At 38.9% G+C, this 72,089-nt stretch overlaps 3 protein-coding genes and 1 pseudogene across 5 annotated transcripts; 3 read left to right on the forward strand and 1 right to left on the reverse strand.

Moving 5' to 3' along the window:
* The first annotated feature begins 29,907 nt into the window (after nucleotides 1–29,907).
* LOC122001540 (transcription factor bHLH18-like) lies at nucleotides 29,908–33,681 on the forward strand. 3 transcript variants are annotated; one of them, XM_042556377.1, is made up of 5 exons: nucleotides 29,908–30,122; nucleotides 30,795–30,870; nucleotides 30,960–31,508; nucleotides 32,977–33,375; nucleotides 33,444–33,681. In XM_042556377.1, exons 2-5 carry the CDS (start codon nucleotides 30,829–30,831, stop codon nucleotides 33,516–33,518), a joined length of 1,065 nt encoding a protein of 354 aa, XP_042412311.1. In that variant the 5' UTR covers nucleotides 29,908–30,122; nucleotides 30,795–30,828; the 3' UTR covers nucleotides 33,519–33,681. The 3 variants fall into 3 exon arrangements, with proteins under 3 accessions (XP_042412311.1, XP_042412469.1, XP_042412389.1); XM_042556535.1 differs by having other exon boundaries at nucleotides 30,117–30,220; XM_042556455.1 differs by lacking the exon at nucleotides 29,908–30,122 and adding an exon at nucleotides 30,179–30,224.
* A 6,205-nt stretch (nucleotides 33,682–39,886) lies between these two features.
* On the forward strand, nucleotides 39,887–40,537 carry LOC122001712 (the record flags this gene model as incomplete). The annotated part of the gene is made up of 1 exon (XM_042556633.1): nucleotides 39,887–40,537. A coding segment is annotated over one exon (651 nt), but the record flags the coding sequence as incomplete, so codon positions are not given.
* Nucleotides 40,538–67,053: 26,516 nt separating this feature from the next.
* LOC121981273 (3-ketoacyl-CoA synthase 2-like) lies at nucleotides 67,054–69,052 on the reverse strand. Its single transcript, XM_042533717.1, has 2 exons — nucleotides 68,094–69,052; nucleotides 67,054–68,006 (listed from the first exon to the last, which is right to left on the reverse strand). Exons 1-2 carry the CDS (start codon nucleotides 68,763–68,765, stop codon nucleotides 67,221–67,223), a joined length of 1,458 nt encoding a protein of 485 aa, XP_042389651.1. The 5' UTR covers nucleotides 68,766–69,052; the 3' UTR covers nucleotides 67,054–67,220.
* Nucleotides 69,053–71,805: 2,753 nt separating this feature from the next.
* LOC122042512 overlaps nucleotides 71,806–72,089 on the forward strand; it is a 3,568-nt pseudogene continuing 3,284 nt past the window's right edge.

The following is a 72,089-nucleotide window of genomic DNA, read 5'->3' on the forward strand; positions in this document are numbered from 1 at the left end:
TTTGATAACAAAGTTGTTATCAAGAAAAATAGGGAAGTTATCTATTCTGGTATGATGGTTGACAATTTATAATCCAATAACTCCCATGATGCAACAAATGGAAATTAGTAACACATCTTCTAATTTTAAGAGAAAGCAACCTTCGGAAATGAACCAATTATATCTTTGGCATCTAAAAGCTAGGTTATACTTGAGTAGGATTCATTGGTAGCTGATGAACTTTTGGGTTCATTAGTAGTGGAAATCTTTCCAACCTGAGAGTCTTACTTGGAAGGAAAATAACCAAGGAGCTTTTAAGTCTAAGGGGTATGGAGCCAAAGATATATAGGAATTGGTTCATTCTGATTTGTGTGATCCTATGAGCATCCAGGCAAGAGGTTGTTTCAAATATTTCATCTATTTTATAGACAACTATTTGAGATACGGATATATTTACTTGATGTGCCGCAAGTCTAAGTGCTTTGATTAATTCAAAGAGTACGAGGCTGATGTGGAGAAACGACAAAGTAAAAATATCAAGACACTACGGTAAGATCGTAGTGGCAAGTACCTCTTGGGAGAATTTAGGAGTCATTTATCAGAAGTAGGGATTCAATCCCAACTAACTGCATCTGGTACACTCCAACAGAATGGTGTAGTAGAAAGAAGGTAAAGGATTCTTATGGAATAATTAGATAGATGAGTTATTCATAAAATTACCAAATTTGTTTTAAGGATAAACTCTGATAACGAAAGTGAACATAGTACCTTCCAAGTTAGAACTCTCTACTCATATAGAATTGCTGAATAGGTGAAAACCTATTTTGAAGCATATTCGGATTCGGGTAATCCAGCACATATGTTAAAGAGAGACAATGATAAGTTGGATAGGAGTTCACTTGTTTGTAAGTTATCCTAGATAAACAAAAGTAGGTTTATAGTCTTAAAAATCAGAAGGTCATTGTTAGCATCAATGACTGATGTTTTTTTTAGAAAAAGACTATATAATGAACCACGTGCTCATAAGTAAATTTGTTCTTAAGGAAATAATAAAGGATATGTCTAACCTAGTACCAACTGTACAAGATGAGATACCACAAGAAAACTGCAACACGTATCACAAATTGATACACAATTACAGAAAGTGTCTTGTTGTAGTTGTTATGCAACCTAAATAGGTTCATGTTTTGGGAGAGTTTTTTTTGGACTCGATCCCTGGAGGACATGAACCTGATCTCCGGTCATATGATGAAGCACTCCAAGATAAAGATGCAGCATCTTGGCAAAGAGTAATGAATAAAAGAATTAGAATATATGTATTCTAATAAAATCTGGAAGCTTGTAGAATCACCAAATGGTGTAAAAGCCATTGGGTGTAAAAAGGTCTATAATAGGAAAAGAGGGATAGACAAGAAGGTAGTAACTTTCAAAGCAAGGCTTGATGAAAAAGGAAACTTTTTCACTGGTAGTCATGCTTAAGTTTATCCGGATTCTTTTATCTATTTAGCAAGTGGATGTCAAGACAGCATTCCTTAATGGAAGTCTTGAAGAAAACATCCATATAAAGCAACCAGAAGGGTTCATTGCAAAGGGCAAAGAGCATCTTGTGTATAAGCTCAATCAGTCTATGGACTGAGGCAAAGCTTCAAGGTCTTGGAATATCCAGTTTATCAAAGTAATCCAGATCTATGGATTTAGTAACCGGATAAGTCTTGTGTATACAAAAGATGTGATGGAAACGTGGTGGTATTTTTTGTACTATACTTAGATAACATTTTTGGTAGTTGGAAACAATATCAAAATGTTGTCAGAAGTAAGGGTATGGTTGTCCAAATAATTCGATATAAAGGACTTGGGAGAATGTATATATTCTTGAGATCAAAGTAATAAGGGATCGCAAGAAAAGAATATTTTACTTATCCCAAGCTTCATACATCGGAAAAATCCTTGTTCGTTTTAAGCATACAAAACTCCAAGAAAGGTTTCTTACTTTTTCAGGATGGAGTAACTTTATCTAAAGATATGTCTCTGTAGACATCAAAGGAGATAAAGGAAATATAGGCAGTTCTTTATGCTACGGCTGTTGAAAGCCTAATGTATGCTATGCATGAGATCAGAAATCTGTTTTGCCAAAGGCATAGTTAGCAGATATCAAAGTAACCCTGGACAAGGACAGTGGACTACAGTAAAGCATATATTGTAGTACCTTAGAGGCACTAGAGATTATATGCTAACTTACAAGACAGTTAATTTGGTCCTTGTGGGTTGCATGGATTTTGACTTCCAATCGGATAGGGACAATAATAAGTCAACCTCGGGGTTTTGTGTTTATTTTAGGAGGTAAAGTCATAACTATGGAAGAGTGATAAACATAGGTGTTTTTTTGGACTCCACCATAGAAGCTTAGTATATGGCAAGCCTCTGAGGTAGCCATAAAAGCTGAATGACTCAATAACCTCAAGATAGACTTAGATATGATTTCTGGTTTGTCCAAAGATTAATACAATTTATTGTAATAATGTTGGTGCAGTAGCAAACTCGAAGAAACCATAAGTCTATAAGGTAAGTAAACACAATAGAGCGCAAGTACCACCCGATACGAGAAATCGTATAAACGAGGAGAAGTTGTTGCCGCCTAGATTGCATCAGGTGATGACCTATAGAGCCTTTCACTGAGGTCCTTAAGGCGAGAGCTTTTGATGGACATGTTGAAGGGTTGGGAATCAGATGTATGGCAGCAGATATGGCAGCTTAGTCTTTTAGTATAAGTGGGAGATTGTTAGAGTGTATACTAAAAGTCTAGCTTTTGGTATGAACATTTATCTAGAAATAAGAATCACATTGGTCAAATGTCTACATTTATGATAAATGAAGTTGTTCAATTAATTTATATTGTAGATAACATGGTGTGTGGTGTCACACACAGAGGATCATGTTATCAGTACCTTATAAATTATAAACAGTAGCTCACGACCATAATAGAAAGGAACAAACCATTGGAAGGTCGTAGTGTAATTAGGTATTAGTTTATCTTAACTATATAATTACACTAGTACACTTAGAGTGTATTGAGTAGGACCATTAGAGGTCGTTTTTTTTATACTGACTTTATAAAGAAACAAAGACCTCAGTTATTATGGAAGTGTGTGCTCTTAATCCTAATATAATAACAAGCACATATATTTGATATTTATTTCTTTAATTTATCAATGGGTGAGATTTAGTTCGATGAATCAATAAGCCCGATAAGTTGGGAAATGATATCACTTATAGTGTGTGTTGTTGATTATAGAAGGAAACTGTGTCCTAGTGATCTAGGTTGAGAATGTCCCCAAGAGGAGCTCATAAGGATTGTCATGTTAAACCCTGCAGGTGGACATAGTCCGACATGACGATGAAGTTGAGTGGTACTACTCTTGGAGCTAGATATTAATTAAGAGAGTTGTCAGTAACTTACTTAATTAGTGGACATTTGTTATCTTAAACACAGGGAGACTAACACACTCATAATAAGAAGGAGCCCAAAATATAATTTGGGATTGGTGCGGTAGTTCAATAATAGTTCTTTAGTGGAATGAATTATTATTGATGAAATTAAGTTGTGTGTTCGGGGCGAACACGGGATGCTTAATTTCATCGGGAGACCAAAACCAATTCCTCCTCTCGGTCCCTATCGTAGCCTCTAGTATATAGAGATTTATACCCACCGCATACCCACCTTCTTACCCATCCAATGGGGCCGGCCAAGCTAGCTTGGAACCCAAGCTAGGGCCGGCCAAGTCCAAGTGGATGAGCCATGTAGGTGGCCGGCCAAAGCTTGGGTCCCAAGCTTAGGTGGCCGACCACTAGAATATTAAAAAGGATTTTTATTAAAATTATTTCTTATGTGGATATTATGATTTTAAAAGAGAGTTTTAAAAATTAAAAATTTCCTTTTATAACTTTCTACAAAAGATTAAGAAAAGAGATTAATCTCTTTCCTTATTTGTAGATTAAAAGGATGGTTTTAATTTTTGGTAAAAACTTTCCTTATTTGTAAATCATCTACATGTTTAAAAGAGAGTTTAAAATTTGAAATCTTTCCTTATTTGTTGATTAAAGGAGGATTTTAAATTTTAAGAAAACTTTCAATTTTAATCATGTTCATGATTTAAAAGAGAGTTTAAAATTAAATATTCTCTTTTATAAGTTTCTACAAAGATTAAGAAAAGATTTGATATCTTTCCTTATTTGTAGATTAAAAGAGATTTTAATTTTAGAGATAACTTTCTTTTTATCCACATGTTTAAAAGAAATATTTTAATTTATAAAATTCCTTTTATTAACCACCATGAAGGGAAAAATTATTTGAGAAATTTTATAAATTTCCGAAAGCAAATTAGGAAGTTTTAATTCTTGTGTGAATTAAAATTTCCTTGATTTGTGGAATGGTGTGGCCGGCCATTGTATTTGTAAAAAGGAAATTATTTTTAATTAAATAAAATTTTCTTTTTCATGACAAAATAATTAATGAAGTTTTTAATTAAATTTCCTTATTTGCCAAGACCAAGGATTATAAAAGAGGGGGTAGAGGTGCCTTCATGGGTGATCAACTCTATTATTCTTCTCCTCTCTTTTCCTCCTTGGTGGCCGGCCCTAGCTTCTTCCTCTTCTCTTCTTCTTATGGCCGGCGGCAACCTCTCTTGGAGCTCTTGATGGTGGTCGGTTCTAGCTAGGAGAAGAAGGAGAGAAAGGTGATTTTGTTTCTTGCATCCCTTGGAGCTTGGTGGTGGTGGCCGGACCTCTACTTCTCTTGGAGAATTATGGTGGCCGAAATTTGCAAGGAAGAAGAAGGTGCTTGGTGGTTCTCATCTCGGAAGATCGTTGCCCACACAACGTCCGAGGTTAGAAGAGGAATACGGTAGAAGATCAAGAGGTTTTTCTAAAAGGTATAACTAGTAATTTTTCTTTCCGCATCATACTAGTTATTTTTGGAAATAATACTAAATACAAGAGGCATACGATTCTAGAGTTTCGAATTTGTTTTCGATATAGTGTTCTTTTGTTTTTCTTTTCCTTGTGATTTGATTGTTCTTTTCGGTTAACCTAAAGTTATTTTAGGAAATTAAATATTAGCTTTCTATAAAAGGTTTTGTCTAGTCGGTGGTGGTTGCTCCCATATCCAAGAAGGCCATGTGCCTCGCCACGTCAGTACTGGGAACCGATTATAGAAATTAATATTTAATGGAATTAATAACTTAAGGTGACTTGGGTCGAACGTGTTAAGTTCCGCAGGAGATCCAAGTCAAAACCTAAAAGAACAAATAGATTAAGTTTTGGATCAAACGTGTTAAGTTCCGCAAGCGATCCAAAATTTAATTTAAAAGAACACATGGTAGCTAGGAAAAGGTTCAGATCTTTGTACAAAATTTTTGTACAGTGGAACCTCTAGGTTTTCCGAGTAGCAACCAACAGAGGTATCCCGTATTCTAGGGATACAGATCTATAGAGATAGATCTAAGAGATTGCTTGGCCTAAGTCAGAATACATACATTGACAAGGTACTCCTTCGGTTTGCCATGCAGAACTCCAAGAAGGAATTTCTGTCGATGTCACATGGCGTGAGTCTTTCGAAGACTCAAGGTCCCTCTTCTAGAGAGGAGTGAGACCGTATGGATCAGATCCCTTATGCCTCATCCATAGGATCGATCATGTACGACATGCTTGTAGGATCGAAAAGAATTTAGATATCTCCACAATTGCATGATATTGTCCACTTTGGGCCTAAGCCCTCATGGTTTTGCTCTTGGGCTCTACCCAAAAGGCCTCATCCCAATGGAGATATCTTTTCTCTTATAAACCCATGATCTTTCCCATGTGTTTCCAATATGGGACTATGTTTGCAACCTTGCAACCCCAACAATCCCCCCCTCAAACAAAGGACCATAGGTTTCCCACGTCCGATCCTCGACCCACCAGGTCTTCCTGCCCCTCGGTCTACCCGACCTACTAGGACTTCCTGCCCCTCGGTCCACCCGACCTACTAGGACTTTCCTTGCCCCTCGGTCCACCCGACCTACTAGGACTTTCCTTGCCTAGCCGCAACTAGGACTTCCTGCCTGGTGTCTGGTCCTCTTGATCCGAACATAGGAGCCCCCACTTTCTTTGTTCGAGGTCAATATTGTACTCACATGGTTCAATCAGACCATAGCTCTTGTGCACAGTCGGTGGTTAAACCTTCTGGCAGTCCGGGCTCTGATACCACTTGTAGGATCGAAAAGAATTTAGATATCTCCACAATTGCATGATATTGTCCACTTTGGGCCTAAGCCCTCATGGTTTTGCTCTTGGGCTCTACCCAAAAGGCCTCATCCCAATGGAGATATCTTTTCTCTTATAAACCCATGATCTTTCCCATGTGTTTCCAATATGGGACTATGTTTGCAACCTTGCAACCCCAACAATGCTATGTACTCGACCTGATGTCTCGTATGCTTTGAGCATGACGAGCAGATACCAGTCAGATCCAGGTGAAAGTCACTGGATAGCGGTCAAGAATATTCTTAAGTACTTAAGAATGACTAAAGAATATTTCTTGATATATGGAGGCGATGATGAGCTAGCTGTAAAGGGTTACAGTGATGTTAGCTTCCAGACCGACCAGGATGACTATAGATCGCAGTCGGGGTTCGTATTTTGCATTAATGGTGGTGCTGTTAGCTGGAAGAGTTCGAAGCAGGATACAATAGCTGATTCTACAACAGAAGCCGAGTACATCGTCGGCAAAGGAGGCAGTTTGGATCTGCAAGTTCATCACTGAACTTGGGGTGGTTCCTAGCATTGTTGACCCCATTGAGCTCTATTGTGACAACAATGGAGCTATAGCACAGGCGAAGGAACCTCGCTCACACCAGCAGACCAAACACATACTACGGTGCTTCCATCTCATTCGAGAGATCATCGAGAGAGGAGATGTGAAGATTTGCAGAGTACCTACAAAGGCTAACATCGCAGATCCCTTGACCAAGGCTTTGGCACAGAGGAAGCATGATGGTCACACTAGGTCATTTGGGCTTAGAGCCTACACTGATTGACACTAGTGCTAGTGGGAGATTGTTAGCTAGAGCCCTAGAGCCAATCATTTGATAATTGTATATTGGACTTATTATATCATATTCTTTATAAATAAAAGGCATTTGGATTTTGGTTATTATACTTACTTGTATTGGTGTCAAATAAACTAAGTATAATAATGTCCTTGAGTAGATGGTTCTCACCTATATCAATCGGTTAGTTGAACCGATAGTGAGATGATATAGGGAACACTACTCTTAATCATTCCTAGTCGAGTATTAACATTCAGGGACAATGTTAATGCAATAAGACTAGCATGTAGGTCAACTCGATGACTTGATCTCACAAGTCATGGATATAGAGATATCAAGTTGACACATGGGTATACATTAGAGAATGTATACTGAATGACCCGCCATGAGAAAGTATCATGGATCGTTATATGAGTGTCATATACTTTCTCATGTGGCTATTAGTATGACTACTAGTCCTTAGACCTGAAGTCACCATAGATCCCTACATAAGGAGTTATGTACTTTAATTTCGTCAAACGTCACCCGTAACTGGGTGGACTATAAAGGCGATTACTGGGTATGTAACAAATTATGCGGAGGGATGTGAGTGATGTAGATGAGATCTATCCCTCCTATATGACGGGAGTGACATCGGTATTCTTGATAGAGTGAGACCACGAAGTGCATGGCCATGCCCAAATGAGTCAATATAGGATATTGAGCTCATTTGATTTAGTGTGTCTACTTGGAGTTCAAGATTTAGATTGATTAGAGGATGACATGGTCTATGCCTCATAATAATCAATCTAGATGTCTAGGATAGAAGGACACTTGTCATATATTGTGAGGAGTCACAATTAGTAGTCACAAGGTGATGTCGGATCTCGATATTCTTGTAACTTGGGTAGTAATGATGTGTTGCTAGATACCGCTCATTACTTATGCTCCTAAATGGGTTTAGGGCATTGCCAACGTTACAAGAACCTATAGGGTCACACACTTAGGACAATTAGATGGAGATTAGGTTCATATGATGAACCAAGAGGATTAGATTCATTTGATGAATCAAATTGGATTAAGAGTAATCCTAATTGGGCTAACTTGAGTTCGACTCAAGTTGATTCATGTGTTCAATGAGTCTAATTTAGATTTTGACTCATTGAATCAATTTAATTAAATGAATTAGATTCATTATATTAAGTTGGCTTGAATCAAATGGTTGGATTCGATCAACCATGGAAGAGATTTGGTCAAGTTTGACTTGACTTGAGAGGAAGATTAAAAGTCAAGTTAGACTTGACTTTATGCCACCTCATTGGTGAGTTGGCATTGAAGTGGACCAATGATGTTACTCCACATCATCATGGGTGTCACCTCATGGAAGTTACAAAGCCATTTTCTTAATAACTTCACATTAATTGCATTTAATGGGGAGTTACACTATGGGAAGTGGTCGGCCACTTTTGGTTTTGAATGGGAATTCATTTTTCATTCAAGTGTGTATCTTCTTCCTTCTTCTTCTCAAGCTCTCCCTCTCCTCCTCAACTTGGCCGAACCATACATAGGTGCTAGCACACCTTTTGTGTGGTTTTCTCCACCTACGTGTTCGTGTGGATACTTCTAGAGGGGTATCTATCTTGATACTCTCGAGATCCGGCGTTTTGGACGAGTGGGAATTTTGCGAGGGCACGCTTCAAAGGTAAAAGCTCTCAACACATAGATCTAGGAGTAGATCTAAAGTTTTTGAAACTCATACTTGTATTGTCTTCGAATTTTTCCTTGCACGGATCTACGGCTTTGGGTGATTCGGGGTTTCCACGACGCGAAAAGCGGTTTTCGCGGCCCGAAAAACCCAACATATAAAAGAGAGGGTAGAGGTGCCTCACCTTATAATAAGACATCTATTTCTCTCCTCTCCTTTCCTTGGTGGTGGTCGGCCCTCTCCTTTCTTCTTTCTCTCTTCTCCTTTTGTTGAGACCGGCAGCACTTGGAGCTCTTATTTCATCTTGGTGGCCGGTTGCTTGTGGAGAAGAAGAAGAGAAAGAAAGCATCCCTTGGAGCTTGGTTGGTGGCCGAAGTTCTTCATCTCTAGGAGATTGCTGGTGGCCGAAACTTGCAAGGAGAAGAAGGAGGCTTTGGTGGATTCTCATCTCGGTAGATCATCGCCCACACGACGTCCGAGATAAGAAGAGGAATACGATAGAAGATCGTGAGGTTTATAAGCTACAAAGAGAGGTATAACTAGTTGTCTTGTTCCGCATCATACTAGTTTTCTTTGTATGGATTTTGAAATACCAAACACAAGAGGCTAACGATTCTAGGTTTCGAATTTATGATTCGATTTTGTGTTTCTTTTGTTTTTCGATCTTGTGATTCAATTGTTCTTAATGGTTAAACCTAGGGTTACTATAAGGAGATTAAATATTGAATTTCGTTGAAAGACTTTTTCTAGGAAGTGGTAGATGATCCCATACCCAAGAAGGCCTAGTGTCTCGCCATGTTTAACCTGGAAGTCGATCTCTGAAATAAATATTTAATCGAATTTATAACATGGGTGGATTTGGATTAATAATGTTAAGCATCGTTTGCGATCTAAGTCTAAACCTCTAAGAACAGATAAGTTGAATTTGGAATCAATAATGTTAAGTTCTGTTTGTAATTCCAAATTTAATTTCTAAAGAACACAATAGGTTGTTAGGAATGGTTCGGGACTTGTACAAAATTTTTGTACAGGGGAACCAGTACGATATTCCGAGTAGCAACCAACAATTGGTATCAGAGCTAGGGGTTGCCTCTGTGTGTTTGGTATTCAGTTTAATTATGCACATGTCATACATATTTTAGGCAAGATAATAGTAGGATGTGCAAATAGATTTAACTCTGTGGTTGTAGGCATCCTAGATCCAACTATTATAGCCCTAATGTGATTGTGTGCTATTGGGCCCTCGGGCATGCCGAGAGCATTTTATGTATGTGCATGATTGTATGTATTAAATACTGCAGGAGCTGTATTAGTTTTAGGATTTTACATTTCTGTTTCGATCTAGATTACAGGTACATTCCTTCGTGGAATATAGGATCGATAAATGTAAAATTCTATTTTTGTCGCGGATCATATCCTTGTGAGGCGTGGTGTTGTTTGAGGACCAAAGAAGCAGCGGAAAAGGAAGCAAGATGGATGCGGCGACTAGACCCGATTGCGGTGGCTAAAGATGGCAGCAGCTTGGGTTGGTAGCACACGGAGGACAGTGATGGAAAAGGTCATAATAGTTGAAAAATTATTTTTCCATATTTATTGCTTTATTTGCTGTGATATGTGTGTGCATGATAAAATCCTCATCTTAAAAAACTAAGTGGGAGAGAGATTAGTAAAAAAATTTCACGGTCTCCATTACTAGTTTGTAAGTGATGCAACAAACATGCGTGTTGGCTCTGAGTGCCTCCCTCCACAACGGATGAATTTGTTTGCAGATCACTAGATCAAACTTCTTAAATGGATAATTATAGGAAATTATTTAGGAGCGTGTGATCTTCTCCAACTGAAGAGGCAAAATTTTATTTAATGGATTAAGTATCAAGTAGTGGTACACACTTAGGCACATTTAATAGTATCCTCCCAACGGAGTCACTGTTATTATTTGTGTGACCAAAGGAATACCAACTATTAATTTTATTTGTCATAAAGTTAGGATGACAAGAATAAAATTAATGGGTAAAACCTCCTCTTACAAATGTTTGATTTTGTATACGTCTACACTAACATGGCATGCAAAATTCACGGTGTTTTAAGGTGTTGGTAAATTTAAATAATATTGTTTGAGGAATCAATATTATTCTAAATTTAGAGTCTTGACCAAAAGTTTTTTTGTGATTCTTAGGATGACTTTCAATTCACTGGCTATTATACTGAAAGAAAACAAACTTACTGGTTCCAACTACATAGATTGGAAAAGAAACCTAGACATTGTACTAATTGCTGAAGGCTATAAGTTTGTACTATTAGAGGTCTGCCCTAATTTGCCTAACGACGATTCTAGTGAAGAGGAGATTGAGCATCATAGGAAATGGGCCAAGGCAAATGAGATGGCGCAGTGTTACATTTTGGCTTCAATGTCAAATGTACTACAACATCAGCATCAGGACTTGCCAACTGCCTATGACATGATGAACAATCTCAAGGAACTCTTTGGACACCAGAATCGGGCTGCTAGGTAAGAGGTAATGAGAAAATTAATGACAGCCGCCATGTCAGAGGGGACACCCATAAGGGATCATATCTTAAAGATGATGGCTTATTTGAATAAAATACAAATCCTTGGAGCTGAAATCGATGGGGAAGCCTAGATCGATATTATTCTCCAAACGTTGCCCAGAAGTTTTGAGCAGTTCCGCCTGAACTATAACATGAACAAAAGGGCTTATACATTGGCGGAACTTTTGACAGAACTTCAGGCAGCAGAAGGTATATTTCTTCATAGTTCTCAGATTCACTTTGCTGAAAATGTTTCTACTTCTAAGTCGAAAGGCAAGAAGAAGAAGAAATATGCTGGCTCAGCAAAGAAGGTGAATAGATCTCTAGGTACTGGACCAAAAGCTGGAGTGAAGAAGCCAAAGGGCAAGTGCTTCATCTGCAAGCAGTCGGGACATTGGAAGGCGAACTGTCCTCGTAGGAGAAAGAACAATAAAGGTATATCTTATTCTCTAGTAGTTGAAACATGTTTAGCAGTGTTATCTACCAGTACCTGATGTGTAGATACAGGAGCCACTGATCATGTCTGCAATACATTACAGGGGTTCCAAGAAACCCGACGACTATATGAGGGAGAGATAACCGTCTACATGGGCAATGCTACGAAAGTGGCGGCTGTTGCAGTGGGAGATGTCTACTTATCATTCGATAGGAATAGAACTTTGGTTTTGAGAAATTGTCTTTATGTACCAACTTTTAGAAAGAATTTAATTTCAGTTTCTAAACTGTTTATGGATGGATATACTATTTCTTTTGATGATAAAGTGGTTGTCAAAAAAATAGGTTAATTATCTGTTCAGGTACATTAGTTAGCAATTTGTATACTCTAAATCCAATAACTCCCATAAAGCAACAAATGGAAATTAATAGCATATCTTCTAATTCTAATAAAAGAAAGGAACCTTCGGAAATGAATCAAACATATCTTTAGCATCTAAGGCTTGGTCATATTAACTTGAGTAGGATTCAAATGCTAATAGCCGATGGACTCTTGGGTTCATTAGTGTTGGAAAACTTTCCAACTTGCGAATCTTGCTTGGAAAGTAAAATGACCAAGAGACCTTTTAAGGCCAAGGGGTATAGAGCCAAAGATGTGTTGGAACTGATTCATTCTGATTTGTGTGGTCCTATGTCTATCCAGGCAAGAGGTGGTTTCGAATATTTTGTCTCTTTTATAGATGACTATTCGAGATATGGGTGCATTTACTTGATGCACCGCAAGTCTGAATGCTTTGATAAGTTCAAAGAGTACAAGGCTGATGTGGAGAAACGTCATGGTAAAAGTATCAAGACACTACGGTCTGATCGTGGTGGCGAATACCTCTTTGGAGAGTTTAGGAATTACATATCAGAGGCCGGGATTCAATCCCAATTGTCTGCACCTGGTACACCCCAACAGAATGGTGTGGTAAAAAGAAGGAATAGAACTCTTATGGAAATGGTTAGATCGATGATGAGTTATTCAGAATTACCAGATTCGTTTTGGGGATATGCTCTAGAAACAGCAGTGTACATTCTGAATATGGTACCTTCTAAATCAGTACCCTCTACTCCCATAAAATTGTGGAATGGGCGTAAGCCTAGTCTGAGTCATATTCGAATATGGGGTAGTCCAGCACATGTGCTAAAGGGAGATATTGACAAGTTGGAATCACGTAGACACGTACAGAAGTTTGTCTATTTGTAGGATATATCCTAAGGGAACGAAAGGTGGTTTGTTTTATAATCCTAAAAATCAGAAGATCATTGTTAGTACAAATACTCGATTTTTAGAGGAAGATTATGTAATGAACCATAAGCCCATGAGTGAAATTGTTCTAGAAGAAATGCGAGAGGACACGCCTACTTTAGTACCAACAGTGCAAGATGAAATATCACAAGAAACTGCAACACGTATCACAAATGATACACAACAACAGACAGTGTCTCGTTGTGTGGGAGGGTTGTTAGGAAACCTGGAAGATTCATGTTTTTGGGAGAGTCGTCGGACTTGATCTCAGGTAAACATGAAACTGATCCTCGAACGTATGACAAAGCACTCCAAGATATAGATGCAGCATCTTGGCAAAGAGCAATGAATTCAGAAATAGAATCTATGTATTCTAACAAAGTCCGAGAGCTAGTAGAACCATCAAATAGTGTAAAAGCTATTGGATGTAAGTGTATCTACAAAAGGAAAAGAGGGATAGATGGGAAGGTGGAAACCTTCAAAGCAAGACTTGTTGCGAAGGGGTATACTCAGAAAGAGGGAATCGATTATGAGGAAACCTTTTTGTCAGTAGCTATGCTTAAGTATATCCGGATACTCTTATCTATTGCTGCTTATGTGGATTATGAGGTGTGGCAAATGGATGTCAAGACAGCTTTTCTTAACGGAAGTCTTAAAGAAAACATCCATATGAAGCAACCAGATGGGTTTATTGCAAAGGGCAAAGAGTATCTAGTATGTAAGATCAATCGGTCTATTTATGGACTGAAGCAAGCTTCAAGGTCTTGGAACATCCGGTTTAATGAAGTAATCTAGTCGTATGGATTTATTCAGTGTCAGGATGAGTCTTGTGTATACAAGAAGTGTGATGGAAACGTGGTGGTATTTCTTGTACTATACGTAGATGACATTTTGTTAGTTGGAAACAATATCAAAATGTTGTCGGAAGTAAGGGTATGGTTGTCCAAGCAATTCGATAAAAAAGGACTTGGGAGAATGTGCACATATTCTCGGGATCAAAGTAATAAGGGATCGCAAGAAAAGAATGTTGTGCTTATCCCAAACTTCATATATTAATACGATCCTAAGCGTGGAGTATTTTTATCTAAAGAGATGTCTCCGAAGACATTAAAAGAGATAAAAGAAATAAAGGCAGTTCCTTATGCTTCAGCTGTAGGAAGCCTAATGTATGCTATGTTATGCACGAAACCGGATATCTATTTTACCGTGAGCATGGTTAGCAGATATCAAAGTAATCCAGGATATGGGCATTGGACTGCCGTAAAGCATATATTAAAGTACCTAAGAAGGACTAGAGATTATATGCTAGTTTACCAAGCAGATGATTTGCTCTCTGTGGGTTACACGGATTTCTACTTCCAATCAGATAGGGACAATAGTAAGTCTACATTAGACTATATGTTTACTTTAGGAGGTGGAGCCATTGCATGGAGGAGTGTTAAGCAGAAATGCATTTCAGACTCAACCATGGAAGCTGAGTATGTGACAGCCTCTGAGGCAGCCAAAGAAGCAGTATGGCTTAGGAACTTCCTAATGGACTTAGATGTGATTCCTGGTTTGCCCAAAATCATCACAATTTATTGTGATAATAGTGGTGCAGTACAAACTCAAAGAAACCACGAGCCCATAAGGCGAATAAACACATAGAGCACAAGTACCACCTGATACGAGACATCGTAAAGCGAGGAGAAGTTGTTATCGCCAAGATTGCATCAGCAGATAACCTGTCAGATCCTTTCACTAAGACCCTTTCAACGAAAGCTTTTGATCGGCATGTTGAAGGAATGAGAATCAGATGTATGACAGCGTTTATGACAGCATAGTCTTTTAGTATAAGTGGGAGATTGTTAGAGTGTATACTAAAATCCTAGCTTTTTGTAAACATTTATTTTGAAATAAAGAATTACATTGGTCAAATGTCTACATTTATATGCTAAGTGTAGTTGTTCAATTAATTTATATTGTAGATAATATGGTGTGTGGTGTCACATACAGAAGATCATGTTATCAGTTCCTTATAAGTTATAAAAAGTAGCTCACGACTAAGATGGAAAGGAACAAACCATTGGAATAGTCGTAGTGTAATTTGGTATTAGTTTATCTTAACTATAAAATTACACTAGTACACTCTGAGTGTATTGAGCAGGACTATTTGAGATAGTTTCTTTTATACTGACTATATAAAAGAACAATACCTCTGTTATTATGGAAGTGTGTACTCTTAATCATGATATAATAACAAGCACGTATACTTAATATTTATTTCTTTAATTTATCAAAGGGTGTGATTTAGCTCGTTAAATCAATAGACCCGATAAGTTGGGAAATGATATTATTTATATGGTGTGCTATTGATTATAGAGTGAAATTATGTCCTAGTAATCTAGGTTGATGATGTCCCCTTGAGGAGCTCATAAGGATTGTCATGTAAACCCTGCAGGTGGATTTATTCCGACATGACGATAAGATTGAGTGGTACTACTCTTGGAGCTAGATATTAATTAAGTGAGTTGTCAATAACTCATTTAATTAGTGGGTATTCAATATCTTAAACATAGGGAGACTAACACACTCATGATAAGAATGAGCCCATATAGTAATGTGAGATTGGTGTGGTAATGCAATAATAACTCTTTAGTGGAATGAGATATTATTGATGAACTCGAGTTGAGTGTTCGGGGCGAACACGGGAATCTTAAGTTCATCGGGAGACCAAAACCAATTCCTCCCCTCGGTCCCTGTCGTAGCCTCTTATTTATAAAGTCTTATACCCACCTAAACCCACCTTCTTACCCATCCATAGGCGGCCGACCAAGCCAAGCTTGGAGCCCAAGCAAGGGCCGACCAAGATAAGCCTTGGATGGATCAAGTGGTGGCCGACCCTAGCTTGGAGCCCAAGCTTAGGTGACCGGCCACAATAAAAATAAAAAGGATTTTATTTTAAAATCTTTCCTAATGTGAAAGACATGATTTTAAAAGAGAGTTTTAAAATTAAATTTTACCTTTTATAGTTTCTACAAAGGATTAAGAGAACGGTTTGATATCTTTCCTTATTTGTAAATTGAAAGGAAGATTTTAATTTTGGAGAAAACTTTCCTTATTGTAATCATCCACATGTTTTAATAGAGAGACTTTAATTTATAAAAGTTTCCTTTTATAACCAACCATGAAGGGAATTTTTTAAAAGAGAAATTTTTATTTTAAAAATTTTTGGAAACAAATTAGGAAGTTTTAATTTTGTGTTTAAAACTTTCCTAGTTTGGAGGATTTGTAGGGGCCGACCATTAAAAAAATAAAAGGAAATTTTAGTTAAATTTTCCTTTTGTTCATTGGCAAGGGAAAATAAGGAAGTTTTAATTATGTTTTAAAACTTTCCTTATTTGCCAAGACCAAGGAATATAAAAGAAAGGGTAGAGGTGCCTCACCTTATAATAAGACATCTATTTCTCTCCTCTCCTTTCCTTGGTGGTGGTCGGCCCTCTCCTTTCTTCTTTCTCTCTTCTCCTTTTGTTGAGGTCGGCGGCACTTGGACCTCTTATTTCATCTTGACGGTCGGTTGCTTGTGGATAAGAAGAACAGAAAGAAAGCATCCCTTGGAGCTTGGTTGGTGGCCGAAGTTCTTCATCTCTAGGAGATTGTTGGTGGCCGAAACTTGCAAGGAGAAGAAGGAGGCTTGGGTGGATTCTCATCTCGGTAGATCATCGCTCACACGACGTCCAAGATAAGAAGAGGAATACGATAGAAGATCGTGAGGTTTATAAACTACAAAGAGAGGTATAACTAGTTGTCTTATTCCGCATCATACTAGTTTTCTTTGTATGAATTTTGAAATATCAAACACAAGAGGCTATCGATTCTATGTTTCAAATTTATGATTCGATTTTATGTTTCTTTTGTTTTTCGATCTTGTGATTCGATTGTTCTTAATGGTTAAACTTAGGGTTATTTTAAGGAGATTAAATATTGAATTTCATTGAAAGACTTTGTCTAGGAAGTGGTGGATGATCCCATACTCAAGAAGGCCTAGTGCCTCGCTATGTTTAACTTGGAAGTCGATCTCTGAAATAAATATTTAATCGAATTTGTAACATGGGTGGATTTGGATTAATAATGTTAAGCATCGTTTGCGATCCAAGTCTAAACCTCTAAGAACAGATAAGTTGAATTTGGAATCAATAATGTTAAGTTCTGTTTGCGATTCCAAATTTAATTTCTAAAGAACACAATAGGTTGTTAGGAAAGGTTCGGGACTTGATAAAATTTTTGTACAGGGGAACCAGTACGATATTCCGAGTAGCAACCAACAGTTTAACCTCAAGTTACGACTTTCTCAATCAAGTATCCAATCATCTCTTAACTTCTCTCTAACATATTATCAAATATCAAAACTCAAACTCAAGTCAATCCAAACTTAAACCACTTAGTCAATCTTTCCCTTAGTCCACTTAATCAATCTTTCCCTGAAAAAGATTTCCACAATACAAATATTGAGCGTTCCTAAAATTATAATCCCACTCAAGGAAACTCTGATTTTATTGCATCTTACAAGGAAACAATCATTCTCTTTTCACGTTTCATCAATCCAATTGCATCTTTACTCGTGCTGCATCTCAACTAAATAATTATAAATTTATGAATATAATATAAAATTTTATTGTATCATTAGGGGTAGGTGTATAATTAATTTTGTTTCTATAGTTATCCTAAATTTCTCTCATGATAGTAACCTGAGTTTGGTGGATGAAGGTAATTAAATAAGAAAATTAATTTCTTAATTAGATAAGTTTTCAAGTTAAAAGAAAGTTAATTTATTTCTTAATTACTGACCTTACACTCTAATACTAATTGATGCAAATATCAATATTAGAATAACTATAAATATGAAGTTTACAGAAGATATAAAATTAAAATAGTAAATTACTATTTACTAATTGTGTGTTGGCTAGCTACAATTTATATATGTAAGAGAAGAAATAAATTTGTTCTCAATTATATATATATATCACATCTAAGCTTAAAGGATATTCATTATTCCTCTACTAGTACTCTATGATTTTTCTTGTGTGTTTGGTTATAATTTTTGTGTGATGAATATCAGATTTGTCGAATCAAGTAGTAGTTTTTGCGCGAGATGAAATTCTATTAAACCTCATTACTTGTTTGCAATTTAGTTGCACAATTTCTTATTATCCATGTACTCCTCTTTGCCCTAAAGAAAATGTTTCAAAAGATTATTTAAAACTTCTTCTACTAGCTAGCAAACTACAAATATTCTAACATTCATAAACAAAGGTTCAAGTTTGTAACTTATTCATGAAAAAAAGGGAGAGAAAACAAAAATTATAGCGAAGAGGAAATTAAGCATGGCAATGAGTGGAGAAGTGAGTAACATCGAATTGCTTTCGTTGGATATGCATGGAGAAAGTAGAGCTTGAATGAATGATAGCATGTGAAATAGTTAACAACCTCGTTAACCTAACGATCTTAAAGCCATCACATGCACTCGCTTCTAACTACCGCTATCTAACCGATCGAATTTCACAATTCTTTAGCTCTTTTTTTCCCCTTACATATCATTTCCGTACAGGAGATTATTGAATTAGCATGTTCTTATATTTAATTGTGGTAGTTCACCTTCTCCAACTTGCAGTGATTTTATCCGAGTTTAATTTGACGTTTTAGCAGGGGGTTTTCATAATTTTTTAAAAGATCGTATATATACCTTTTTAATTTATTAAAAAAACATGCCTGCTTGATTTCTTAATTACAACATAAATCATTAGTCAACTAATCAGTCCATTAAAAATGAAGTCAATGTACTTGATGATCCACCAATGTACGTACTTGATGATCCTTAAATTATTGACAAAAATGTTTTATGGCCCTAGAAGCTTTGAATCTTAACAAATATGCATAATTATACCTATATATACATTAATGTTTTTGACTTAGGTTGTCAAATTCTTTGAACCAAAAAGTGTTTGAGAATCATAAAAAAACTTAGATTCATATTGTTTTAACATTATTTACTTTTAGGGTTCCCAAAGTATGTAGATATATAAATTTTTGTTTTTACATTTTCAGTTATATCAATATATGTGGTGCAACCTTACCTTTTAATAAAATATCGAGTTTAATTTTACATTCGATCAATGTCATTATATTGTGATTTAAAAAAACATGTTTAACTAACTTTCGATGACATAATGTCATTCATTTAAGTACAAAGGTTCTCTGATTGTCATTAATCAACTAATTTCCTTATATCAATGTGAGACATGTATGCGTGCTAGGATGCATGCATAAGAACATCTACATTAGTTTTCCTAATTATACAGAATTTATATTAAATTTTATATTTACGAAAAAAAAAATTATATCAGCTATCTTATCCCTTCTCTACATTTAAATTTTATTAATAGTATTTCTCTAAATTTAAACAATTAAATTCATTTACTAAATATTAAAATTATTAGTTAGAGTCCTAGAACCAATCATATGATGATTGTTGTATGGACTCATTGTATCATATTCCTATGTATATAAAGACATTTGTTTTGGTTATTATACTTACTTGTATTGGTGTCAAATAACTAAGTATAATAGCGTCCTTGAGTAGAAGGTTCTTATCTATATCAATCGATTGGTTGAATCGATAATGAGATGATATAGAGAATACTACTCTTAATCATTCCTAGTCAAGTATTAACATTCAGGGACAATGTTAATGCGACGAGACTAGCATGTAGGTCAACTCGATGACTTGATCTCACAAGTCATGGATATAGAGATATCAAGTTGACACATGGGTATGCATTGAAGAATGTATACTGAATGACCCACCATGAGAAAGTATCATGGATCGTTATATGAGTGTCATATACTTTCTCATGTGGATATTAGTATGGCTATCAGTCCTTGAACCTGAAGTCACCATGGATCCCTATATAAGGAGTTGCATACTTTGGCTTCATCAAACATCACCCGTAACTGGGTGGACTATAAAGACGATTACTGGGTATGTAACAAATTATGCGGAGGGATGTGAATGATGTAGATGAGATCTATCCCTCCTATATAACGGGAGTGACATCGTTATTCTTAATAGAGTGAGACCACTAAGTGCATAGTCATGCCCAAATGAGTCAATATGAGATATTGAGCTCATTTAATTAGAGTGAGTCTACTTGGAGTTCAAGATTTAGATTGATTAGAGGATGACACGGTCTATGTCTCACATTGATCAATCTAGATGTCAAGGATAGAAGGACATTGTCATATATTGTGAAGAGTCACAATTAGTAGTCACAAGGTGATGTTGGATCTTAACATTCTTATAACTTGGGTAGTAATGATGTGTTGCTAGATACCGCTCATTACTTATACTTCTAAATAGGTTTAGGAGCATTGCCAACGTTACAAGAACCTATAGGGTCACACACAAAGGGAAATTAGATGGAGATTAGGTTCATTTGATGAACCAAGAGGATTAGGTTCATATGATGAACCAAATTGGATTAAGAGTAATCCAAATTAAACTAATTGAGTTGGACTCAATTTGGTTCATGTGTTAAATGAATCTAATTAGATTTGGATTCATTGAGTCAATTTAATTCAATGAATATAGATTCATTAAATTAAATTGGATTGAATCAAATGGTTAGATTTGATCAACCATGGGAGAGAAGAGGTCAAGTTTGACTTGACTTGAGAGGGGAGGTGAAGGGTCAAGTTTGACTTGACCATTTGTCATTTCATTTGTGAGTTGACATAAGGTGGACCAATGATGATGTTCCACATCATCAAGGTTGACTTATGTGTGTGCCACATCATGAGGGAGATCAAGAGTTGTGACTCTTGATATTCCATGGAGGTTTAAAAACCTCTAAAGTGGTCAACCACCTTGAATGGGTGTGAGTTACAATTTTTGTGCTCATTGATTTCATCTTCTTCCTCCTTGCTTCTTCTTCTCTCCCTCTCCTCCACCTTGGCCGAAACCTCCATGAGTGCTAGCACACTCTAAGATTTCTTCTCCATCCTTTTTGTTCGTATGGATACATATAGAGGGGTGTTCACTTGACACCCTTGAGATCCGGCGAACCTTGGTCGAGCGGGATAAGCGAAGGGCTTCGCATTAAAGGTATAAATCTCTACCACGTAGATCTAGAGTAGATCTAGGTTAGAAAAACATGTACACGAAATTTTATCTTCGCACAGATCAGGTGGCATGAGACTTCGGGGTTTCCGCAACGCAAAAAGCGATTTTTGCGGCTCGAAAGTCCCAACAAAAATACCGTTTAATTTGGGACAGGAAAAAAATAAAGGAAATGGATTGGATAATGAAAAATAGATATTATATCTATACAAGTTGAGGATGTGGCTGCTACGCTGACTACTATAGGTCACATCCCGCTTTGCAAAATAAGCAACGTCAGTGCAGAGCTAGAAAAGGGGTCCCCGGTGTTGGCTCTCTTACGATCAAGTCAGGCATCGAAACTGTAGAGGAAAGTGGAGCAACAATAATGTAAGTGCAAATAGTAATAACGCGTACCTCCACCGGTGTTGGACCCCCCTTTATATAGAGCCTTAGTGGTGATGTGCACGCTCCTCGAGGTGAAAACACGTTCTCCAATATATCCTATGAAAGTACCTATCAGGAAACTGCCTCTGACACCATACCTTAACAGGGTATGCATATCTCTGACAAGACAGTAGAAGTTTCCACCGTACAATATGTCTGTCGACCATGCCTCGTGTCAGCGGTACTATCTCTCATAAGGATATCGAGAGATATAACAATGATCCCGCTGCTTAGCCACTAGTCGCTCGACCGAAACTCCTCCGCTCTGTTAGTCTCAGCTACTCTTCCTTGCAGTGATTGGATGTAGTAGATTGCCCTTTCCAATCGGACAAGCTCTTCGGTCTCCTCAGCGTCCTGTCGTTCCGCATTGAGCATATAGTTATCTTATCGTATTTTCCCGAGCTAGATGGGTGGTCAGCTCGGACAAGTCTCTTGTCGATCGGACACTGATTATCCCAACCGGCCATTATAAGGTCCTCCACTCGACCGTCATAGGCGAATCTTTTGATACCCTACCGTTAACCACCTTAACTTTAATTTACACCTTGGTAGCTAGTTGACCTATATTGGACGGATTTCTTTTATCGACACATCAATATCCACGACTTGTCATAATAATTAAAATGGGTGACCTACAAGATTTGTACGACAATATATTGGTAACTAAAAACATTTGAAAAGAGAGTTGCACCTAAAACTAATCTTCTTTTTAAAGATTAGAATTTATGACGTGGAAAGCTATCAATTACTTAATTTTATTAGAGATTCATGTTACATACAACCTGTGGATTTTTCGCCATTCTTTCTTGTAGCTCAATGAATCCTGGCGCACCCTGAAGTCAAACAAGAGCTTGCTTGATTGCGGGGAGAATTCCATGCATGCAAAGATAAATGCACCACAACACAAGTCGACGAAATTAAATGCTCCAATTAATTCCCAATTGCAACCCTATGGCACGTGCATAGGCACATGTGTGTGCAGCTGAGGAGCCATGCATCTATGTACGTGTCGATCGATCGATCGCGACTGCGTCGATTCCAGTCATCCACAATCACCTGCATGCCCATTAATTAATTAGAATCATCGACGTTTCTAGAGATCGTTCGATCGATCGACGTGCGCATTCCTCACGTGCGTTGGAAAAACAGGCTCCAAATCTTAGGCGAAAGCGAAAGGCGGACACTTGGAGAGCCTTCAAATCTTTGAACTCGATCGTCAAGCTATTTATATAGATTACTATATATGTACATGTCCCGATCTGGAGCCATCGTCAATCCTATATTTATTTGTATGCGTGTGTATTTATATATGGATACGAGTACTCCGTACTGTATGAGCCTTCAGACTCTTGCAGTGCGGCATGTAGCACAATGGTTATATATATACACATACGTCGCACTCAGAGAAGGGAGAATTTCTGCTGTTGAATTGCATGAACGCATGCGAATTATGAGTGTGCAATTAACCGATCAAGGTTTCTTGTGGAAATGACGACGGTGGCAAGTAGTGTTAAGTAATTCGGTAGATCTTTCCACTTAATTATTAACAATGACGGGTAGCTAGTAAGGTTGCCAAGTATACTGATTTGTAACTTTGAAGGAAGAAGAGTGGAAACTATTAATCAAGTTAAAGTTGTGTAGCAAGTAATTGGTAGGTGGAAATTAAGGTAGTTGAAATAATTAAAGACGATGTACACTTTTTTTTTTGTAAAAAAAACTTTGTTTCATACGGCATGCAACAATTTTACCGTTGCGCAGTATCTACGAGTTTATTGAACCTAAATTAAGGTTTGCTCATTGATCCTTAAGCAAAATGACGTCAATGAATAGCCAACCAATTGAATGAATAATGCATGACAACACAAGAATATCAGTAGCCATGGAGGAAAGATGAAGAAATAATTTAAAGTTACAAATTAAGAAGGTTAGGAAGCCGTTGCCAATTATCACAAAAATACGGGTCAAAGTATTTAGTGTTGGTGCAATCGATCCTTGTTCAAAGTTGAACAAACTTAGTTGATTTGAGTTGGAATTTCAATATACTATACTTGATCAATATGTTAGTTGATTGAAACGTCAAATAAACCAAGGTTGATTGTTTGATGGGCAATCGATTAATATTCTATTTGGTTGAGGAAAAGTCAAGTAGGTTAAGGTTGATCGGATATTTGACAGTGAAAAAATTCAAGTAGGTCATGGTTAACCAAACACTTGGCAGTCGAAATATTTAATATGGAGTTGGTACGAGACAGAAAGTTCAAGTGGGTCACGATTGACTAGACACTTAGTGGTCAGAAGTTCAATATGGAGTTGAAACAAAAAGAAAGTCCAAGTAGATCATGATTGATAGGATACTTGGCGGTTGAAAGTTCAACAAGGAGTTAGCCGAATGAGGCATGATGTCCTGGCATGTCAAAGTTGACCGAATACTGAGTAACGAGGAAGTCTCGGCAAATCAAGGTTGACCGAATGTTAGTCAACGATGAAGTCTTGACAAGTTAAGGATTGATCGGATGTTCGGCAAATGAAATCCTAGTAGGTTAAGATCAATTGGACACTAAAAAATTATCTGCTTTACCGATAGAATCTGTCGACGGAATCATATTCTGTTGGAATATTTTTAGATAGTATCTACGAAATTGAATTTCCATCAGCATATTTTTGGATATTACTGAAGGAATCTACCAACGAAATAAATACTGACTGTCGGAATAGTATGTTCAACAGTGTATATCGACGAAAACTATTATTTCCATCGGTAAATATTTTTGAAATTTACCAATGGAATGCATATTTTATAGGTAATATTAACGACGGAAGTTTGCATTTCGTCGGAAAAGTTATTTCCAACAAATCTTCTCCCGATAAATGATGTTCCATCTGAACTTTGTCAGTAACTGAATATATCGACGAAATATTCCGTTGGTAAACCAGGATATTTTTATGGTGTGATATTGGACAAGGCAAGAATTCAACCTCTGTAATGCTAAAACAAGAGTATTAATCGATGGATAGAGTGTATTAATCGACTAATGACATAAACCCCCCTAAACCTCAAAAATTATGATTGCTGCATTAATTTTTAGGGTTGCTATAGTAATTAGGATTTTCGCTAAAGTGGCTAGGGTTTCTATAGTAGTTATAGTTTGTTGCAAACCCTAACCCCCAAAAGTTAAGGTTGCTGTAGTAATTTTGGGGGTTGCTACAGTGACTTTAGGTTTGTTGCATTAACTAAGTTTAGGGTGTGTTACTAAAGTGTTTATACAATTCCAATCAATTTTTGAGTCCCGATAATCTATTGGTGACAATGTAGCAATAAACAAAACACTCTTGAATCGATTGCCTAGTTCGACTAGAGGTAAAGCAATCAATTGATGATTCTTACCAATCAATTGGTAAGGTAAAAGAGAGTGGTTCTGCAGTTTAAACGGTCGAATTCCATGACAATTGATTGGTGAAGTCTAGCAAACAATTTTTAGGGAAAAATAAGTCTGAACAGCAGCCTTAAAAAGAGTATTTCAAGGAGGATTCTTCGAAAGAAAACATCCAAAGCAAGTTTCTTATTGTAAAGTCATTTTCGATTACATTTGTCTTTATATTTGTTTTCTTATTGTGTTCTTGTAAGAACATATTGTAAAAAACTTCTCTACCTCCGGAAGGTATCTAAAAAAGAGAAATTCATAGTGGAGAGAGATCACTAGGAGTAGGTCATGGATTACTTACCTAAGAGGCAAATACCAAATAAATTCCGGAGTTATGCATATAATGTAGGTATTGATTCAAGTTTTTGCTGGGTATTCAAACGACAAGCACGAGATCAAGATGAGAAACGATCAGAGTTATTCACCCCTCTAGCTCGTATGTGTCATAACACTTAGCTAGGAATAAATTTGTAACAATCAACCTTCTATGAATCTTCTTGTCCGATAAAAGGAAAATGAGAATTGCTCAAAGGGAGCATCCAAAGTTTGGAATTACCCAAAAGGCATCCCGAAGTTTGAAAATACCCAAAAGGCATACCTTTTTCCCATTTAACCTCTATGCCAAATCTTACTTTTTCCCCTTTATCTCTTCTCTTTTCTCTTTCTTATGCATGCATCCTCTCCACTCTTTCCGCTTTTCTCTCTCATTTGATTGTATTGAGAACTATTGTGGTACTATTTTTAAAAATTAGTGCCACAACTTAATTACATTAGCACCGCCGATGGTGCTGGTTTGCACTATCATGGGCTTAGTCTGATTTAGATCAGGTCCAACGTGGGACTAATTTCTCGAAGACCAAGATCACATTCTAGTTGATTCTTCTAATAATATTTTAACGCCTCCGAAGATACCTAAATAATTAATGGATGACAACATTGAACTTTTTACCGCCTTGGAAAATCATATAGGATCTGAAATAGGTCGAATTAGACCTATCTAATTATATTAGTGGATTTTGATCAAAATCTAAGTAATATACCTAAACTTGTCTGATTAGACCTATATTAGGTCCTATAAATTTTTAAGGCTGTAAGGAGTCCAACGATGCACTCCATTGCTTATTTCGACCTCTCTAAAAGTGTTAAACTATTATTGGAAAATTTGCTAGAACATGGTTTTGGTCTCTAGGAAATCAGACCCAAGTTGAGCTTGATTTGAATCTAACCAAGCCCATGATAGTGCTGATTCAAATTCTCCAGGCTTGGTCTGATTTAAATTAGGCCCAAACGTGGACTCGATTTCCCGAAGACCAAGATCACATTCTAGTTGATTTTTTTCAATAATATTTTAACACCTATGGAGAAGTCTAAAATAAGTAGTGGAGGGTATCATTAGACTCCTTGCAGTCTCAGAAATTTACAGGACCTGAAATGGATCCAATCAGATCTATCTAGGTCCATTAATGAGTTTTGATCGTGTTAAAAATATTGCTGAAAGAATTAGTTAGAACGTGATCTTGGTCTCCGAAAAATCAAGCTCATGTTGGGCCTAATCTAAAAATCAGACTAGGCTCATAATAGTACTGATTCAAATCTTTCGGGCTTGGTCTAATTTAGATCAAGCCCAGCGTGGGCCTAATTTCTGGAGACCAGGACCACATTTTAACTAATTCTTTCAATAATTTTTTAATATCTTTATAGAGATCGAAATAAACAATAGAGGGCATTGTTGGACTCTTTGTAGCCTGAGAAATCCATAGGATATGAAATGGATGCAATCAAAATTGAATTAGTTTAGTTCCAACAGTGGATTTCGATCAAAATTCATCGATGGACCTACACAAGTCCAATTGGATCCATTTCAGATCCTATGAGTTTCTAAAACTGTAAGGAGTCTAACAGTACCCTCCATTGCTTATTTCAACCTCTCTAAAGGTGTTAAAATATTATTGAAAAAAAAAACATCTAGAATGTGGTCCTGGTCTTGGGGAAATCAAGCTCACGCTGGGCCTAATCTAAATTAGACTAGACTTGTGGTAGTACTGATTCAGATCCTCTGAAGAAAAAGGTAATGTAATTAAGGTATGGTGCTGATTTTTAAAAATCAACATCACTTATTGCATGCATGCAAAAAAGAGAGAAGAGGCCCCTACTGGCATGACGTAGTGGTTAAGGCATAGCGGAACTAAAGGGAGTGTCATGGTTCAATCCTCTATTAGGACATATGCTAGCGCTAAATTTAGTGGAAAAACTTGGGGTGGGCAGTCGTGGGCTGAAGTACTCATGAGTGGAAAAAACCCACAAGTTTACCTTCACGAGTAAAGTACTATTTGGGTGTTGGATGGTCTTACAAGAACTGAGAAGACCACATTGGTCCACTGCCAATAACTTATTGTAGCACTTCCGTGATTTATCCTGGGAATTAATGAAAAATTTTCATGGAACCAAATTGATCAGGATGAATTGAGTTGTCTAATGGACGCCAGGGTAATAAAAAAATGGTTACATGCATAAAAGTCAGGAAAGAGAAAATTAAAAAAATCAATTTAATAGAGGGATAAAACAGGAAAAAGATAAACTTGTAGGTGTTTCAAACTTTGGTTGCGCCTTTGGGCAATTTCCGAAAGAAAAAAGTGAAGAGAAGCCTCAATTTACGTATGTCTTAATTGTGACAATAAGTTTTAAATTTAAATCTAATTAAACCAAATAAAAATCTGCTGTTTTTGGAAACAAAGTGATGATCAAGGAGACAAATGAGAATGATGTGGCTGGCTAATTAATGCATCTTTAATTAATCTTATAAACAATTCAAACATATATATCCATGAAATAATTATTTCAAAACACTTGCAAACCGATCAAGAACCACTATATCCAACAAGCTAACCACCAAGATATGTATATGTTATGTGTATCCACTGTAAACCCCAATAGGTTAAGAAGAGGAAAGGACAAACAAACAAAAAATACAAGTAAATCCCTATTCAATTCTGCTATACCTACAAAGGACAAAGAAAGTATGAATCTAAAAATCTGTACTAGATTTTATTGGTGATTTTGGAATATAATTATTTCAGCTAGCTAATACTAGTTTGGTTGAACGATCATGGTGGAAAAGATCAAGTTAGATTTGTAAGGATCAACCAATACCTACAAAATTTAGCTTTAGCACGGATAGGAAAGAATCCATGGATATGTATAACCCTCATATGGTTGGGTTTACATCCACTTCCATCTCTATCAAGTTAGGTCAAGGCTTGGATTATTGCGAAACCAAAAGCAAAACCAAAAATAGAGTCACATACTTTTTCTTTTCTTTGAATAAAAGGGCAATAATCTACATTGCTTTTCAATAAGATATGAAAATGATACATGGGAATAAGGCTGAAATATCATTCTCAACATAATGATCACCTTAAGATATCAACTTTGGTTAATTTTCAACGGATGTAAAATGTTTTATTATGTTTTAATCTTTTTCGTGTAAAAAGTCATTGTACTAGGACAAATGTCCTTGTGATTTATCCTCTTCTTAAAAATATGTGATCGTCATATCGTTAAAGTGACGATTTCACTTTTTACTCCAACCTTAAGATATTGACTTTGAATCGAAAGATCAATCAAATACATTATTATTATACTTTTCATATAACAAAATCACTAATACGGTATGATTAGGTGTTCATTCTATTTTGACAAAAATAATTTTTTTCATCAATACATATATTTTCTCTAGAGCAAGTGTATGTATATCATCATCAATTAAAACATACTTATAATGTATGTACATATGCTACAACAACAATAAAGCAATATGTTACAACAACAATAATAGCAATATTCTTATATTATTAAGTATGGTCGATTATATGAATTCTTTTATACTATTAGATTCTATTTTTTACTATGCCATTATTTATATTTAATAAATTTTATTTTATTGTTGCCATTTTTATTTTTTTTTCCTTTTCCTTTTGAGTTCAATGTTTATATTTATAATAATTTTACATCATTTAACTAAACATTTATTACATTTAAATTCATATTTGTATCATCTTAAATAAGGGCAGAGCCACAATCAAAGCTACCCGGGCTGTAACCCGAGGGCATGATGATGTTTAGAAAGGAAAAAACTCTAAATTTATTAGGGGAGAAAGAAAAAACACATAAGCACGTAGGTCGGCTCTGCCATTGATCTTAAATGAACCTTTTGAAGTTTTTTCTACATAATTATAATTTTCTATACAATGTTCTCATTTCACATCCATTTTATACTATCTTCATTTCAAAGACTATCATCTTTTGTTCGTCTGCTGGAGTTATGAGCTAAATAAAAATTAAAATTAAAATTAAAATTGGAATTGAGCTTCTAAAAGAGCTCGTAGGGGGTTTGAATCTCGACATAGACAAGATAAATGTCTCTCTCATGTGTCAATCACTATTCTAAAGATTAGTAGTCATCCGTAATTTACCTTCTCCGTATTGATCTAGACAAATTATTGAGGACGTTAGAGACTAGTATAATCATCTTTTTTTCTCCCACCTTGTTGGGGACCCTACAAGAGGGTGAACAATCAAGGTCCTAGACAAGAAAGGATTAAATTATAGTTAAAAAAAAACAAAAAATAAAAAGGGATTTGGTTGGAGGAGGGGTTCGGGTTAGGAGAGTTTCAAGTAAATCCATGGCGTCATCTCCACCCTCCGAGATGGCGCGCGCGCGCGGGGGATCCGACAGCCGCATCCCGCTCGTGAATCCACACGCACGTCATGCGCCTATTTATTTATGCGGCGGTAACAGTGATGATATTTTTGACGGTGAAGTGGCGTGCGCAGAGAGGAGAAAACCACACACAACATTTAATTTAATCGACATTAAATCTCAAGGAAACCCAACGATGTGGATTGTGGAGTGGAAGGAGACGGCAGGCAAGTAAGCGAGAGAATGAGATCCAGAGAGACAGAGCGAAGACCAACCTTCGTTCCACATCACCAACCACAAATTAATCAAAGCCGGCTGGCCCCCTCCTTATAAATCGTCCACAGTCTCCTCCGTCTCCATTTCAACCAGGGCTTAATTCTCTTAATCTTCGTTGAGGTAACCAATAGCTTTCTTCTCTTTTGATCTCTCGGGCAATTTTTAATTTGGCCTTTAATTTCCTTGTGATCGAGAAGAAGAAGAAGAAGATGCAATTTGTAGGTTAAGTAGATTTGAGTAATAAGTAACGCTTCTAGGTTTTGATGTATTCTGACAATTAACAAGATAAAGGGCCAAGCTTGGATTAATTGACTGCCTATCGAGTTTCTTCATCTTCTTCTTCTCTTTGATCATGTTTAATTTTTAGTTTAATTCTGCGAAGATTAATTTGGAATATATTTTCTTCGCACGTCTCTATTGTTATTTGCTGCTTAATTAAATTCCAGCGATTTTAAGTGTCAGATCCTCGATCGGTTCATTAAGTTTGCTTATCCTGATTTATCCATGATCGATCTAAATCTGCGATATTCTTCAATTTCTTTCGGTGCTGAGAATTGAAGATTTAGTTAACAATCCCTAAATGACTAATATCATCTGCAACTCCAGCTTTTATTTCTTGATCCTTAAATCTACAAGACCACCTGATCATATTGTTTGTTTGATGATTATACTTCACTGGAATTTTTTTCCTATTTGATGTATATTGATTTATATCTTCACCGGTAAAATAAATCGAGTAATAATCTCTCAAAAATATGATCTGTAATTAATAACTTTTTTTCTCTACTGCAGATCTGTATAGAATTGTAAGTCGTAAAAGGGATCGATGGATCACACATCAGGAGCTCAATGGCCATTACCACACGAAGTAATAATGAGCAGTTGTTTATATTTTTTTGTTATTATTAAGTGTTGCAGAGAAATTTAATAATTTTTTTTTAAAAAAAAAACAAACAGGAAAGTGGCGGCGCCGGCGATCTTTCCTTCATGTACCACGAAGCGGCCGCCGCCGAACTAAATTCTCTGGAACATTACTTCACCGTCAACCAAATTATGGAATCACTCGTCGAGGAGCTGCAACACGACCCTCTTCTCCCCTCGGTCCCCGCTAATAATCACAGTTACAATACGGCCGCCGCCAATTGCTTCCACGCCGGCAACACCTTGAACATATCCTTCGCCGGGACAGCGTCGGCCGCCGGGAGTGCGAGAGCGCAACAGGAGACCGTGGAGAGTAACCCACAAGCTTCCTCCGGCGTGCTCTCGTTCGGGAACCACCACCAGGACGTCGACGCGCCGATGAGTTTGTTCTCGACGTGGAGAAATAGTAGTAGCAGCGGCGAGGGGATGAGGACGTTGAGCTTCCAATTGCCGGAGAAGAGGGCGTCGGCGAGTCGGCCGCCGTCGGCCAGCGCGCAAGACCACGTCATCGCGGAGAGGAAGCGGCGGGAGCGGCTCAATCAGCAGTTCATAGCTCTCTCCACCATCATCCCTGGATTGAAGAAGGTTCGTTCCTCCTCTGCTCATCTCTTCTTCTTCCTCTTCCTTTAATTTCCTGAATATATCAATCCGAATTATATATATTTTTACTATAATTTTTATCAGAAATTTAATCAGGTATATATGCATTGATAATATTTGTATGAATATATAAAAAAAAAACTAAAACAAGAACAAACTAAGTATGCAACAACTTGGTATATATCCTTAATTCATCGTAAGTTTCCTCGGATGAGTTTAGTGATTAGCACATGAGGTGTTGTCATGCATAATGAGGTCTGAGGTTTGAATCTTGGTAAATACCTCTCTTATGTGTTAGTCACTATTCCAAAGGCTAGTAGCCACTTATGATTTACCTCCTCCGTGTTGGCCCTGAGACGGGTTGGCGGGGGCGAGCGTATTTACCTTTTGCCACAATTAATTCATCGTAAAAAGGTTAGTAATCGTTTGTGATTTACTTCTTTCATATTGGTCATGGAACATTAAAAACGAACGTATTTATTTTTTACCACCATTAATTCATCATAAAAAGAAGTCTATGAAAAAGTTTAAAAGAGTACGTTAGAGTATAATTTAGTTATATGCCTATATTTATGAGCATATGCAAATATCTATCTGAAGAAACAATGATTGAAGTTTAGAAACATATTCATCATAAGAATTTGAATTTTTTGTATTGATATTTGATGATGCTGATAATAATGTCAAAGCCTGTGAGGATAGAACTTTACTGCTTAATCTCACACCTTTAAATAAGGATTCTTAAAATATTGTGAAAAGAGAGCTCAATTTAATGTAGCCATATTAAGATAAGACTAAGGAGAAGAGCTTAATCATCTATTTTCCACTTAAGCTTTCTTTAAGATGCCCTCTCAAGTTAATTATCTTTAGAGATGAGATCCAAATTGAAAAGGAAGTCTTAGCATAATGATAAAGTTATTATACCTAAAGGTCTCGGATTTAAATCACTAAAAATCTCTTGTAAAATAAGGTAAGATTGACAATAGATCATTATAAAACTTCATGTTAATAAGAGGTTAATAAAAGTTTTGTACACTAGACTATCCTTTATAAAGTCCAAATCAAGATAGGACATAAAATTTTATCATATTTTTCGACAATAACATGGAAACAATCCCATAAGTTACTTGTCATTTGATAGAAAAATTACTTTGGTTTTATGTGAAACTTTATTTCTTATATATTTTGAAATAGCATAGAAGAAAAAGAGCAAATATTTTATTCTTGTCCTTATAATTTATTAGTGAAGAAAAAAAAATTATGGTTCATAATTTATTTAATTAAAAAGTGAATGAGCTACATAATATGTTTTAACTAGGAGATCTCCATACATATATATTTAAGATAATAATAATTTAATTTTTTATATTACTTGGTGAAACTCATTCACTAATTAAAAAAAATCAGTGGTTTAATTATGTTTGATAATGATAAATCTCGTTGATGGGCGCAGACGGACAAGGCTTCGCTGCTTGGGGACGCCATCAGCTACATCAAGCAGCTCGAGGACAAAGTGAAGAACCTCGAAGAGAAAGCTTCCGAGAAGACCGTGGAATCTACCATCCTCCTCAAGAAGCCACCCACCGCCGGCGACGCCACCTCCTCCGTCAACCCTCCTCCTCCTCCTCCTCACAATGACTTGGACGACGAGGAGGATGAAGCTGCCTTGATATTCCCCAAGATCACGGCTTCCCTCAACGGCAACTCCATCCTGGTGAGGATCCAATGCGAGAAGAGGAAAGGCTTGTTCGTGAAGGTGCTGTCGGAGATCGAGAAGCACCGCCTCTCTGTCGTCAACACCAGCGTCATGCCCTTCGCTTCCTCCTCCCTCAACATCACCATCACTGCACAGGCAAGCCCTTCAAATTAATACACTAAATAAAACTCTAGAAGAGTCACTAATCTCTTATATCCATCCAGATCGAAGAGGGATTCTCCATGGCGATTAAGGATCTGGTGAAGGATTTAGATTCAGCTCTCAGTCAGTTCCTGTGAAGAATACATGACGACGATTAATTGCACTGAGAATCACACTCCATAATTATCACGTAGTTAATATGTAAATAAAAAAATTTATGCATCCGACACGATACTATATATGTCTGTTAGGCGGCTGTTAGCTCTAATTTGAACATTTAATGAGTGTTAATTGACTTAATGGTCGACTTCGGCTACTTGTCAAATTGTCGGCGTTGGAACGATCAATAATAATCCACATAAGACCGCATGCATTTGTTCCCCAGATTTGATGATGCGAATGTTAATGGAATAATCTGCGCGCAGGCGCACGAGATTTTCTATTTAAATTGGTGGCAGCCTGGCAGGAATTGTGCGGACAATTGAGACTGGAGTCAGCGGCGGCGTGAAACACATTTCGGAGGAGAGGGTGGGATGTGCGTGAGATGGACAATGTAACTGATTCGACAGTATGGACTGAAGTTGAATCTCTTGAAATTTTTGTTTAGAGTTCGAGGGGAAAAATTCTTAGGATACCTCGTTATTGAGCGAGTGATTGAAGTTAATTCGAAAAAGGTCTGGGCACTTCGAGATATGAAGACACCTCAAAATTTGAAGGAAGCTAAGAAGTTGGTGGATTGGATAACTGCACTATCCTGATTCATATTCTAGTCTGCGGATAAAGCCCTGCCCTTCTTCAAAGTACTCAGGAGAGCAGCCAAGTTTCAATGGGACGAAGAATGCAGCTAGGCCTTCGAATAATTAAAAAAGCACCTGGAGACCTTATCCTCGCTGTTTAAGCCTATTGCTGAAGAGCTACTCTTGGTTTATCTGTCAGCCACCCCTGAAACCGTGGGGGCGGTATTGGTAAAAGCGCAGGACGATATACAACGGTCAGTGTACTTCTTCAGTCACTTATTAAAAGGGGGCGAGTCCCGATACACATCCTTAGAAAATTTGGTCTACGGATTAGTACTCATGGCTCGTCGTTTAAGACCCTATTTCCTGGCACACCCCATCACAGTATTGACTAACAGCACCATGGGTAAGGCTCTCACTAATGTGGAGGTAGCAGGTCGTCTCATCAAATGAGCTACTGAGTTGGGAGAATATGACATACAATACCAGTCTCGAACCGCAATTAAAACAGAGGCTCAGACAGATTTCCTTACTAAGGTTCAACCTGACTCCGAAGAGACTTAGAAGATCTATGTAGACAGGTCATCTACTCAGCAAGGAAGTGGACTTGGGATCCTCCTGATATCCTCTCAGGAAGACACCCTACAATTGGCTGTTAGGTTAAATTTCAGAGTCACGAATAATGAGGCAGAATATGAAGCACTATTGGCAGGGCTGCAAGCAGCTTGGCATATCGGAGCCTCCCGGGTGGTTGTTTATTCAGATTCTCAGCTTGTAGCTCAACAAGTAGTAGGCAACTTCGAAGCTAACAGTGACAAACTGCAAGTATATCGGGAGGCATATGAGAGGATGAAAGAGGATTTCAAGGAGGTCACGATGACTAAGATTCCCTGATCGGATAATCAAAGAGCTGATGAATTAGTTAAAATGGCCAGCTCTTTGACCACCTGGGTGCTAGACAGGTCGATAGCATAGACCTTTCTAATAGCTTAGATAGACCTGCAGAACAATATTAAGGAGTCGATCGATTGGAGGGCTCCAATGATCATCTATCTTCAGTAGGGTGACCTGCCTGCTGATCCAGAAGAGGCTAGGTTGATCAGGAAAAGAGCTCATATGTATACTCTGATCGGGGACCAGTTGTACAAGCGAGCATTCTCCAGACCGCTACTCAAATGCTTAGGAATAAAAGAGGCGGAGTATGCTTTGCAGGAAGTACATCAAGGATGTTGTGGCAACCATGTAGGAGGAAGGACGTTGGCCCAAAAAATATTACTGGCCGGTATTTTTGGCCTGCTCTGTAGAAAGATGCTCAATGACTGGTGAACACTTACTTATTCTGCCAAAAGCATCAGAACCTGACCCATTAGCCGACTGACATGCTAAAAACCTCAATAGTTTCATGCCCCTTCGACCAATGGGGCATGGATATTATGAGACCATTCTCGATGGCACCAGGTCAGAAATGGTTCTTGCTCGTAGCAATAGAATACTTCTCTAAATGGGTGGAAGCAGAAGTCCTGGCCAGGATTACCGAGGGAGCCGTTATTCAATTCTTATGGAAGAACATCCTCTATCGATTTGGAATATCGCACAAGTTGATTTCAGATAACTGAAGAAATTTCTAAGGCCGCAAGATCTAGGCCCGGTGTCAAGGATTTGGCATAACTCAGGTTTTCACATCCGTAGCTTATCCTCAAAGCAATGGGTAAACTGAGGTCACCAATAGGGAGATAGTCTGAGAGTTAAAAGTCAAGTTGGATCATGTCGGAGGCGATTGGGTGGAAGATCTGCCCAGCATCCTCTGGGCTTATCGCACGACCCCTCGAGAGAGCACAAGACTCACCCCATTTCACTTGGTTTACGACAGTGAGACTGTGGTGCCTATAGAGGTCAGGGTGCCCTCAGTCTGAAGAGTGATATATGACGAAGGAAACACTGAGCGACGTCTTTCAGAGCTGGATTTTATTAGAGAAATTTACGAATGGACAGCTGCCTGCTTAACTGTATATCGGCAAAGGATGCGTCAGAACTACGATAGAAGGGTGATTCCTCGGTTCTTCCAAGAGGGGGACTTAGTGTGGAAGAGGACAAAGCCCATAGGGGAGGTGACCAAATTAGCACCTCAGTGGGACGGTCCTTACAAAGTTGTTAAAAGGTTAGCGTCGGACACCTACTATCTGCAAGACGCTCAGGGTAAGAAGTTAGACCATCCCTGAAGTGCTAACTGTTGGAGTGTATACTGAAAGCCTAAGCTTTGTAAACATTCATTATGAATAAAGAATCACATTTGGTCAAATTGTCTACATTTGTTTGTAGTTGTTCATTTAATTTATATTGTAGATAACATAGTATGTGGTGTCACATACAGAAGATGATGTTATCAGTACCTTATAAATTATAAACAGTAGCTCACGACTAAAATGGAAAGGAACAAACCATTAGAAGGTCGTAGTGTAATTAGGTATTAGTTTATCTTGACTATATAATTACATTAGTACACTCAGAGTGTATTGAGTAGGACCATTAGAGGTCGTTTCTTTTATACTGACTTTATAAAGGAACAAAGACCTCAGTTATTATGGAAGTGGGTGCTCTTAATCCTAATATAATAACAAGCACATATGTTTGATATTTATTTCTTTAATTTATCAATGGGTGAGATTTAGTTCGATGAATCAATAAACCCGATAAGTTGGGAAATGGTATCACTTATAGTGTGTGTTGTTGATTATAGAAGGAAACTGTGTCCTAGAGATACTAGGTTGATAATGTCCCCAAGAGGATCTCATAAGGATTGTCATGTTAAACCCTGTAGGTGGACTTAGTCCGACATGACGATAAGGTTGAGTGGTACTACTCTTGGACTTAGATATTAATTAAATGAGTTGTCAGTAACTCACTTAATTAGTGGACATTCGATATCTTAAACATAGGGAGACTAACACACTCATAATAAGAAGGAGCCCAAAAATGTAATTTGGGATTGGTGCGGTAGTTCAATGATAGTTCTCTAGTGGAATGAATTATCATTGATAAAATTAAGTTGTGTGTTCGGGGCGAACACGGGATGCTTAATTTTATCGGGAGACCAAAACCAATTCCTCCTCTCGGTCCCTATCGTAGTCTCTTATTTATAGAGTTCTATACCCACCTATACCCACCTTCTATACCCACCAATAAGGGGCCGGCCAAGCTAGCTTGGGAACCAAGCTAGGGCCGGCCTAGGTATGATTTTGGGTGGCGGCCCTAGCTTGAACCCAAGCTAGTGGGGGCCGGCCAAATTAAATTAAAAAAGAAATTTAATTTTAATTTTTATTATTATGTGGAAGATATAATTTAAAGAGAATTAAAATTAAAATATCTCTCTTGTAAAAGATCTACAAAAGATTAAAGAAAGAGATTAGATCTCTTTCCTTATTTGTAGATTGGAGAGATGTTTTATTTTCTCTTTAAAATTATTCACATGTTAATAAAATTAAAATTATAGAAATTTCCTTTTATTAACCATGAAGAGATTTTTAAAGAGAAATTTTATTTTTTAAAATTTCCGGAAACAAATTAGGAAGTTTTAATTTGTTGATTGAAACTCTCCTAATTTGCTCCTTTTGATTGTGGCCGGCCATTACAAGTTGATTGGGAAATTTTATTTTATTTTTCTCAATTAATTCATGTCAAGGAAAATTAAGGAAATTTTATTGTAATTAAATTTCCTAATTTGCCTAGGCCAAGGAATATAAAAGAAGGGGTGAGGGTGCCTTCATGAGACACAACATCTATTATTTCTCTCCCTCTTTTGTTCCTTGGTGTGGCCGGCCATCATCTCCTTTTCTTCCTCTTGTGGTGGCCGAACCTCTCCCTCTCCCTTGGAGCTCTTGTGGTGGCCGGATACTACTCGGAGAAGAAGAAGAAGAAGGAGAGAAAGCTAGCATCTCTTGGAGCTTGGTTAGTATTTTGGTTTTCCTCCTTGGTGAAGTTTTTCCTTTGTGGCCGAACCTTGCTTGGAGGAGAAGAAGGTGGTTGGTGGTTTCTCATCTTGGTAGATCGTTGCCCACACAACGTCCGAGGTTAGAAGAGGAATACGGTAGAAGATCAAGAGGTCTTTCTAGAAGGTATAACTAGTAGTTTTTCCTTTTCCGCATCATGCTAGTTATTTATGGAAATAATACCAAATACAAGAGGCTTACGTTCTAGAATTTCGAATATGTTTTTCGAAGTTGTGTTCTTTTGTTTTTCTTTTCCTTGTGATTTGATTGCTCTCTTTGGTTAACCTAAAGTTATTTTAGGAAATTAAATATTATCTTTCTATAAAAGGTTTTGTCTAGTCGGTGGTGGTTGCTCCCATATCCAAGAAGGCCATGTGCCTCGCCACGTCAGTACTGGGAACCAATTATGGAAATTAATATTTAATGGAATTAATAACTTAAGGAGACTTGGGTCGAACGTGTTAAGTTCCGAGGAGATCCAAGTCAAAACCTAAAGAACAAATAGATTAAGTTTTGGATCAAGCGTGTTAAGTTCCATGAGCGATCCAAAATTTAATTTAAAAGAACACATGGTAGCTAGGAAAGGTTCGGACCTTTGTACAAAATTTTTGTGCGATGGAACCTATAGGTTTTCCGAGTAGCAACCAACAATTGGTATCAGAGCTAGGGTTTTGCCTCTGTGTATTTGGTATTTAGTTTAATTATGCACATGTCATACATAATTTAGGCAGGTTAATAGTAGGATGTGCTAACTTTGTGGATGCAGGATCCAACTATTATGACTTTTAGTTATTATGTGTGTGATTGGACCCTTGGACATGTCAAGGGCATTTATATGTGTGTGCATGATTGTATTAAAATACAGCAGGAGCTGTATTTAGTTTTATTAGGATTTTATTTTTGATCTAGATACATGTACATTCCTTTTATGGAATATAGGATCAAAAATGTAAAATTCTATTTATGTCGCGGATCAAATCTTGCAATGCGTGGAACCTTCTAAGGACCAGAGGCGCAGCGGAACTAGGAGCAAGATGGATGCGACAGCTAGACCCGGTAGCGGTGGCCAAATATGGCAGCAGCTTGGGATGACAACACACGGAGGACAAATAGAGATAAAAGCCATAATAGTTGAAAATTAGATTTTCTATTTATTGCTTTTATATTGTGCTATGTGTGAATGTTAGTTTACAAGTTAAGTAGGCTAGCATAGTTAAAATTCCTCATTTATAAATAACTAAGTGGGAGAGGGATTTTTAAGTAAATCCCATGGTCTCCATTACTGGTTTGTAAGTGATGCAAACAAGCTTGCGCGTTGGCTCTGAGTGCCTTCCTCCATAACGGATGAGCTTGTTTACGGATCACTAGAACAGACTTCCATTTTTGGATGACTATAGGAAGTTAATTAAGAGCGTGTGATCTTCCCCAACGGAAGGGGCATAATCTTATTAATGGACTCAGTGTCAAGTAATGGTATACACTTAGACACATCTAAAAGTATCCTCCCCAACGGAGTCACTGCTATTATTTGTGAGACCAAATAATACCAACTATTAATTTTATTTGTCAAAAGTTAGGTTGACAAGATAATAAAATTAATGGGTTAAAACCCTCCTTTTACAAATGTTGAATTTGTATACGTCCACACTAACGTGGCATACAAAATTCACGGTGTTATGAGGTGTTGGTTAATTTAAAATAGTATTGTTTGAGGAATCAATATTATTCTAAATTTAGAGTACTGACCAAAAGTTATTTGTGATTCTTAGGATGACTTTCAACCCACTGTCCATCATACTTCAACAGAATAGACTTACTGGACCTAATTACATAGATTGGAAAAGGAACCTGGACATTGTCCTTACTGCTGAAAGCTATAAATTTGTACTGACTGAGCAGTGCCCTGAAGCACCTACTGGTGAATCTACCCAAGAGGAGATTGAATATCATAAGAGATGGGTAAAGGCAGATGAGATGGCGCGGTGTTACATTTTGGCTTCAATGTCAAATGTATTGCAACATCAGCATCAAGATTTACCAACAGCTTATGATATTATGAACAATCTCAAGGAACTCTTTGGTCATCAGGATAGGGCTTCTAGACAAGAAGCTATGAGAAAGATAATGACAGCCACCATGCAAGAGGGTACTCCTGTAAGGGATCATATCCTAAAGATGATGGCTTATCTGAACGAGATACAGATCCTTGGAGGAGAAATTGATGGGGAAACCCAGATCGATATGATCCTCCAAACGCTACCTAGAAGTTTTGAGCAGTTCCGCCTGAACTATAATATGAATAAGAGGATTTATTCATTAGGGGAACTACTGACAGAACTTCAAGCAGCAGAAGGATTATTTCGTCATAATTCTCAAATTCACTTTGCTGAAAATGGTTCTACTTCTAAACCGAGAGGAAAGAAGAAGAAGAAACAAGCTGGCTCAGCAAAGAAAGTGAATAAATCTCAGTGTAAGGTAAAGCTGGAGTGAAGAAGCCGAAGGGCAAGTGCTTCATCTGCAAACAGTCAGGGCATTGGAAGGCGGACTGTCCTTGTAAGAACCAAAACAAAGGTATATCTCATGCTCTAGTTGTTGAAACATGTTTAGCGGTGTTATCTACCAGCACCTGGTGTGTAGATACAGGAGCCACTGATCATGTCTGCAATTCTTTGCAGGGGTTCCAGGAAACCCGACGACTATCTGAAGGGGAGATTACCGTCTACATGGGCAATGCTACTAAGGTGGCAGCTGTTGCAGTGGGAGACGTCTACTTATCTTTTAGTAGAAATAAAAATTTGGTTTTAAGAAATTGTCTTTATGTACCCAGTTTTAGAAAGAATTTAATTTCAGTTTCTAAACTGTTTTTAGATGGATATTCAGTTTCTTTCAGTAACGATGTAGTTATTAAAAGAAATAAAGTGATTATCTGTTCTGGTGCATTAGTTGGCAATTTGTATACTTTAAATCCAATTTCTTCCACAAAGCAAAACATGGAAATTTATAACTCATCTTCTAATACTAATAAGAGAAAAAAACCTTCGCAAATAAACCAAGCATATCTTTGGCATCTAAGGCTTGGTCATATTAACTTAAGTAGGATTCAGAGGCTTATAGCCGATGGACTTTTGAGTTCATTAGAGTTGGAAAATTTTCCAACTTGTGAATCCTGCTTAGAAGGTAAAATGACCAAAAGGCCGTTCAAGGCCAAGGGGTATAGAGCCAAAGAAGTGTTAGAATTGATTCACTCTGATTTGTGTGGTCCTATGTCTGTCCAGGCAAGAGGAGGTTTTGAATACTTTGTCTCTTTTATAGATGATTATTCAAGATACGGATACATTTACCTAATGCGCCGCAAGTCCGAGTGCTTTGATAAGTTCAAAGAATACAAGGCTGATGTGGAGAAACGACTAGGTAAAAGTATCAAGACACTGCGATGGTGGCGAATACCTCTTAGGAGAGTTTAGGAATTACTTATCAGAGGCCGGGATTCAATCCCAGTTGTCTGCACCTGGTACACCCCAACAGAATGGTGTAGCAGAACGAAGAAATAGGACTCTTATGGAGATGGTTAGATCGATGATGAGTTATTCAGAATTACTAAATTCATTTTGGGGATATGCTCTGGAAACAGCAGTATACATTCTGAACTTAGTACCTTCTAAATCAGTTTCTTCTACTCCCATAGAATTGTGGAATGGGCGAAAACCCAGTCTAAGACATATTCGGATTTGGGGTAGTCCAGCACATGTGCTAAAACCAGATGCTGATAAGTTAGAATCTCGTACAGAAGTTCGTGTATTTGTAGGATATCCCAAAGGAACGAAAGGAGGTTTATTTTATAGTCCTAAAGACCAGAAGGTCATTGTTAGCACCAATGCCCAGTTTTTAAAAGAAGACTATATAATGGATCACAAGCCCAGTAGTAAAGTTGTTTTAGAAGAACTTAGAGAGGACATGTCTACTTCAGTACCAACAGTACAAGATGAAGTACCACAAGAGACTGCAACACGTGTCACACATGATACACAACCACAGACAGTGCCTCGTCGTAGTGGGAGGGTTGTAAGGCAGCCTGATAGATTCATGTTTTTGGGAGAGTCTTCGGACTTGATCCCGGGTAAACATGAACCTGATCCCCGAACATATGACGAAGCACTCCAAGATATAGATGCAGCATCTTGGCAAAAGGCAATGAATTCTGAAATAGAGTCTATGTACTCTAATAAGGTCTGGGAGCTTGTAGAACCACCTGATGGTATAAAAGCCGTTGGATGCAAGTGGATCTACAAAAGGAAAAGAGGGACAGACGGGAAGGTAGAAACCTTCAAAGCTAGGCTTGTTGCGAAAGGGTACACTCAGAAAGAGGGAATCGATTATGAGGAAACCTTTTCACCGGTAGCCATGCTTAAGTCTATCCGGATACTCTTATCCATTGCTGCTCATATGGATTATGAGATTTGGCAAATGGATGTCAAGACAGCTTTCCTTAATGGAAGTCTTGAAGAAACATTCATATGAAGCAACCAGAAGGGTTCATTGAAAAAGGCAAAGAGCATCTAGTGTGTAAGCTCAATCGGTCCATTTATGGACTGAAGCAAGTTTCAAGATCTTGGAACATCCGGTTTAATGAAGTAATCCAGTCATACGGATTTATTCAAAGTCCGGATGAGTCTTGTGTATATAAGAAGTGTAACGGAAACGTGGTGGTATTTCTTGTACTATACGTAGATGATATTTTGTTAATTGACAACAATGTCAAGGTATTATCAGACGTAAGGGTATGGTTGTCCAAACAATTTGATATGAAGGACTTAGGAGATTGTGCACACATTCTTGGGATCAAAGTTATAAGGGATCGTAAGAAAAGAATGTTGTGTCTGTCCCAAGCTTCATATATAGATACAATCCTTGCTCGTTTTAGCATGCAGGATTCCAAGAAAGGTTTCTTACCTTTTAGACATGGAGTAGCTCTATCTAAAGAGATGTCTCCAAAGACATCAAAAGAGATAGAGGACATGAAAGCAGTTCCTTATGCTTCGGCTGTAGGAAGCCTAATGTATGCTATGTACGAGACACGATATCTGTTTTGCCGTGGGCATGGTCAGCAGATATCAAAGTAACCCTGGACAAGGACATTGGACTGCGGTAAAGCATATATTAAAGTACATGAGAAGGACTAGAGATTATATGCTAGTTTATCAAGCAGACGATTTGCTCCCTGTGGGTTACACGGATTCAGATTTCCAATCAGATAGGGATAACAGTAAGTCTACATCAGGCTATGTGTTTACTTTAGGAGGTGGAGCCATTTCATGGAGGAGTGTTAAGCAGAAATGCGTTTCGGACTCAACCATGGAAGCTGAGTATGTAGCAGCCTCTGAGGCAGCTAAAGAAGCAGTATGGCTCAGGAACTTTCTAATGGACTTAGATGTGATTCCTGGTTTGCCCAAAATCATCACAATTTATTGTGATAATATCGGTGCAGTTGCAAACTCGAAGGAACCACGAGCCCATAAGGCAAGTAAACATATAGAGCGCAAGTACCACCTGATACGACACTACAACAAAAGTAACTTTCCGCAGCGCATCATCAACAACACGCAGTTAAAGCACGCCGTTAATAATAGTTTTTACGACGCGCTCAATTATGTGCGCTGCGGATAGTATAATATTTATACAAATGACAGCGTATAGAAAAAGTACGCTGTCAATAAACTTTTCTACGGCATGCAAAGTGTGCTGTTAAAACTTAATATTAACGACGCGCGGAGCGTGCTGTTAATAATTATTATACATTTATAAATGACGGCGTGTAAAAATGCACGCTGCCAATAAATATTATAGAATTTTAACAGCATACAATATGTGTCGTTAATAGTCTTCAAACTTTTCTAATACTTTATGTTGAAACATCTCGTCTTCCTAATTATTTTTCACCAAAACTTTTTATATGAAATTATTCCCACAATTATTTTTCCGCCAAAGTGCCTCACTCCGAGAACCAAACTCCTCACGTGTGTACTACTAGAAATCACGACTATTATTACATTTTCGTACTGACATCTAATTTAAAATGTGACTATAAATATTCTTTAATGACACTTATTAAAAATAATCATTTTTAAAAATAAAAAACATCATATATTAGAAACCTTATCGAGTTATCGTGACAAATTTCTAAATGCCATCTCAATCTGTTAATTTATTTTACCTAAACTTCCCTCTCCCTCTTACCTCTGCCTCCTTTAATTTCCTTTCCTCTTCGCAGCTCTTCCCTCTCCGCAGCAAGCAAAGAAGAGCTCAACAAGATCTTCTACCCTCTCTATAACAAGCAAGGAGGAGCCCAGCGAGTGATGATTGCTTGTCGGAAGCCTAGCGAGGCAGAGGCCCCATCGCCTGCTGCCGCACGTGAAGCGGCTAGGGCGCTTTGGACCAACTGCTCCAGCACCTGTGCCATCAATGTCGTGTACTCCTCAAGCATCTCCGCTACAACCGCTACCAGTATCATGATCCCTTTTCTTCTTCTTGTTCTTCACCTTGGAAGGAGTCGATCCTCCAAACAGATCCCTAATTCGTTGCTAAACTAGGAAGTTTTGATGCGGATATCTACAAGACCGCCATGATTTGATTATTCACTCACAATCCCTAATCAAGCATTCTTTCCACACAATCATTGAGTTAGAATTTGTATAAACATTAAGTTTTGTTTTTCATGGACAGAGGCAGGATGACTTTTTCTTGAGTGGAAGTTCAACTGATGAGGCAGAGGCAGATGATGAATGGATAGATAGAAGTACTAGGTATGTTATTTCATGAAAGCATGAGTTATTTCTATGTTAATGGTTTTTAGTGATTGGTGTAAGATTGTCTCTTTGTTGAAAAACTGTTACATTCGATAAAAGTTTTTCTTTTATAGATATGTGCAAAATATATTGTTTAAACCATCGCAAAAGGTTTTTTTTCTTATGAAGTTATTGTTGGTGCAACCTCTCACATGCAATCGATCCTACAATTATATCTCACCCTATCGATCCTACAATTATATCTCACCCTATCGACCTATTACTGTTATATTATCTCTTGTTTAACTCAATGTTGATTCTGCGGATGACATTAGATATTACTTCATGTTCGGGGAGAATAAGATCTTGTTTTTTTGATTGTCTACTAATACACATCTAAATAACTTGCAACCTTCCTTTAATATGTTAGTATATGTCAATTTTAGTTGTCTTATCATATTTTACTCAAGGTTTTATAAAGAACTTGCTATGTCGAACCGAAATAAATGGACATTCTGGTGAAACTGCTAGGGGGAATAATAAGAGCATGTATGTGAATTGGGTAGTTTTGTAGTGTTTTTAGTCACTTACAATTTGCATAACCATATGTAAATCATAAGCCAAAAGCTAATCTTCATAGATGGCAGTGAATTTTTTTTTTTTTACCAATTATGAATTCTTCTTGTCTTCATGTTCTTATTGCTGGAAATCATTGAAGATAGTTTTTTTTTTTCACAATCACCAACTTAATTTTCTGAATCTGATGTCAATTCATCTTTGGTGTCCACTTTCTAATTTCTCGTGCAAAGTTTTTCTAATTGGCTATATGGAAGTAGATATATGTAAGTCACATGTTTATACATAGAAGCGGGTATATTTCCCTTATCAATTTCTCCATCATTGAGTTAAATTTTGTATCACAAACATTCTGTAATAGGATCACTTGTATGAGCACTTAGTGTACAGAATTAGATAAATACCTAACCCTTGTTCATAGCTATGCAAATCAGTTTCTCTCCTTGTAGATTTTGGAAGTATGAAATCAAATTTGGGATCAATGTGAATTTCTTATTTTATTAAGAACATTTTATTATAAACCATTTTATTCGGCTATGCAACATTTTATTAGGAACGATTTTATTAGAAAAATTGATGATTCTTGATCTTATCAAAACTTGAAATGTTGATTTAGTTTGAAACTCTGTACTTGTTCTTCCCTGAAGCTAGTTAGAGAGTCTTAATTAGCTTCTTAGTGTTATATTATGATACTTGTTCTATAGTACTGAAGCTAGAGAATTTTGTTATATTTTTTCTACAATTTGTTCATTAATTGTTAGAATTTTGCCATAACTTGTGCCAAAATTTCTGATCTGGTGCTAACAAAGAATAGGTTATTTATTTCTAACAAGTTGCTCTTCATGTTCCCCAGTTTTCTAACAATTTGTTCATCGCGTGCTTTGACAGTTTTCCTCGGTTTATCTAATACTAATTTATGTCGTTTGATTCTTGTAGGACTAGTCTCATGAATGTTACCTTGTGAGAACCGAGTTTAATGTTATGACTATTTTATGTATTCCAATGCAAGAGAGTTAGAAGAACCAACGCAGCAATCAGAAATCAATGTGAACTTTGAACTACTTGCACTACTTCAGAGAGACATAGAAGGAAAGGAATTTGTGCCATATTCATTAGATGGATGGAATGATATTGATGAAGAAGTGAAGGATAGGATGTGGAAGCACGGTCGCATGATGAAATGTAGTTTCTCGATGATGCAATAGAAAGCACGATCGCATGGTTATCTAAATTTATAGTATTGTGTGATTGATACATATTATACTAATTTGTGTGAATTGTAAGTTTAATTGTTGTTATGCAATTGCTAGTTTGTTAGATATTTCATATTTTGTTTTAGATCTTTAGAGTTTTTTGGTATAATGAAAAACTATAACTTTTATTAATTTTGTATGGATTTTATTTGAACTAAATTTGTTGTAAACTTTTGATTTATTATTTTCATCAAATTATTTTTTTAATATAGTTAAGACCATCAACAGCGTACGTTTGCACGCCGCAGAAAATATTATCCGCAGCGCGTAAAGCACGTCGCGGAAAATATTATCTGCGGCGTGCTTTGTGCACTGCGGATAATATTTTCCACAGCGCACAAAGCACGCCACGGATAATATTTTCTGCGGTGTGCTTTGCACGCTGCGGATAATATTTTCTGCGGCGTGCAAAGCACGCCGCGGATAATTTATGACTTTCAACAGCTTTTAAATGTGCAGCGCACAATGCGCGCCGTGAAAAGCGAATTTGCGCGCTGCAAAAAGTTATTTTTGTTGTAGTGCGAGATATTGTGAAGCGAGGAGAAGTTGTCATCGCCAAGATTGCATCAGCGGATAACCTGGCAGATCCTTTCACTAAGGCCCTTCCGGCGAAAGCTTTCGATCGGCATGTGGAGGGAATGGGAATCAGACGTATGGTAGAAGATATGGCAGCTTAGTCATTAGTATAAGTGGGAGATTGTTGGAGTGTATACTGAAAGCCTAAGCTTTGTAAACATTCATTATGAATAAAGAATCACATTTGGTCAAATTGTCTACATTTGTTTGTAGTTGTTCATTTAATTTATATTGTAGATAACATACTATGTGGTGTCACATACAGAAGATGATGTTATCAGTACCTTATAAATTATAAACAGTAGCTCACGACTAAAATGGAAAGAAACAAACTATTAGAAGGTCGTAGTGTAATTAGGTATTAGTTTATCTTGACTATATAATTACACTAGTACACTCAGAGTGTATTGAGTAGGACCATTAGAGGTCGTTTCTTTTATACTGACTTTATAAAGGAACAAAGACCTCAGTTATTATGGAAGTGTGTGCTCTTAATCCTAATATAATAACAAGCACATATGTTTGATATTTATTTCTTTAATTTATCAATGGGTGAGATTTAGTTCGATGAATCAATAAACCCGATAAGTTGGGAAATGGTATCACTTATAGTGTGTGTTGTTGATTATAGAAGGAAACTGTGTCCTAGAGATACTAGGTTGATAATGTCCTCAAGAGGAGCTCATAAGGATTGTCATGTTAAACCATGCAGGTGGACTTAGTCTGATAATGTAAGAGGAGCTCATAAGGATTGTATGTTAACTACAATGGACTTAGTCTGACATCACAATAAGTTGAGTGATATAGGAGACTAACACACTCATAATAAGAAGGAGCCCAAAAATGTAATTTGGGATTGGTGCGGTAGTTTAATGATAGTTCTCTAGTGGAATGAATTATCATTGATAAAATTAAGTTGTGTGTTCGGGGCGAACACGGGATGCTTAATTTTATCGGGAGACCAAAACCAATTCCTCCTCTCGGTCCCTATCGTAGTCTCTTATTTATAGAGTTCTATACCCACCTATACCCACCTTCTATACCCACCAATAAGGGGTCGGCCAAGCTAGCTTGGGAACCAAGCTAGGGCCGGCCTAGGTATGATTTTGGGTGGCCGGCCCTAGCTTGAACTCAAACTAGTGGGGGCCGGCCAAATTAAATTAAAAAAGAAATTTAATTTTAATTTTTATTATTATGTGGAAGATATAATTTAAAGAGAATTAAAATTAAAATATCTCTCTTGTAAAAGATCTACAAAAGATTAAAGAAAGAGATTAAATCTCTTTCCTTATTTGTAGATTGGAGAGATGTTTTATTTTCTCTTTAAAATTATTCACATGTTAATAAAATTAAAATTATAAAAATTTCCTTTTATTAACCATGAAGAGATTTTTAAAGAGAAATTTTATTTTTTTAAATTTCCGGAAACAAATTAGGAAGTTTTAATTTGTTGATTGAAACTCTCTAATTTGCTCCTTTTGATTGTGGCGGCCATTACAAGTTGATTGGGAAATTTTATTTTATTTTCTCAATTAATTCATGTCAAGGAAAATTAAGGAAATTTTATTGTAATTAAATTTCCTAATTTGCCTAGGCCAAGGAATATAAAAGAAGGGGTGAGGGTGCCTTCATGAGACACAACATCTATTATTTCTCTCCCTCTTTTGTTCCTTGGTGTGGCCGGCCATCATCTCCTTTTCTTCCTCTTGTGGTGGCCGAACCCTTCTCTTCCATTGGAGCTCTTGTGGTGGCCGGATACTACTCGGAGAAGAAGAAGAAGAAGGAGAGAAAGCTAGCATCTCTTGGAGCTTGGTTAGTATTTTGGTTTTCCTCCTTGGTGAAGTTTTTCCTTTGTGGCCGAACCTTGCTTGGAGGAGAAGAAGGTGGTTGGTGGTTTCTCATCTTGGTAGATCGTTGCCCACACAACGTCCGAGGTTAGAAGAGGAATACGGTAGAAGATCAAGAGGTCTTTCTAGAAGGTATAACTAGTAGTTTTTCCTTTTCCGCATCATGCTAGTTATTTATGGAAATAATACCAAATACAAGAGGCTTACGTTCTAGAATTTCGAATATGTTTTTCGAAGTTGTGTTCTTTTATTTTTCTTTTCCTTGTGATTTGATTACTCTCTTTGGTTAACCTAAAGTTATTTTAGGAAATTAAATATTATCTTTCTATAAAAGGTTTTGTCTAGTCGGTGGTGGTTGCTCCCATATCCAAGAAGGCCATGTGCCTCGCCACGTCAGTACTGGGAACCAATTATGGAAATTAATATTTAATGGAATTAATAACTTAAGGAGACTTGGGTCGAACGTGTTAAGTTCCGCAGGAGATCCAAGTCAAAACCTAAAAGAACAAATAGATTAAGTTTTGGATCAAACGTGTTAAGTTCCGCAGGCGATCCAAAATTTAATTTAAAAGAACACATGGTAGCTAGGAAAAGGTTCAGACCTTTGTACAAAATTTTTGTACAGTGGAACCTATAGGTTTTCCGAGTAGCAACCAACACTAACTACCTCCAACCCTATCATACTTAGGTTTGTACTCTGTAATATTTTAGATCGGGGAGATATGACCGGTCGGGTGTGAAATGCCAGGTCAGGGTACCTTAGTTCAGAACACTCATGAATCTTTTTTAAGACCATATCAGGACCCCACGCTCAAGTTAAATCAGCTCAGGCCCCACTGAATCAAGACTAAGGAGAAGATATAACGTCCAAAAGGTAGAGTACAATAAAATGTGCATACAGTTCATACATAAGTTATTTGAATTTCGCGAATATATCGTTGGGCATCTCTCTAAGGATGCGACGATGATCCAAAAAATCTTCAGGAGGAACAGAAGGCAGATACTCTTTCTCCTTGAGTTGTTGAAGTGCCCCCACCACACCATATGCCACGGACATGACAAAGCGATCCCCTACCCGTGAGCTAAACTCGAGGGAGCGTAAATACTCCTCCGGCTCGCTTGTAAGCGGTCGCTCTCCCCAGCTTTATAGGTCTCTAGGGCGCTAACGGAGCTCGATAAATCAGATTTAGCCTGAGATAGCTATGCCTGCAAAGAACCCAACTCTGTTGCTTGAGACTCCAGATCCCGCCTCTGGTCCATAATAAGCAAGTCCCGGGAACTCAGCTTCTGGACCATACGCTCCATCTCCTGCTTATGTGTAAGCTTGAAGTCCTTTGGAGCTGCAAATAGATGAGTTAGTTCTGATTGAGTCTCTTAACATTTAGCCTCAGACGTTTGCAAGAGAGCTTCAAGCTTGCCCTTGTCATCTCGGAGACGGTTGATCTCTGATTGGGCCTCTTCTAGGGTTTGTTCCCGGAAGGCGCTTGCTTTCTTCAAGGTCGCTACTTCCACCCTAAGTCCGAACACAACTGCATTAGGGTCGAAGATTTGAGACTCCAGGTCTGTAACTTAGTCCTTTAGGATCTTATTAAGTCGGTATATGTGCAGAATTGTTTGATTCAAGCGAAGTGACTGGGCAAACATCTGTTCATAATCATGTGAAAGTGAGAGCAAAAAGATAAAGTAGGAGGAGTATAACCGCAAGAGAGAGTGAAAGTTTACCATAGTGGCAGTTTCAGTGGACAAGTCCACCAGGGTAGACAAAGTGCCGGTGTCCATCGCCTACATGGTGTGCTCCCACTGAGATGCTAATTGATCTCGCAATAGGACATTGCGAGCAAGAGCAATGAGAGAGCGACGCAATCCCCATTTTGTGTGTAGAGTGGCGCGGTAGCAGAGATACCGAGACCGAGAAGAGTCTGGAGCAGTCCCGCTCGGCCAGGCTGGGTAGAAGTGGACCTTGGTTGAGTAGATGAACCTAGCGAGGGGGGAGCATATCCTGGTTAAGGAGATGGACTAGTCGAGGTAGAAGCAGACCCTGGTTGAACAGAAGGGTCAGTCGAAGAAGGGGCATATCCAGGATGAGAGGAAGGGATAGGTTGAGAGGGTGCGACCGGTTGAGGAGAAGGTCTGGCCGGGATGCTGGATTTATGTTGCCGCCCTGGGTCAATTTCTTCTTTAACAGTCGGGGCCTTCTCTCGTTCGGCTTCAGCCCTGGTTCGAGGTGGCTTAATAGGATCGCTCGGGGGTTGTTGATCTAGAAAGAATGTAGAGGTTGGTTGGGATGACAGAGTAGGAGTTGGGATCTCGGGGGTCAGAGCTTGTCTCATAGGTTGGCGTCTAGTCCGTTGTGAAAGTGGCTGCTCATATGAATCTGACTCCTCTGATGAAGTTTAGTGTCGACGAGTAGGAGGCACAGGGGGAGTGTGCCTTGAGGACTCAGGAGCGAAGCGAACGTGCGGGGTTGCTCGAGCGGCCAACCGAGGAGCAGTTGAGACGGTTGCCCCTAGAGGAAGGGGAGCAAGGTGCGATAGACCCCTCCTATCCAGTATTATGCGTCCCCGGCGTTGTATTTCCAAATCGCTTAGGGGAAGAGGCTTGATCGGGGACGCCCGAGCCAGAGTGTCGGCTGCAAGAAGAGCATCAAAATCAGAATAGGGAAACGAAGGTCAGTCGAGGTAGGGCAGGTCGTACCTAAGGAATATAGTAGCTCTGAAGAGGTGCGGCTCAACCTGAATGAAACAGTACGTCCTCTGTCAGCAGTCTGAGCAGGTCCAAGCGTCAACATCCCAGTTGTGTGGAGGCATCTGTAAAGTCATGGTCTGTTTGAAAATGCCCTAGAGGTGGTGCCGGAGGTAAAGTTGGGCTCCACTGGGTAGGCCATTCTACGGCTAGGAGAAAACTCAGGAAGAAATATTTTTCTTTCCACTCCGAGTCTAAGGATAGGAGAGGAACAAAAAAAGGTGGTTTAAGTGCGGGCCTGGAGCCGAAAAAGACCCTCACTGTGACGGTGAGGGGTAAAGAAACAGTGAAATAAGCGGGGAGTCCAGGGTATGTCGTACATTTCACAGAGGGGGATGAATCCAGACAAAATCCTCATGTAATTAGGGGTAGGTTGGCAGAGAGGGATGCGGAAGTAACGACTCACTTGGGAGAAGAAAGGGTGAATGGGAAGCAGAGGCCAGCAACAACCTGCTCCTTGAAGAAGGTCACGTACCCTACCGAAGGTAAAGATACCCAGTGGATCTCAGAAGGTATGATAATGTGCATGGCCATAGGAATCTTATACAAGAAGCAAAGATCGTTCGGGTCCACGTCGGTGAAGGTTGACACTCCGAGAGCATAGGGAGGCGCAGGGGAATCCATGAGATGGTGTAAGCACGAAGCACAAGGGGCAAAGCACAGCAGGTGCCAGAAAGAGGAAGGGAGACGAAAAGTTCACTAAAATGGAAAGGGAAGGGTATTTATAGCCGCCCAGGGGGGGCACAGAGGGCCTCGTCATCAGTGTCCATCAAGCGGTTTAATTTAAAGTAGCTACCGTCAACCATGAACTTAAAAGCAACGATAATCGTATAATCCTTTTAGAAAAGCGCGCTAAGGAGGCGTGTCATAAAAAGCGGAGGGGAGAAAATGATGGAAATAAAGGTTGGTCGTTGCTTCGGGAATAGGCGATGTTATAGTGGATCCCCCCTCAAAACTCTCGAGTATGGTGGCTTGTGACCGGGTGAGTAGCTCGATCGTGCGAAACTCAGTCGGGCACTCTAAAATAGGCTGGTCAGACAAAGGAACTGGTCGGGTCGCCCAATCACCAAATTTGGTCAAGACATTGAATGAGTTGGTCGAGACAGATGCCCGGGCGGGCAACCAAAACCCGACCAGTCGCTTGCCTTGATGCCTATGTGGAGGTTAAGTTAGCAAAACCTCTGCAGGAGGGATAAGCACTTAGCAAACTACACGGACACATCCAGTAAGAAATAGCATGGAGCATAGGAGAATGTACTGAGGAGAACGTACTAAATGAACTATGCAACGATACATTACAAAGACAGTCTGCCAAGCACAGGACCTTCACAATACTCAAAACAAAGTCAGAAGAAGGGAAGCACAAGTTAATCATCAAAAGACGGGAAGACATCGTCGGGAAGCTCACGAAGAAGAAGATTCCTGTCCAGGAAATCCTCAGGAGGGGTTGACCGGAGGTAACCTTTCTCACAAAGCTGTAGCAGGGCCCCCACACCGCCGTAGCAGACGATCCGGTCGATGACACTGCCTATCTTTGCTCTAAATACTTTGGAAGCAAGGTAGGTGGCCTTATACACTTCCAGACGGGCGGCCTCACTGGACTGATAATCCTTCAGCTCGTCCTTGGTCTTGTCTGCATCAGCTCGAACCAAGGCCAGCTCTTGGTGTGTGGTGGTGGCCTTATCCTTGGCCTTAGAATGGTCCTCTTGTAGAGACTTGAGGGTAGCCTTGGCTACCTCCCATTGCTTCTGAAGAGCAGCTTCCTGATCGGTGCTAACGGATAGGTCTACCTTTTTTGCCTCTAGATCTCTCGCCAGAGCAGTATGCACTTCTTGCAATTCCTTCATCCTTGAAGAGAGGGTAGCCACCTCAACTTCCTTCTCCTCCAAATAAGCCAAAATCTGGGTGTGTCTCAACCCTTCAGACTTGAGCTTGGACTCGCTTGTCTTCAGGGTTGTCTGTAAAGTCTGCACTTTCTCTGACTCTGTCTGAGCCAGGTCTCATGCAGTTTGGGCTTTTTCCCAGATAATTTGCAGATAGAATTGCATTGGGTTATCAGAGGTGGTCAAATCAAAAACATGGCCAGTGGTAGTTGCAGATTCCAACTCTCGAAGGCGCGTCCTCAGGGACTTGTTCTCTCGTTGCAGGCCGGCCACATACTATGATATGCTCAGACCCATGGCACAGGCCTATCAGGAGCAGGAAAGGATTAGCCTTATCTCAAGGATCTGAAAAAGTGGTAGAGAAAACTCATCAATACTAGCTGATTGGGAAACATGTCGGTTAGCTCCAAAGGGGGGTCTTCCAAAATCTAGTCTGCAGCAGTCTTCTATGACTCGGCCAAGGCCCTATGAAATTTCACTTGGCCACAGTGAGAAGAGGCGCTGGCCGATGGAATGGGGCCCAGTACCTAGAGAGACGGCAGCTGGAAGGAGGAGGTGAAGACATATTTGCTCTTGAGACGAGAGGCAGGCGCTGAAGTAGGAGCAGGGGGTGGATGAGATGGGGTCGTGGAATCCCCGGGCAAGTCTCCCGCTTAGGAGATGGTTTGCTCCGAGACCAAAACGGGGGTAGGAGAGGTCACAACCTTTGTTACTGAAGAAGGGGTTACCCGGGCAGGGGTTTTCGCCTTGGCCTTGGAGGAAAGAGGAGGTCTTGATGGAGAAAATTGAACTGATGAGATGACTCATTTCCTTTTGCACTGGAGGTGCAGACGCTTCTTTAGAGGAGGGGAGAGGGCCCTCTCCCCCATGGTCGCTTAGGTTCCAAGGGTCTCGGGGTCCCCAGACAATTAAAAGGAGGCCTTTGCTAAGGCGCTGGCCTGCGGGGCATAAGGAACCTCATGTTCCTCCAAAATCTCTGGTCTTAGCCTCTTTAGAACGTCGCTGGGCAATTTAGAAGAGTCAATGGCGTAGGCACGAAACATGGCATTCTTTGCAAAATAAAAAGAAAATACCTCAGTTAGCGAAGACCGAGAAGTGGAGACATTGGATCTTACCAAAAGGAGCGCCTACAGACGTTTGGATGGGGCTAAGCCCAAAAGTGTATATCATGCTCTCTCGCAGTAGAAAGGGGAGCCGCAGTTGCATGGTTTCCAACTTTTCGAAAGTTGTGTGGCAGGGTGGTTGATGTTGGCGGTCACGTAGCTCAAAGGAAGTGGGAAAAGTATAGCGCCAGCCAGCTGGCCAAGATGCTAGCTCAGACAATTGGACATAAAAAAATCTAGATCTCCAACCTTTGTTAGAAGAGGACATCCCGTCAAAAAACTTGTACTCGACTCTGGACTGCACCATGAAAACACTCAGCTCCGAGCGTTTGAGGGTGTAAAAATGGTGAAAAAGCTGCGGGGTCAGGGGTATTTGATATAGGCGACTAAGGATCACCATTTTGCACATGACATGGAAGGCGTTAGAGGCGAATTGGGACAATGAAATGCCAAAGTACTTGCTCAAGGAGGAAAAGAATGGATGGATGGGAAAGCGAAGACCGCCAAAGAGCTGGTCCTTAAAAAAAGATCATGAAATCGGCAGGAGGGGAGGAAGGATGATCATCCGACCCCGGAGGACGGAGCTTGTAGGCCTCAGAAAGTTCCAAACTCAATCAAATTGCCCTAAGATCACTATTATCCATGTCGGAATGGAAATATGCATACCAGGGTACCTCCATCTCACCGGCCATTACAAGATTAAAAGGAGCGGGTACAAGATCAAAAGGAGCAAGAGATGAAGAAGGAAGAGTACTTACAGGGGACAAAGGAAATGCACGAAGGAGAAGGAGGGCAAGCAAAAGTAAGAAGGAAAAGAAAGCTCGAAGGAAGTCAAGCGATGAGGAATGACGGTGGACAGCCTTCAGGGGTTTTAAATCAAACCCCTTAGGAAGCATTGGAAAGCGAGCCAAACAACTGAAACGGCATAGTACACGTCAGCCGTTAGATCGAGAAGCGGAAGTGGTTTGGGGTTGCGTGCAAAAAGTGTGTGTCATACATTATTACGAGATAAGTTCATGGGGCACGTGTCATCTCCCTATGAATGAACATTTATGATGGAAGTGACAAGAAAATCTAGGGAGGAATATGCGAACATGAATGTCCTACCTTGAGAAGACCATGCATCGGAGATTGAAAATTCCATGCGGCTGCCTCGGGAAACGAAGAAGAAGGCGACGGGAAGTGTCGCTCCAAATTCGACATCTTTATGCCTCCTCGAAATCAGAGTAAGATTTAAATTTGTCTAAAACCTTATGTATTGCCCTTTGTAGTCGCAGGAGCATTAAGCTAAGTTCTCGAGCACAATCCCTTCAAGCCACAGATGTTGCTCGCCAGATCCATCCCTGGTCAGGTCGCTAGATCAAGTCTTGACCAGACCTCCAGATCCACTGCTAATCAGATCTCCAGATCAAGTCCTAGTTAGACCTCCAGATCCACTCTTAGTCAGGTCTCTAGAGCAAGTCCTAGCCAGACCTCCATATCAAGTCCTAGTCAGACCTCTAGACTCTCGCACCAACACGAGTTATAAGTTAGCATGCTCTCACGCCTCCAAACTCTCACCCCAGTGAGAGTTATAAGTGACTTTGCTCTCACGACCAACGACCTCTCGGTCGGGATTCCAGACTCTCACCCCAGCACGAGTTATAGTGAGCATGCTCTCACGCCTCCAGACTCTCGCCCCAGTGCGAGTTATAAGTGAGCATGCTCTCACGCCTCCAGACTCTCACCCTAACGCGAGTTATAAGTGAGCATGCTCTCATGCCTCCAGACTCTCGCCCTAGTGTGAGTTATAAGTGAGTTTGCTCTCGCGACCAACGACCTCTCGGTCAGGATTCCAAACTCTCGCCCCAGTGCATTATAAGTGAGCATGTCATGCCTCCAGATTCTCGCCCCAGCGTGAGTTATAAGTGAGCATGCTCTCACGCCTCCAGACTCTTGCCCCAATGCGAGTTATAAGTGAGTTTGCTCTCACGCTTCCAAACTCTCGCCCCAACACGAGTTATAAGTGAGTATGCTCTCACGCCTCCAGACTCTCGCCCCAGTGCGAGTTATAAGTGAGCATGCTCTCACACCTCCAGACTCTCGCCCCAGTGCAAGTTATAAGTGAGCTTGCTCTCACGACCAATGACCCCTCAGTCGGGACTCCAGACTCTCACCCCAGCACGAGTTATAAGTGAGCATGCTCTCACGCCTCCAGACTCTTGCCTCAGTGCGAGTTATAAGTGAGCTTGCTCTCATGACCAACGACCTCTCGGTTAGGATTCCAAACTCTCGCCCCAATTCAAGTTATAAGTGAGCATGCTCTCGCGCTTCCAAACTCTCACCCCAGCGCGAGTTATAAGTGAGCATACTCTCACGCCTCCAGACTCTCGCCCCAGTGCGAGTTATAAGTGAGCATGCTCTCACGACCAACGACCTCTCAGTCGGGACTCCAAACTCTTGTCCCAATGCGAGTTATAAGTAAGCTTGCTCTCACACCTCCAAACTCTCGCCCCAGTGCAAGTTATAAGTGAGCTTGCTCTCACACCTCCAGACTCTCGTCCCAGTGTGAGTTATAAGTGAACTTTCTCTCACGACCAACGACCTCTCGATCGGGACTTCAGACTCTCGCCCTAGTGCGAGTTATAAGTGAGCTTGCTCTCACGCTTCCAGACTCTCGCCCCAGCGCTAGTTATAAGTGAGCATACTCTCACGCCTCCAAACTCTCGCCCTAGTGTGAGTTATAAGTGAGCTTGCTCTCACGACCAATGACCTCTCGATCGGGATTCCAGACTCTCGCCCCAGCGCGAGTTATAAGCAAGCATATTCTCATACTTAATAGCTAATGGGTCAACTTTCCACACTTTCATTCCCGAGCGGGTTATCAACAAGCAGAGCCTTCCTTAACCACCCCTCGAGATCAACATAAAGAAGGAGAGTGCCAAGAAGGAAAGGAGCAGCAAGTGTAGTTGTCGTGGAGAAGTAAATGAAACTAGGGACTGGGTCTAGTTAGTTGGACCTTAACCTCCTTCGACTAGTCTTGGGGGAGGCTTGTGATATGGTGCATAATGGTGGGGTCCGATAAAGTTGGACAGTCAAAAGTCAAGGGGACGTAACAGTCAGAAGTCAAGGGGACGTAACAGTCAGAAGTCAATGGGACGTGGCAGTCAGAAGTCAAGGGGATGTAACAGTCAGAAGTTAAGGGAATGTGACAGTCAACAGTCAAGGGAACGTGGCAATCAGCAGTCAAAGGGATGTGACAGTCAACAGGTATGTAAGGGGGAAGTAGGATTGTGAGACGACGTCAGCAACATGATTCCCGGACGGGTTCTCACGGATCAAGATTCCAAATCTGAAACACCTTGGTTTAAGACCTGATAGACAGTTGGGGTAATACCTGACCTGGATCTAACTGGTCGGGCTCTCACGGCCTGGTTGTGTCTAAACTCTCAGTAAGATAACTCCTGGCCAACCAACTCTCGGTTGGCTCTTCGACGATCTTTCCATAGCCCCCAGCCTCCCAAGGTTCAGGCCAGGTGTTATACCTGACTGATCATCCCGAGCTGCTATATTCGTACTTGGTCGGGACATAATACACTACATGACAACCGAGTCAGGGAATCGTTACTACCTGTCAGAGAATAACTGCTGCGTGTCAGAGAATATTCCAATGGTCTACGGTCATCTGCGAATTGAAGCTTCCTTTAGCCTACAGGAGGATGCCACGTGTCCTTCATCACTCGACAGGGTATGCCACCCGACATTCTCTGACATCTGTCAGCCTCTAGAAGTACGCACTGTCATATAAAAAGGGAGGTCCTCTCCCTTGCGCATGTATGCTCTCTCGCATATTCGCACTTGTCTTCTACTTTTCTTTCTCCTTCGTATATTGTTCTTCTGGGAAAAAAGTACTTGACTTGAGCATCGGAGGGTCTGCTCCGGGGACTTTTCCCCTGGTTTCTAGCCTTTAATGCCCGTGTGCTTATTTGAGTGTGCGTAGAGCTCAGGTACCGCATGCTCAGTCATCGCCGTCCGTCAGCACCACGTGGGAGTTCATTTTTGGAAGCGTATACAAGAAAGGTGTCTCAGTCGCCCCTCCGTCAATACTAACAATAACTCATCCGGTCTTCATCTGACTCAGATTTCGAATAGAATCACTTATCATCAAATAAATATATCAAAAAATAAAAATATTGAATTGATAATGATATTGATATAAACATATATGTATATCAATAAAATAATTATTTTTTTTAACACTTAAGCTATTGATATTAGGGCTAGACGTACGATAATGATATTTATATAAACATATATGTATATCAATAAAATAATTATTTTTTTAACACTTGAACTATTAATATTAAGGCTAGACGTACAAACCAGAGGTTAGTAGTGATGTTTGAATTGAGGTCCTTTGTCATTGCAGACCATGGTTCCTGCATCTTCACTGGAAGGTAAGTTTGTTGATCCATTTGATCTGATCGTTTGCTAATTGCATCCATTTCAAAGTGTTGTTTCAGTAGACAATGAGGTCTGGGGTTCGAATCTCGGTAAAATCGAGGTAAATACTTCCCTTATGTGCTAATCATTATTCCAAAAGCTAGTAGCCGCCCGTGATTTACCTCCTCCGTGTTAACCTTGGGACGGGCTGACGGGGACGCTGAGGACAAACGTTTTCATCTTGTGCCACAATATTCCAACAAGAAATCACCGATAAACCAACCTCCTTCGAGCCCCATTGACTATGATGATCTTAACTATCCATTGCAATTTCCCATAGAAACTATCTAATTTTTATGATAGTGCATCTCTGACTTTAAGATATGAACTTGGTTACCATTCATATTAGTAAAGAGGTTTATAAAAGGGAAGAAATGGAGACAATGATGGGGATTGTGAGAGCTGTAGCTTTGTAAATCCTCAAATGACTAGTTAATTGTTTCCATAATTCCATTTCTTGATTTCGATTCTTCTCCTTTACTTGTACTATTATTTAGCATCATAAAATTGTTCTAATTACTTCAAGGTTCTAGATTACTCCCATCAATAAAATTATTTATTTTCTTAGTTATTAAGCTTAAATAATAAAGTGGAAGACTCTAAATAGTATATAAAAAGGGGAAAATATAAAATTATATACGGGCCAAGAACAAGTTAGTGGTTTTTCTGATGGAGAGTATGGTCCATTAGTGAGGCCTCACGCAATGCATTAGGTTGTGCTTCGCAAATGACCTACACTTGAGGGAAGACGAGCCGAGGAGGTTGTTGAAATGGAGGCTGGATCCTCTGCCGCTCGAAGCGTCGCTCTCTCCGCATCGGACCATGGTGATGAGGGAGACCTTCCATCACCTATCTCACTGCTTCAGTACCTTTGCCTCTGTCTCCGCTTGGCCGTATCGTCCACCAATGGAACTAAAATGCGCGGGCCGCGGTTGGGGTCCTACGCTTCTCATTCTCAGCTACCGGAGGGTACACGCTAAGAAGACACGGCAGATTCGGCAAGGTGGAAACGCAATCTCCTCCAACGGAGCTAAGGAAGCCCGTGTTCACCAGGTATCCGCAGCTAGTTGGTTCTAGGGCTTTGGAGCAAGGGGGTGCTTCCGCACACCCCCGCGGCCCCTTGCCTCTGCCACTGCTTGGTGGGGCAAGGATCGACTTCAGTTCATGCATCACAATAAGGCCACAAATCAAATATCTATGATCGAGATTTAGCCATGAAATCCAACTCGAAAGTAAATTAGTAAATTTTAAAAGAATAAAAAGGTCGAATAAAGAGGTCAGCTAGCATCGTCAACTTTTGTGCTGAACAAGTAAAAAAACAGTTAAGAAAATTAAGGTTACCTTTATTAAGCTTCCTTATTGCAAAGGGTGGAGGAAGTATAGCTGGTTGAGGAGTGCAGATTGCAAAGGCTTGAGAGCAGAGCGGGGTGTATGCGGAGACGAAGTTTAATTAGAGCTGTGTAATATTTTTTTAAAAAAAATTAAAATCTGGGTTATGTAATAATATTTTTTTTTTCTCATGCCAAGTAGGGCCTGTGCTCATGGTTTGTAAAAATGGTAGTGACAGTATGGCGGATTCTGTTGTTTTAATTCCAATATCATTTCATGGAATGACTACAGATTTATAAAATAAATAAATAAAATTTATGTTTACAAATTTTATTAGAATAATTTAGTAATTAAATGAATAATACTAATTAGTTAATGACATGTAAAATAAATAAATTTAAATATATAAAATTTATTTAGAATTTTTTAGAATTTAAAATAGATTTTATATAGTATTTTAGAGGATAATTATGTTAATGCGGAATTGATAGACTTAGGTTGGGTTTCAATTAATTCTACGTGTTTTATTACTACGTCATCATCCCTCTCTTTTGTCGCATGTTAGTTTTGCGGTCGCCATCAAACCACTTCCACTACCATATGCTTTTCACCTTTCTCGCACGCGATGCTACCGCTGCTAAGTTGTCGCTGGAGAAGGTGATGTTGTGAGGTTTGGAGCATTATATGCTGGCTCCATCTTTTGTCCAGGCCCAGTGCCGACATTGGGCTTGCACTGGCTCCACCTCTGTCTTATGCCATTGAGAGAGAGTTCAACCAGAACTCAAATTGACAAGTGCACGGACGGGGTCTACAGAGGTAATGAAATCCCCTGCTGAGTTTTATAGTGATTACTACATGCACTTACAAATTGAGTGATCAGACCCTAGATATTATCACTCAGAGGCTTGTGCTACAGAGCTCGTTAAAAAGCATACATGAAAAACATCAAGCTCATCTCTTAGTCATGATTGTCGCTCAAATAGGAGGATGCAAAATAGCAATTGTAAAATAATAATTGCCCACTCCGATATTCAAATTAGGGTTTGCTTGAGGTACTATGAGGGAGGAAGAAGATGGAGAAGAAGGAGAAAATCTGGTGGAGTTAGTACTTTAAATGAATCGAACGTTCATGAATAAACTTAGTGTTCGACTTGATAAAAACTTGTTGTATTCATTTAAGACACATAAGATCAATTAAATAAACAAGTTTGAATAACCGATTAAACTAAACAAATAAGGTTGAACATATATGTATTCAGCTCATTAATGTTCATGAAAAATATGTTGGCGCAACGGGGCCAGCAAGTGGGGTTGAATTACCTACAAGAAAAAAAGTAACCACTTCTCGTTCTTTTGATTTGATTAGTAACACAATAATAATAAATAAAATAATAAAACTGAACAATTAAAGAAAAGTAAGAAGACACTAGAACAAAAAAACTAAAAGACAATTGATTTTATTCGTTGTCTTTGTCCTTTTAGCCCCCCCCCCCCCCAATAAGAACTGTTTTTAAACCGTTGTCTTTTAATACTAATAACAACAGTTTTGCAATGTTTAAAAACTGTTATCCTTTAAATGTAATAGACAATAGTTCTGCAATGATTTTAAATTGTTATCTTTTAATACCATAGACAAATAAAAGATGAATGAAAATCAAATCTACTTCAATCAACAACATATTATTAAATAAACAACCAATATAAGTATACAAATTATCATTCTTACACTTCTATAACAAACATAATTACTCGCACACAAATAAATTTTAATTAGAAGACACTCAAAATTAATCCTCTCGACTACATCTTATTGCATAAACTTAAAGGGTCTTGGTATATGCTACTTATCCTCTTGCCTTGAATGTTTTTTGCTCATTAGCTTTAACCATCTTCTCGCTTAAATCTCAAAGCTTTCTTGCTAGTTCTTCATACTTAGCGTGGTTACTCGTATCCTCCTCATGGCAATCGTCAAAGTACTTGCTAGTCACACCCTTAAGGTTAGATGCAATCCTTCATGTCAACTCCATTATAGGCAGTGTACTCAGTAAGTTTCTTGCTCTATAAATTAAAGACTGTATAGTTTTTGACACAATATAGTTATGGCATAGATCTATCTCAAGTAATTATCTTACCTAAGGATGACTTTTTGCATCAATGGTGTATCTAGAAACAAAGACAACTGAAGCAATAACTAGAGATGACAAGAATATGAGACATTCATAATCCAGCAAGCTCAACTAGAAAATGTCTTAGAACAAGGAATTAGATGATTGTTACAGTCAACTAGCTGTGATTCAAAAGTATTAAAAGAAATGCAATGTAAATCAAACATTTGTATCCATAAATAACAATTATTAATAATAACAATATACATCACACCTCAACCAATCAGAGAGTAACAAGGAACAAGTCTAACATAATCTTAAGCATTAATGCGAACTTGTGGAGTACATATTATTTGAACGAATGTATAATGAGTTAAAATGCAAGCAATTCCAAGAAGAATGAAATGTTAGCTAAAAGAATATAATTTATTTAGAAATTAAGTTTGAGCGAAAAAAATGATTACTATATGTGTAGAGCATTAAAGATCATCCTTCTATGTGGTAGGAGTTTTGACAATGCCTTTATTACACCTGAATTCCAAATTCTTACCTTTAGGAAGATCTTAGCTTAAAATTTAATTAATTGAGAATATCAATAATAAGACTTTTGATATATAAAATACCTTCATAAACTTTTTCAAAACCCCTAGGAACCCAGCGAAGAGAGTTGGCTTTAGCTCTATAAGGTCATCCCTCAAAGCATGATATCCTTGCATTGAAAGTCCATCAACATTATAATCAATCAAAAAAGACTATGCAAAAAATATATTTCCATACCCCTTGATAATAGCCAACGGAAGCCCCATGGTGGAAAAAATATTCTTCGATTGTTCGGTCAAGAATGTGAGCAAGGGGAAGAAAGTAGAGGTAGACATCATCTATTGTCATCTATAGCATACAAATCAAGACATATATCATAGCTTATACTTAAGCACCATTAGTAATAAACTAAACAACAGATATGAATAAAGACAATAATATTATCTTATCTTCAAATTGATTCAGGAATACGTCAGTTCCCGTTACATATGCTGCGATGCATTCATGAGTCAATACAACACCTTTCGGATCTCCTCTCATCCCACTTGTGTACATTATCATGCATATATCAAGAGGTTTAGGAGGTAATGGATATGATGTGTTCTCATTCCCCTAAATAGCAATATATAATTATTAAACTAACAATTTGACATGTATATTTTCATTAACTTAGTAATAAACTAACCATCTCAAGAATTTCATCCCAAGAGTATAGTTTCATTCCGGTGTTGGCAGCAGTATCATTTTGTTCCACAGTAGTAGAACCCAATGAAACAAGTATTGCATAATCAAGCAACACTATGAGTGAAAGTTAAAATATTAGAACACTTAAAAGATGAGCATCCCCACCTTTGAGATGCATAGTAGATGTGCAGTTGGAGGACAGGATCTGCAAAATGATAGACACATATTATATATGCTAAACTTAAACTCGACTTCCATTAAATTAACTCCATTTAAATTTCCCTTTACTCTATTTATTTTCGTCTCATGGCCAAAAGCAACAACAATTTCAGCATGCTCTATGATGTAACCAACAGCTCCTTCACTTGTTAACATATCATATAACTTGCATATCATGTGCATATTAAGTTTTTAGACTCCAAAGGTCATTTACATACCTAGTGTATCGTAGAGTGGAACACAAACATAATTGTATCCATTGCAAGCCTGTGCACAAATTCCTTGGTGAGGATCAAGTTTACATAGTTGAAAAAATGCAAGCAATTTGGAGTACATCTTCTGGTCACAGTATCTGAAACATACATCTTCTGGCAGCGATACTTGGGACATATTTTTCTTCAAAACCTAATCTTGTGAAAGATCGATTTATGCAGAGATACCTAGAACATACATTTTCTGGCAGTGGAGTTCGCAAAGGCAAGTAATCACTTCCTTAGTGGAGATGGCGAGCAGCGATGGCAAGGGAGAGGAGAGGCGGAGGGTCTTAGAGTTAGAGGAGCGGAGCACGCCACGGCGAGGAGAGACATCAGGGCGAAGTGAAGGAAGGCGGAGGTAGATCAGTCTGATCATGAGAGGAGTCTCATCAACGCCGGGGCCAAGAAGCCGAAGAACATGAGAGGAGTCCCAGTGAAGGGGCAAACGCCTCACCGTCGATTTGCTAGAGAAGCGTCGGGGGCGATGGAGGCAAGTCTTTAATGAAGGAGACGAGTCTTTGACAAAGGAAGGGAGGGTTTTTTCTTTGGTGTCGGGATTCTATGAAATATTTAGGTTTAAGGAAATTAATATTTTAACCAAAATATCTATTATTTTGAAACCCAAAAAGACAGAAAAAGATAACGATCAAAAAAATCATTGTCGTAACCCTTGTAACAACAGTTAAACGCAACGGTTTTAAAAATCCATTGTCGTAGCCCCTCCAAACAATGCTAAAAGACAACGATTTTTTAAAAATCGTTGTCTTTGTTTAAAAAAAAAAAAGCAAAAAGACAATGATTTTTGTTAAAACTATTGTCTTTTAATTGTTGTTGATTGCAGATTTTCTTATAGTAGAATAATCTATTTACTTGGTTACAACCTAAGTGGTTGATAATCCAAGACGTTGAAGAAAGCTCTAGTAGAAAAACTCCTTTTTTTGAAGGCAGAGTAGCCTCTTACAGACATTGATAACTCACAGAATGACTACGAAGTGAATACAAGACTTGTAGTTCAGTTATTGTTTCATTCCTAACTCCAAGGGTTTTTTTTATAGCCTCTGGAAAATCTTATCTAAGGCTGGAAGATGCCTTCAATAGAGTGTGATCCTGTCCAAATCGCTGAATCAATGGACGCTGGGCACGTGACGCTCTCCTGGTTGCTGACGTAGATCTCTGACCGGTCGTACGGCGCTCCGGCGAACCTGCAAGGAAGTCGGGCCGGGAGGGGGTTCCCGGCGACGACCCTCCGACGCTCAAGTCAGGCAAGCAGACAACAAAGAAGTGGCTCCAAAAATCATAGCGCGCGTACCTCTGGTGAAGAGTGAGGCCCTTTATATAGGGCTAGCAAGGGACTCACGCACACATATCGAGGCGACTACGTGTCCTCAGCTCATACCTCAATATGGACTTGTCAGAAAAGCTTACCTGACCCCTTACTGCTACAGTCCGAGCATGTCTTTGATGGGACAGCAGACCCCTGTCATAAGATCCTGCGTATGGCCTTCTCCCCGGACATACCCGCTGTCAGAGGATGTTTCCTTGTCCTGTTCTCCTTACTATATGGCGAGTGTCCGGCCGGTCGACAGTCCCTTTGCGTCCGGCCGGCCATACGTGCTCGTCCACTTGGGATATTCCCGGTAGTGTGCTCTGTGGAGACTGATCGCAGTATTGCTACCTTATGCCTTCGGCCGAGTGGGCCACCCGCTCGGCCGTACAATCCTGTTCAACGAGCGTCGGAACCCTGACTCCTCGCCGGGTGCCTTTGACTCCGATGGGACCCCGTTTGGCGGACCGGTCTCCTCTTCTCCGGTCGGTCGTTCGACCCTTTGACTTCCACGTGGCGTTGACTTCCCTCAGAGGGGGGTCCCTGTTCTTATCGCCGGATCAGGGTGGAAGGCACTTCCAGCGTGACAAATTTTATCTGTGTGAAGATAGACTTTATATTCGCTAACGGTTACTTGGAAGGTGCCTTCAATAGCTTGGAAGGTGTCTTCGTACTGTTCATCGAAGATGTCTACCAAGCCATGGAAGGCGCATTCCATACGGCAGATCAACTCCTTTGTTGATCTCTTCACGTAGGTGATTCTTCGACTAACCGGAGTTGAGCTTACTTGAACCAAACTCTGACCTTTTCTTTAAGCAGACTTCTTTCCTGACTTCTTATCCCTCGAACGCTACATAATGAAGAGTTTTGGGTATAATTATTTGATAATTTTAAATATATTAAATTAATTTTAATTAAAACTATTTAGAAACAAGACTTTTTTTTTTTAAAAAAATATTAGATAGCCTTTTAATAGTTTTTAAAATAAAGCATCATTTTGATGATAATAGAGTCCATTTTGATTATATATATATATATATATATATATATATATATATATATAAATATATTTTTTTTTTTATTTTTTTTTTTTTTTTGTGGGCAGTCTCCCTCATCATCAAGTTTCACTGGAAGAAGATAAACTAACACAATCATCCAGAAGAAGCGACTTCTGCCCTTCTAGAAGCTGAAGGGGCATTTCGGAAAGTTTTCAGGCTGCGTTGAAGTGAAATCCTCGTATAAAATGAATCTGACCTTTAATTTACTCAATTTTACTCATCGAGGGGGAAGTTTTCAGCATGCACTGAAATTATCCATACATCTTGTCCTTTAATTTACTCAATTTTACTTTTTTTTTTTTCTCTTAAATCAATGAATCTGACCAGTGTATATATATGAACTGATGAACATGAAATGTTTAATCCTTGACCATTTCCACCGTGGGCACATCGAGGGGGAACCGATGGATCTCGTCCGTCCACGGGCCCCTCTCCTCGGCCGGGTTTATGGTCCTCAGCGCCCGCCACACCGCGCTGTTGCACTTGAACCCGGACCCGAACGCGATCTGCCACGTCCGGTCGCCCTTCCTCATCCTCCCCTTCGTCTCCGCGTACGCCAGCTCGTACCACAGGGAGCTGCTCGACGTGTTGCCGAACCGGTACAGCGTCATCCGCGACGGCTCCATGTGCCACCGGCTCAGCTCCAGGTTGCTCTCCATCGTGTCCAGCACCGCCCGGCCCCCGGCGTGGATGCAGAAGTGCTCGAAGGCCATCTTGAAGTCCGGCAAGTAAGGGCGCATCCGCTTCATCTTGAACACCTTGCGCAGCACCAGCGAGGCGAAGAAGATGAGCTGCTCCGACATAGGGAGCACCAGCGGACCGAGCGTGGTGATGTTGGTCCGCAGCGCCTCCCCCGCCAGCACCATGAGGTCCTTCGATAGCGCCACGCCGACCATACCGGCTCCGTCCTCCTCCTGGAAGACGCATCCGTAGGAGCGCGCGTCGGAGCCCTTGTTGGTGCGCACGGTGTGGATGAGCTGGTACTTGGCGCGGCGGGAGTCGGAACGGCGGTTAGTGAGCAGGATGGCGGCGCCGCCCACCCGGAAGATGCAGTTGGACACCAGCATCGAGCGGTTGTTGCCCATGTACCAGTTCAGGGTGATGTTCTCCATGCTTACCACCAACGCGTAGCTATTCCGGTGCACCTGCGCGCCCACGCACGTCATCACTAATTAATTTGATCGAATTGTGCCAATTATATATGGTTATTTATATATATAGTTACGACAAACTTGGAGCAATTGCTTGGCGAGATCTATGGAGATGAGTCCGGCGCTGCAACCCATTCCGCCGAGGTTGTAGCTGAGGACGTTGCCTCTGAGTTTGTACCGATTAACAACCATGGACGAGAGCGACGGCGTCGGGTTGAAGAGGCTGCAGTTGACCACCAGGATCCCAATCTCCCTCGGCCTCACCCCCGTCTTCGCCAGGAGATCGTCGATGGCCCCGAACATGACCATCTCGGCCTCCTTCCTCGCCTCCTCCATGCACGGCCTCGGCGACGACGCCAACAGTGCCTCCGGGAAGTAGGTCTCCTGGCCCAGCCCCGACCGCTCAAGGATCTTCTTCTGGAACGTGAGGTTCTCCTCCGTGAAGACTCCCGCGCCCACCGACTGCTTCATGAACCGCTCGCGCGGGCACTGGCACGCGACGCCGGGCTTCACGCAGGCGAAGTCGAGGAGGTACACCGGCCGCGGCCGCTTCATGAAGCAGAGCGCCGTCGAGAGGGCGAGCAGGGTGGAGCAGAGCACAAGGAGCTGCGGATTGAGTCGGAGAATGCCGTCCCACATCAACCACAAATCGGAGGTCGAGTAGCGCGAGGAGATAGCAGGGAGGAGGGAGAGGCCGATGAGATAGTGGAAGTTAGAGACCGAGTAGTGAAAAGCCAGCTTGAGATGCTTCATCTTAATTCGCACTTTCTTCTGCGCGCGGTGGCTGCGATCGAATAATTTGCAACAGAGGAAGAAAGTAGATGGCCGGACAGCAGCGAGATCAAAATCTCGATGGCCAGGGCCGGGGAATTGGTGTGGGAGATGAAGAAACCCAAATAATTAACAGAGGGATGCGAGTGAGAATTGGGAGAGAAGAAGGAAGGAAGGAATTTAAGAGGAAGAGTGGGTTGAGGAGATGCAACCACCCCAGCCAACTTTTTATTGAGATGGAAGGCAATGCAATTAAAGGTTGCTAGCTGGGGGAAGCAAACGTATACGTAGCTTATCGCACTTCTCTTCATATTTTGAATAAATATGCAGCGTTGTCCTGCTGTTCAGGATGTTACTGTATTTGAGCTAATTTTCAACGGATACTTCAGTGATCGCCTCAATTTTGATCTCGTTCAAAAACTGAGTAAATAAGTGATCGGTGAGCTGGTAGGAATGTCGACGGTGAAAAGATTTCGAGTTTTTGGAGCTATGGACCTTGAGTTGGAAGGGACCTACGCACATCACAAATAAGTGGGCAGTGATGATTTCATTTTTTTTACCGTCAATAAATCTGCAGCATGGATTAATTAAGTCGACATGCAGTGAACAAATGCAGATGAGTACATGAGAATCAATGCAGCAACTCCGTCTCGATGAGGAGGTTTTCCGCACCTTTTATTTTTCTTTTTTCTTTTTATTTAAGGGTGTAATCGTTAAAATTTTAAATGATTTTTTTTTATAATTTCAATATGCCATATGTCATGTCAATATTGTAAAACTTCATTGAAATATTTTCAATAATTAAAATTTTAAATGATTTTTTTTATGATATAATTTATAACATGTAGTTACATAACTCCATACATATATATCAATTTCAATATAAAAGAAATTTAAATTTCCACTATTATTTTTAACTATAAACCTCAAACTTCATATCTATATTTATTATTAATTTTTAAAAGTATTTTAAGATATATTAATCAATCTAGTCAAAATTAACTGCTCGGACAGGAATCCTCTGGTCTAAGATCCCTAGATCATTCTTGATCCCTTATTTATTCATTGATTGGATGAACTAAATCCCACTTATTTAATAGGTGAGGTTCAATTCATCTAACTAATAAACGGATAGGATCTTTTCTGATCTAAAAGTTTTTAGACCAAAAAATCTGACCTTCGAATCTGGACGATCCAATTGCAAATTAGTTGACAATTAATTCTATCAGGGTCGAGCATTTATTTGGTCAAATAAGACAGCGGAAACCCTGTATTGTCAGATTAATTAGCATTTAGCGGCCAGCCAACTTAATACATTTAATTCAACCGATTTTAGTTTTTTTTTTATATAGATGGCCACGTCTAATTATCAAAATATCCCTTCTCACCTATTTGAACTCTAAATTAAAACAAAATTTTATTTATTTTATTTAAACCAAATCCAACTGAAGATAAAAAAATAAAAATTGAATTATTTATCAAAAAGTTTTATATAAAAGTCATATTAAAAAATTTACGCCATCGAACGATGATTTCTAAATTTATTCATATTCTAATTTTTATTTTTATTTTTGAAGTTTAAAAATTAATAAACAAGTTAATGAAAAATTAAATTAAATAATACAAATCATCATGATCTCCTAATTTTATTTTCTTATAGTTAGATATTAAATAATAATAATAATAATAAATTAAAGATTTATACTATTTTCTATCGTATGTTTTAAAATTTTTTATTGAAATTTCAAATTTAGAAAATAGATAAATTTAAAATATTATCATTATTTAATGAAATATTTTTTTTAAAAAAATGAATTTTTAGTGTCGATGACGGTTGTATAATTTTTTTTATGAAATAATTAAGTTTTATTTTTCTTAATACGTTTTGATTCAGTTTAATTTGATTTAAATAAAAAATATATATATTTTTTTAATACTAAAATAGACCGTAATATAATATTATCCATTTGAGAATTCCTCATGATTTTACTCATGAGTTTATCAAAAAAAAATTTTATATCAGTAGGCCTCCTTTCAAATCATTATTTTTTTAATATTTTTTTTAATGTAGAATTTTAATCGAATCTCATACCTATACCTAGTAATCCACATGCCTCAATTTTTAAATAGTTCGGTCTTATAAAAGTTTCTATCGACTATAAACATAAATCAAAAAATATATGTGATGATCAATTTAGAAATCTAGTATTTTTTGATTGCATCTTTTATTTGGAGGAAATTTTTTTATAAATATATTATAACTAAGGTTCAAATCATGGGTACCAAATTTTTACAAATATATTATAACTAAAGTTTGAACCGTGGATACCTGGATGACAATCTGGATGTCCTACCAAGGTATCATAATCTCGCAGATGGAATATTGTGACATAATATAGTAAAAGGTGATTCGCTTATCCCAGTGTCTCCACCAATTCATCCCTAAATCAACACGAAGAAAGTAAATCACGAATGACTACTAACTATTGATATAAGTGATAAAATATAAGAGAAGGTATACTCGAACACATCAAATTTTGGTTCCAAAATCTTATATAATTATCTCTTATGTCTTAATTATTGCACCGCTCAGACTGTCCTATTGTATTTTCTCCTGTATTTTATCAATATGAGATGAGCTTAAATTAATATTGTACCTTTAATGTCTAAATTGTTTTTCATTATATTGTCATTGTCATTGATAATTACTAAAATTAAGTTGAAATGTTGACGTATGTATCACGGATTTAAGTGCATTAATTTTCTAATAAATATGAACAGTGTTCGTATATATATTGATGCTCTCTGTTGTTTGCGACAACCATATGACCTTTATTGTGCAAATATTAATTGAAATTCTTTCGAGTGATTAAGCATTAAATACACACATATATGCCACCAGAGAGTTCCAATTCAATGTAAATAGACACGATGAGAACTTCATTTTTATTGAAATTTGAAGAATAATTCAATGTAAACAGCCACAGTCAAAGATAAGTAATGATCCAGCAGGTTTGCGTAGATGGCTAACCTAATTTCGATAGATTTGACCCAAATGAAATGGTATGAGGTGCAATAATAATAATAATAAAATACACGCGCTATCTTTTTATCTTTTTAGGTGCGAGGGATACATGAAGCGGTTGGGAGTTGGTGGGAAATAACTCATAATTGCCTTCTGCTGCAAATAAATGCACGGGTCAATCTTATTCATCTATTAATGAGCTGATTAAATTGACCCGGGTAGTTTAGTCCACACATCATCGGATGAGGTCAAATTTCTAGAATAGACACAATAATATTCTT

Source organism: Zingiber officinale, chromosome 1B (genome assembly GCF_018446385.1).
Source record: "Zingiber officinale cultivar Zhangliang chromosome 1B, Zo_v1.1, whole genome shotgun sequence".
NCBI classification, from domain to species: domain Eukaryota; kingdom Viridiplantae; phylum Streptophyta; class Magnoliopsida; order Zingiberales; family Zingiberaceae; genus Zingiber; species Zingiber officinale.

What these genes read in the sequence shown, in the direction of transcription:
- LOC121981273 (XM_042533717.1), bottom strand. Translation starts at nt 68,765, where the DNA reads ATGAAGCATCTCAAGCTGGCTTTTCACTACTCGGTCTCTAACTTCCAC. An exon ending in TCGCCAAGCAATTGCTCCAA is followed by an intron (nt 68,007 to 68,093) that starts GTTTGTCGTAAC and finishes GTGGGCGCGCAG; the next exon opens with GTGCACCGGAATAGCTACGC.
- LOC122001540 (XM_042556377.1), top strand. Translation starts at nt 30,829, where the DNA reads ATGGATCACACATCAGGAGCTCAATGGCCATTACCACACGAA. An exon ending in TCATCCCTGGATTGAAGAAG is followed by an intron (nt 31,509 to 32,976) that starts GTTCGTTCCTCC and finishes TGATGGGCGCAG; the next exon opens with ACGGACAAGGCTTCGCTGCT. An exon ending in ACATCACCATCACTGCACAG is followed by an intron (nt 33,376 to 33,443) that starts GCAAGCCCTTCA and finishes ATATCCATCCAG; the next exon opens with ATCGAAGAGGGATTCTCCAT.